The 72,089-nt window shown below is 44.2% G+C and overlaps 3 protein-coding genes and 1 non-coding gene across 7 annotated transcripts in view; all 4 read left to right on the top strand.

Moving 5' to 3' along the window:
• Positions 1-5,777, top strand: part of LMO2 (LIM domain only 2) — a 7,436-nt gene extending 1,659 nt beyond the window's left edge. Inside the window, exons 2-3 of the mRNA XM_056527691.1 lie at positions 2,994-3,209; positions 5,108-5,777. Of these exons, the coding sequence (XP_056383666.1) occupies positions 2,994-3,209; positions 5,108-5,327 (436 nt within the window). The 3' untranslated portion in view covers positions 5,328-5,777. The remainder of the gene's footprint in view (positions 1-2,993; positions 3,210-5,107) is intronic.
• A 10,069-nt stretch (positions 5,778-15,846) lies between these two features.
• FBXO3 (F-box protein 3) lies at positions 15,847-41,356 on the top strand. Its single transcript, XM_056527684.1, has 11 exons — positions 15,847-16,037; positions 20,847-20,936; positions 21,769-21,932; positions 23,940-24,054; positions 24,155-24,359; positions 26,707-26,752; positions 27,876-27,960; positions 30,156-30,278; positions 33,870-33,985; positions 38,173-38,363; positions 40,789-41,356. The coding sequence occupies exons 1-11, from the start codon at positions 15,901-15,903 to the stop codon at positions 40,909-40,911; spliced, it is 1,395 nt and encodes a 464-aa protein (XP_056383659.1). The 5' UTR covers positions 15,847-15,900; the 3' UTR covers positions 40,912-41,356.
• LOC130277836 (small nucleolar RNA SNORA35) lies at positions 25,521-25,651 on the top strand. The gene has a single exon (XR_008845599.1). It is a non-coding gene; the product is annotated as a small nucleolar RNA SNORA35 (small nucleolar RNA).
• A 9,992-nt stretch (positions 41,357-51,348) lies between the features above and the next one.
• LOC130277228 (uncharacterized) lies at positions 51,349-68,123 on the top strand. 4 transcript variants are annotated; one of them, XM_056527686.1, is made up of 8 exons: positions 51,349-51,897; positions 57,320-57,458; positions 58,636-58,772; positions 60,748-60,880; positions 62,273-62,382; positions 63,500-63,532; positions 66,127-66,205; positions 67,141-68,123. In XM_056527686.1, the coding sequence occupies exons 1-8, from the start codon at positions 51,825-51,827 to the stop codon at positions 67,376-67,378; spliced, it is 942 nt and encodes a 313-aa protein (XP_056383661.1). In that variant the 5' UTR covers positions 51,349-51,824; the 3' UTR covers positions 67,379-68,123. The 4 variants fall into 4 exon arrangements, with proteins under 4 accessions (XP_056383661.1, XP_056383663.1, XP_056383662.1 ...); XM_056527688.1 differs by lacking the exon at positions 51,349-51,897 and adding an exon at positions 54,313-54,356; XM_056527687.1 differs by lacking the exon at positions 51,349-51,897 and adding an exon at positions 54,356-54,463.
• Positions 68,124-72,089: the final 3,966 nt, after the last annotated feature.

Raw genomic sequence — 72,089 nt, forward strand, 5'->3', positions numbered from 1 at the left:
ATGAGATAGATAGATAGATATGAGATAGATATGAGATAGATAGATATGAGATAGATAGATAGATATGAGATAGATAGATATGAGATATCCAATATGGAGCAGCACACCAAATAGCAGTGGGTGCTATCAGTCAAAACCCAGGTCACGGGATGCACGTAGGTATATTCCAAAAGAAAACTGCAGCACTCCAAGTTCAGATGAAAATAAAAGTGGCGTTTATTCCATCTAGTTCAAAGGCATTTGAACTAGATGGAATAAACGCCACTTTTATTTTCATCTGAACTTGGAGTGCTGCAGTTTTCTTTTGGAATATAGATAGATATGAGATAGATAGATATGATATAGATAGATATGAGATAGATAGATATGAGATAGATAGATATGAGATAGATAGATAGATATGAGATAGATATGAGATAGATAGATATGAGATAGATAGATATGAGATATAAGATAGATATGAGATAGATATGAGATAGATAGATAGATATGAGATAGATAGATATGAGATATAAGATAGATATGAGATAGATAGATATGAGATAGATAGATATGAGATAGATAGATAGATAGATATGAGATAGATAGATATGAGATAGATAGATATGAGATAGATAGATATGAGATAGATAGATATGAGATAGATAGATAGATAGATAGATATGAGATAGATAGATATGAGATAGATAGATATGAGATAGATAGATATGAGATAGATAGATAGATAGATATGAGATAGATAGATATGAGATAGATAGATATGAGATAGATAGATATGAGATAGATAGATAGATATGAGATAGATAGATAGATATGAGATAGATAGAAAGATAGATATGAGATAGATAGATATGAGATATAAGATAGATATGAGATAGATAGATAGATATATATGAGATATATAGATATTAGATAGATATGAGATACATAGATATGAGATAGATAGATAGATATGAGATGGATTTGCCATTCAAGACTCAGGAAAGCTGGGTGACAACCCCTGTTAGGACTGCAGTAGTCACGGCATTAGTGGTCTCCAGCTTTCTCCAAAACAAATACATTTATGAAACAGCTGAATAAACTTTTGCACAACTTATCAGAAGAGAACAGAACTTTATATCTATCTATCATTCCTGCCTCCATGACTCCTACTTCCTATCTGAATACCTGAGTCCTGACAGGAGGACGTGTGGAGCCCAGAACCAGGGATGACCTGAGCCCTGCTCGTCATCAGCTTGTAATCATCTCCTTAGGTTTCCACTCCAGTCATCTACAGCGGTGGTCTCCAAACTGTGGACCTCCAGCTGTTGCAAAACTACAACCCCCAGCATGCCTGGACAGCCGACCACAACTTAAAGGGGTACTCCGGTGGAAAACGTATTGTTTTTTTTTTTTTTTATCAACTATTGCCAGAAAGTTAAACAGATTTGTAAATTACTTCTATTAAAACATCTTAATCCTTCCAGTACTTATTAGCTGCTGAATACTACAGAGGAAATTCTTTTCTTTTTGGAACACAGTGCTCTCTGCTGACATCACGAGCACAGTGCTCTCTGCTGACATCTCTGTCCATTTTAAGAACTGTCCAGAGTAGGAGAAAATCCCCATAGAAAACATATGCTGCTCTGGACAGTTCCTAAAATGGACAGAGATGTCAGCAGAGAGCACTGTGTTCCAACAAGAAAATAATTTCCTCTGTAGTATACAGCAGCTAATAAGTGCTGGAAGGATTAAGATTTTTTAATAGAAGTAATTTACAAATCTGTTTAACTTTCTGGCACCAGTTGATTTAAAGAATTTTTTTTTGTTTTTTTACCGGAGTACCCCTTTAAGTATTAGAGCAGATTAGACAATATCATCACGTTTTATTGTGAACTGGTTGTGTTACTAATAATCTGGGTTCACAACATCCCCGTAGTCGGGCTGCGGGACAGAGACAACGTGTTTCTCCTTCGTGCCACGTGGTTTTGGGGTTTTCTTTTTTTGCCAGAAAGTCAAATGTTAATTGTGGTGGGAAGACAAGGAGTTTCCTGGTGGTATCGTAATAAGCAGACGCTTTCTCTTCTGTACACATAATTTATTATGACAGAAAGGATATAGATAAGATGGGATCAGGCCATTCACAGTAGGTGATGGTCACAGCTCCCCTCCTCCCCCCTCCCTGAACAATGACCTCTGCTCTGGTAACAGAGCAGGCCTAGAAAACTCTCCTATAGAAGAGAATGCGTCCCCTCCGATCTATTGTTTTCTGTGTCCAAGGAGCTGCTGTAAAGCGAGTCTCTAAATGCTGTGCTAAAATTTCAGGAGATATGCCTGCCACTATTATGTACTATGTTGGTGACACATTTCCTTTTAAAGGGGTACTCCGGTTGAATTTTTTTTTTAAATCAACTGGTGCCATAAAGTTAAACAGATTTGTAAATTACTTCTATTAAAAAATCTTAATCCTTCCAGTACTTATTAGCTGCTGAATACTACAGAGAAAATTCTGTTCTTTTTGGAACACAGAGCTCTCTGCTGACATCACGACCGCAGTGCTCTCTGCTGACATCTCTGTCCATTTTAGGAACTGACCAGAGCAGCATATGTTTGCTATGGGGATTTTCTCCAACTCTGGACAGTTCATAAAATGGACAGAGGTGTCAGCAGAGAGCACTGTGGTCATGATGTTAGCAGAGAGCTCTGTGTTCCAAAAAGAAAACCATTTCCTCTGTAGTATTCAGGAGCTAATAAGTACTGGAAGGATTAAGATTTTTTTTATTAAGATTTTTTTAATAGAAGTAATTTACAAATCTGTTCAACTTTCTGGCACCAGTTGATACCCCAGTACAAGGTATACAATGGGCGCAACGTGCCTGTAACCCAAGGGTCCACATCAACCTATGCTGCCCTATAGACTTATATGACTAATAGGTATCAGGTAGGTAAAATGGAGAGCTGTGGGTAGACGACAATACCATGTGGTGACCGATACGAATATTTATTCCCAACAGTGAGCCGGTGGATGAAGTTCTGCAGATCCCACCCTCGCTTTTGACATGTGGGGGCTGCCAGCAAAATATCGGGGATCGCTACTTCCTAAAGGCCATCGACCAATATTGGCACGAGGACTGTTTGAGCTGTGACCTGTGCGGCTGCCGGTTAGGAGAAGTGGGGAGGAGACTGTACTACAAATTAGGGCGCAAACTGTGCCGGAGAGATTACCTAAGGTAAGGGAACTATCATCATACATTGTTCTACAGTCCATTACTCTACATAATAGAGACCATCACCCTACATAGCACAGTCCATCACTCTACATAATATAGTCCATCACTCTACATAATAGAGACCATCACCCTACATAGCACAGTCCATCACTCTACATAATATAGTCCATCACTCTACATAGCACAGTCCATCACCCTACATAGTACAGTCCATCACTCTACATAATATACACCATCACCCTACAAAGCACAGTCCATCACTCTACATAATATAGTCCATCACTCTACATAGCACAGTCCATCACCCTACATAGTACAGTCCATCACTCTACATAATATAGTCCATCACTCTACATAATATAGTCCATCACTCTACATAATATACACCATCACCCTACAAAGCACAGTCCATCACTCTACATAATAGAGACCATCACCCTACAAAGCACAGTCCATCACTCTACTTAATATAGTCCATCACTCTACATAGCACAGTCCATCACTCTACATAATATAGTCCATCACTCTACATAATATAGTCCATCACTCTACTTAATATAGTCCATCACCCTACATAGCACAGTCCATCACCCTACATAATAGAGACCATCACCCTACATACTATAGTCCATCACTCTACATAATATAGTCCATCACTCTACATAATATAGTCCATCACTCTACATAGCACAGTCCATCACTCTACATAATATAGTCCATCACTCTACATACTATAGTCCATCACTCTACATACTATAGTCCATCACTCTACATAATATAGTCCATCACTCTACATACTATAGTCCATCACTCTACATACTATAGTCCATCACTCTACATAATATAGTCCATCACTCTACATACTATAGTCCATCACTCTACATACTATAGTCCATCACCCTACATAGCACAGTCCATCACCCTACATAATAGAGACCATCACCCTACATACTATAGTCCATCACTCTACATAATATAGTCCATCACTCTACATAATATAGTCCATCACTCTACATAGCACAGTCCATCACTCTACATAATATAGTCCATCACTCTACATACTATAGTCCATCACTCTACATACTATAGTCCATCACTCTACATAATATAGTCCATCACTCTACATAATATAGTCCATCACTCTACATACTATAGTCCATCACTCTTCATACTATAGTCCATCACTCTACATAATAGAGACCATCACCCTACATAGCACAGTCCATCACTCTACATAATAGAGACCATCACCCTACATAGCACAGTCCATCACTCTACATAATAGAGACCATCACCCTACATAGCACAGTCCATCACTCTACATAATAGAGACCATCACCCTATATAGCACAGTCCATCACTCTACATAATATAGTCCATCACTCTACATAATAGAGACCATCACCCTACATAGCACAGTCCATCACTCTACATAATATAGTCCATCACTCTACATAGCACAGTCCATCACTCTACATAGCACAGTCCATCACTCTACATAATATAGTCCATCACTCTACATAGCACAGTCCATCACCCTACATAGCACAGTCCATCACTCTACATAATATAATATAGACCATCACTATTCATAATATAGACCATCACCCTACATTGTACAGTCGATCACTCTACATAATATACACCATTATTTTACACTGTGTAAGCTGTTATTCTACATTGTATAGGCACATATTCCTATTGACATGCTCCACATTTACGCGGTAAAACTCCCATTGGCGGCGTCTCTCTCTGCCCTGCACATGGGCATTGTACATTTTAGTAAGGTCTCACTATGACAACCTCTTTACATTCGCCTTAATCTGTGAGGCATAGTCGGACCCTATTACTTTAGGTGCACCATCTAACAATATCCTATTGGTGCCTCTCTTTAACAGGCTTTTTGGCCAAGACGGTCTATGTGCATCCTGCGACAAGAGGATCCGGGCCTACGAGATGACCATGCGGGTGAAGGACAAGGTCTACCACCTGGAATGCTTCAAGTGTGCGGCCTGTCAGAAGCATTTCTGCGTCGGGGACCGATACCTGCTCATCAACTCGGACATTGTGTGCGAACAGGACATCTACGAATGGACCAAACTTAACGGGATGATGTAGACCCATGGGGATTGTCCTCAGGTTGACTTCTTATACCCGTCATAAGACTGGACGGACACACGACTATGACATTCACAACTGACACTGAGTTCGAGAAATACACTCGACCCAAGGGGGTCACCTACGTCGGGTCTCAGCGGAATCACAAGATGGTTCCATTCCAGTTAACCACGGATGGTGCATCTTCTTCACTGACAAAAATAGGACAGTATCCGAGTGGTGACCTCCAATGGAATAAGAACAACCCTGTTACCGTACAAAAAACAGCCTAAAAAAGACTGAAAAACTACTGCAAAACTTTAGAGACTATTTGTTAGGTGACAACAGTGCAAACCTATGCTGCTTCTCCTGGCAGTTAGTGGCGGTGTAATGTGTAAATGACATCGGCCAATGCTGGATAATCTATGCAATACAAGTGTATCTCTTCTTAATATACAATTATTATTATTATTCTTTTTTAATTATTTTTCTTTACTTTGGAAAGGTTATAGGGGTACTCCGGTGGAATTATTATTTTTTTTTTTTTTAAATCAACTGATGCCAGAAAGTTAAACAGATTTGTAAATGACTTCTATTAAAAAATCTTTACCCTTCCTGCACTTATTAGCAGCTGTATACTATAGAGGAAATTCTTTTCTTTTTGAATTTCTTTTTTTTTCTTGTCCACAGTGCTCTCTGCTGACACCTCTGTCCGTATCAGGAACTGTCCAGAGCAGGAGAAAATCCCCATAGCAAACCTATGCTGCTCTGCACAGTTCCTGAAACGGACAGAGGTGTCAGCAGAGAGCACTGTGGACAAGACAAAAAAAAGAAATTCCAAAAGAATAGAATGTCCTCTGTAGCATACAGCTGCTGATAAGTACTGGAAGGGTAAAGATTTTTTAATAGAAGTAATTTACAAATCTGTTTAACTTTCTGGCACCAGCTAATGTAAAAAAAAAGTTTTCCACCGGAGTACCCCTTTAAAGGTGAATTCCAAAGGGAAAAAAATGTTTTTCAAATAAACTGGTGCCAGAAAGTTATACAGATTTGTAAATTACTTCTATTTAACAATCTTAATCCTTCCAGTACTTATCAGCTGCTGTAAGCTCCAGAGAAAGTTGTGTAGTTCTTTCAAGTCTGACCACAGCGCTCTCTGCTGACACCTCCTTGTCAGGAACTGCCAGAGCAGGAGAGGTTTTCTATGGGGATTTGCTTCTACTGCAGACAGTTCCTGACACAGACAGAGGTGGCGGCAGAGAGCACTGTGGTCGGACTGGAAAGAACTACACAACTTCCTGTGGAGCATACAGCAGCTGATAAGTACTGGAAGGGTTACGATGATTAAATAGAAGTAATTTACAAATCTGTATAACTTTCTGGCACCAGTTGATTTGAAAACATTTATTTTCCACCATAGTACTTTAACTCAGGATTCACTAATAGAGTATATACAGATGGTTTTTCTATACTTGACTACCCCTTTAAAGGGGTATTCCAGGAAAAAAAAAATTTTTTCTTTTTTATATCAACTGGCTCCAGAAAGTTATACAGATTTGTGAATTACGTCTATTAAAAATCTTAATCCTTCCAATAATTATCAGCTGCTGAAGTTGAGTTGTTCTTTTCTGTCTGGCAACAGTGCTCTCTGCTGACATCTCTGCTTGTCTCGGGAACTGCACAGAGTAGAAGAGGTTTGCTATGGGGATTTGCTTCTACTCTGGACAGTTCCCGAGACAGGTGTCATCAGAGAGCACTTAGATAGAAAAGAACAACTCAACTTCAGCAGCTCATAAGTACTGAAAGGATTAAGGTTTTTTAATAGAAGTAACTTACAAATCTTTTTAACTTGCTGGAGCCAGTTGATATATTTATATAAAGTTTTTTCCTGGATAACCCCTTTACAGGGGTACTCCGGTGGAAATTTTTTTATTTTTTATTTTTTTTTTTAATCAACTGGTGCCAGAAAGTTAAACAGATTTGTAAATGACTTCTATTAAAAAATCTTACTCCTTCCAGTACTTATTAGCTGCTGAATACTACAGAGGAAATTATTTTTCTTTTTGGAACACAGAGCTCTCTGCTGACATCACGACCACAGTGCTCTCTGCTGACATCTCTGTCTATTTTAGGAACTGTCCAGAGCAGCATATGTTTGCTATGGGGGATTTTCTCCTACTCCGGACAGTTCTTAAAATGGACAGAGGTGTCAGCAGAGAGCACTGTGCTCGTGATGTCAGCAGAGGGCTCTGGGTTTCAAAAAGAAATTAATTTCCTCTGTAGTATTCAGCAGCTAATAAGTACTGGAAGGATTAAGATTTTTTAATAGAAGTAATTTACAAATCTGTTTAACTTTCTGGCACCAGTTGATTAAAAAAAAAAAAAAAAAAAAGTTTTCCACCGGAGTACCCCTTTAAGCTGTTTGACTCTAATGCAGTGTTTCCCAAGCAGGGTGCCTCCAGCTGTTGCAAAACTACAACTCCCAGCATGCCCGGACAGCCGAAGGCTGTCCGGGCATGCTGGGAGTTGTAGTTTTGCAACAGCTGGAGGCACCCTGCTTGGGAAACACTGCTCTAATGTCTCTTTAGGAAAGGGGGTGACAGGTATGTACTGTAACCTCAGAGCCTGGTGACTTGTATCAGCCCTACATCAAAGTTCTCCTATGTTGACTGAGATATGAGATAGTGATGAGGTTACATCAAAAGGCGGCTGCTGTCTGCCATGATTAGGTCACGTTTAGTCGTCACCGCCCCACAGCTTATCATACCCAGGCTTCATCTCTCATACATGATGACCCCCATCACTGGATCATAAGATCATGGAATTGACAACAGTGGGAGATGAATGAGATGATCTTCTGGGGGGGGGGACAGTGACCTCATCAGAACGTCAGATAGTCGCGGGCTCAGGGCTAAAGCAGCACCAAGTATTTAAAGGGGTTATCCAGGAAAAAACTTTTTTTTATATATATATATATATATATATCTCAACTGGCTCCAGAAAGTTAAACAGATCTGTAAATTACTTCTATTAAAAAATCTTAATCCTTTCAGTACTTATGAGCTTCTGAAGTTAAGGTTGTTCTTTTCTGTCTAAGTGCTCTCTGATGACACGTGTCTCGGGAACCGCCCAGTTTAGAAGCAAATCCCCATAGCAAACCTCTTCTAAACTGGGCGTTTCCCGAGACACGTGTCATCAGAGAGCACTTAGACAGAAAAGAACGATCTTAACTTCAGAAGCTCTTAAAGGGGTACTCCGCCCCTAGACATCTTATCCCCTATCCAAAGGATAGGGGATAAGATGTCAGATCGCTGGGGTCCCGCTGCTGGGGACCCCGGGGATCGCTGCTGCAGCACCCCGCTATCATTACTGCACAGAGCGAGATCGCTCTGCATGTAATGACGGGCAATACAGGGGCCGGAGCATCGTTATGTCATGGCTCCGCCCCTCGTGATGTCATGGCCCGCCCCCGTCAATACAAGTCTATGGGAAGGGGGCGTGGCGGTCGTCACGCCCCCTGCCATAGACTTGCATTAAGGGGACGGGCCGTGATGTCAGGAGGGGCGGAGCCATGACGTCACGCTGCTCCGGCCCCTGTATCGCCCGTCATTACGCACAGAGCGAACTCGCTCTGTGCAGTAAAGATGGCGGGGTGCCACAGCGGCGATCCCCGGGGTCCCCAGCAGCGGGACCGCGGCGATCTAACATCTTATCCCCTATCCTTTGGATAGGGGATAAGATGCCAGGGGCGGAGTACCCCTTTAAGTACTGAAAGGATTAAGATTTTTTAATAGAAGTAATTTACAAATCTGTTTAACTTTCTGGAGCCGGTTGATATATATATATATATATATATATATATATATATATATATATATATAAAAAGTTTTTTTCCCTGGATAACCCCTTTAAAGGGGTACTCCACTGGTAAACATTTTTTTTTTTAAATCAACTGGTGCCAGAAAATGAAACAGATTTGTAAGTTACTTCTATTTAAAAAAAAAAAAATCCCAATCCTTCCAGTACTTTTTAGATGATGTATAATACAGAGGAAGTTCTTTTCTTTTTGAATTTCCTTTCCGTCTGACAACATGCCCTCTGCTTACACTTCTGTCCATTTTAGGAATTGTCTGGCACCAGTTGATTTAAAAGAAAATGTTTTCCGGTGGAGTACCCCTTTAAGGACATGAGAGTCCTTTAGGGGTTAAAGGGGAACTCCGGTGGAAACAAGTAGAAAACAAATGTTTTCATATCAACTGGTGCCTGAAAGTTAAACAGATTTGTAAATTACTTCTATTAAAAAAATCTTAATCCTTCCAGTACTTATGAGCTGCTCTATGAAACAGAGACATTTGTGAATTTATTTTCTGTCTGACCACAGTGCTCTCTGCTGACACCTCTGTCCGTGTCAGGAACTGTCCAGATTAGAATATTATCCCCATAGAAAACCTCTCCTGCTCTGGGCAGTTCCTGACATGGACAGAAGTGTCAGCAGAGAGCACTGTGGTCAGACTGGAAAGAACTACACACATTTCTATGTAGCATATCTGTAGTATACAGTGTCTGATAAGTACTGGAAGTAAATATAAGTGATTTACAAATATGATTAACTTTCTTGCACCAGTTGATCTGGAAAAAACATTTTCTTTTCCACCAAAGTTCCCCTTTAAAGGTGTACTCCGGTGGAAAACTTTTTTTTTTTATTATTTATCAACTGGCTCCAGAAAGTTAAACAGATTTATAAATCACTTCTATTAAAAAATCTTAATCCTTTCAGTACTTATGAGCTGCTGAAGTTGAGTTGTTCTTTTCTGTCTAAGTGCTCTCTGATGACACCTGTCTGGGGAACTGTCCAGTGTAGAAGCAAATCCCCATAGCAAACCTCTTCTACTCTGTGCAGTTCCCGAGACAAGCAGAGATGTCAGCAGAGAGCACTGTTGTCAGACAGAAAAGAACAACTCAACTTCAGCAGCTCATAAGTACTGGAAGGATTAAGATTTTTTTAATAGAAGTAATTTACAAATCTGTTTAACTTTCTGGCACCAGTTGATTAAAAAGAAAATGTTTTCCAGTGGAGTACCCCTTTAAATCTGACCAAAAAACAGATATAAGACCGAGGGGTACAGGAGTGCATGGGATTAGCATGTGAATTGCCCGCTAAATCCCCTCTCTAATCCAGGGTGCCTCCAGCTGTTGCAACACTACAACCCCCAGCATGCCCGGACAGCCGTTGGCTGTCCGGGCATGCTGGGAGTTGTAGTGTTGCAACAGCTGGAGGCACCCTGGTTGGAAAACACTGTCACTAATCCCTTATCTGAAGTATCTCCAGCTCATCAGATCCTGGCACATTTACATAGATAGCCTGCAGCACGTACTGCAAGACTAGCAGACATAGCAGGTAAGTGGCTGGGCGGCCTATCAGCAGTATAAGGCTGCGTACACTCGGCTGTTCTAGACCCGTCCCGTTCTTCTTCTGTCAAAAAAAAAAAAGAAAAAACGGACAATAATGGATGCAAAGGGGTACTCCACTGGAAAACATTTTCTTTTAAAGGGGTATTCCAGGCAAAAACTTTTTTTTATATATCAACTGGCTCCAGAAAGTTAAACAGATTTATAAATTACTTCTAGTAAATTTTTTTAATCCTTTCAGTACTTAGGAGCTGCTGAAGTTGAATTGTTCTTTTCTATCTAAGTGCTCTCTGATGACACCTGTCTCGGGAACTGCCCAGTTTAGAAGCAAATCCCCATAGCAAACCTCTTCTACTCTGTGCAGTTCCCGAGACCAGCAGAGATGTCAGCAGAGAGCACTGTTTCCAGACAGAAAAGAGCAACTCAACTTCAGCAGCTGATTATTGGAAGGATTAAGATTTTTTAATAGAAGTAATTTACAAATCTGTTTAACTTTCTGGAGCCAGTTGATATATATAAAATTTTTTTTTTTTTCCTGGAATACCCCTTTAATAGAGAGTTAACACAGCTGCACATGCTGCATAGACGTTGAGTGACAGTTGTTATCAGCAGCCGCCGCCGCACTCACAGTCAGTGCCATAAACCCCTTAAGTGCCATGATCAATAGCAATCATGACACTTAAAGGGGTACCCCGGTGGAAAACATTTTTTTTTTTTAAATGAACTGGTGCCAGAAAGTTTAACAGATTTGTAAATTACTTCTATTAAAAAATCTTAATGCTTACAGTACTTATCAGCTGCTGTATGCTGCAGAGGAAGTTCTTTTCTTTTTTAATTTCTTTTCTGTCTGCCCACAGTGCTCTCTGCTGACACCTCTGGCCATTTCAGGAGCAGGAGAGGTTTGCTATGGGGATTTTCTCCTGCTCTGGACAGTTCCTGACATGGACAGAGGTGGCACCAGAGAGCACTGTGGTCAGACAGAAAATAAATTAAAAAAGAAAAGAACTTTCTCTGTAGTATACAGCAGCTGATAAGTACTGGAAGGATTAAAGGGGTACTCCGGTGGAAAACTATTTTTTTCAAATCAACTGGTGCCAGAAAATTTAACAGATTTGTAAATTACTTTTATTAAAAAAATCTTTATCCTTCCACTAATTATCAGCTGCTGTATGTTACAGAGGAAGTTGAGTTGTTTTTTTCAGTCTGACCACAGTGCTCTCTGCTGACACCTCTGTCCGTGTCAGGAACTGTCCAGAGCAGGAGAGATTCTCTATGGGGTTTCCTTCTACTCCGAACAGTTCTTGATATGGACTGAGGTGGCATCAGAGAGCACTGTGGTAAGACTGGAAAGAACAACTCAACTTCCTCTGTAGTATACAGCATCTTATAAGTACTGGAAGGATTAAGATTTTTTTAATAGAAGTAATTTACAAATCCGTTTAACTTTCTAAGACCAGTTAATATGAAAAAAATTGTTTTTCTCCGGAGTACCCCTTTAAGATTTTTTAATAGAAGTAATTAGAGATGAGCGAACTTACAGTGAATTCGATTCGTCACGAACTTCTCGGCTCGGCAGTTGATGCCTTTTCCTGCGTAAATTAGTTCAGCCTTCAGGTGCTCCGGTGGGCTGGAAAAGGTGGATACAGTCCTAGGAAAGAGTCTCCTAGGACTGTATGTATCCACCTTTTCCAGCCCACCGGAGCACCGGAAAGCTGAACTAATTTATGCAGGAAAAGTAATCAACTGCCGAGCCGAGAAGTTCGTGACGAATCGAATTCACTGTAAGTTCGCTCATCTCTAGAAGTTATTTACAAATCTGTTTAACTTTCGGGCACCAGTTGATTTTAAATAAATAGTTTTCCACCGGAGTACCCCTTTAATATAAATCCCATTCTTAAAGGGGCACTCCATTGGCCGGCGTTCGGAACATTTAGTTCCGAACGCTTTGTGTGTGCTGTGGGGGTCAGCCTGACATCACGAGGGGGCGTAGCCGACCCCCCGCAGCGCGCACACAGCGTTCGGAACTAAGTGCTCCTTGAATTTAACCCTTTTAATGAAGACTGCGTTACACGGTGGAATGGCCCTCCCCCAGACATTTCACCGACAGTGGGCGCTAGCAGAACGTGCCAGCGCTAGGACCACCTGGAAATGCGCTGTCTCCATAGACAGCAATGCATTTCCGAGCGGAACTGTTCCATGTGAACTTGGCTTTAGTGCGGTGTTTACCAAGCAGGGTGCCTCCAGCTATTGCAAAACTACAACTCCCAGCGTGCCCGGACAGCCTTTGGCTTACTGACAATGTGGCTGATGTGCAGGCTTGAGGCCTCCAGGTACTGGATACAGGATCTGAGGTGTCTGTGCTTTGCTGTTCCTCAGGATCTAAGAGAGCGATTGTAATGGCTGCCCCTCTTATAAAGGGGGGCTGAGCCAGAAGCCCATAGGTCAAGCTGCAGGTAAGGTGATCAACTGGTGCTCTCTGGGTAACATAACACATCATGTGACCATAACAGCTGATACCTCCAAAGGTCCTTTATACACCTATACATAACATTATGCACTATACTTCACAACGCTATACATAACATTAGACTTACTACTATGGGGGAGACGCTGCAGGAGAGCCCCTAGGACAATGAGGGACTCAACCGGACAGGACCCAAGTACTGTACAGGAGTATATCCTGTACTGGGACATTACAATCCCATACTGTGCCATAGAGTCCCATAATGTGCCATAGAATGTCACACTGTGCTGTGGGGTCCCATACTGTGCCATAGAGTCCTATACTGTGCCATGGGGTCCCATACTGTGCCATAGAGTCCCATACTGTGCCATAGAGTCCCATGATGTGCCATAGAATGTCACACTGTGCTGTGGGGTCCCATACTGTGCCGTGGGGTCCTATAATGTGCCACAGAATGTCACACTGTGCTGTGGGGTCCCATACTGCGCCGTAGAGTCCCATACTGTGCCATTGGGTCCAATACTGTGCCATAGAGTCCCATAATGTGACATAGAATGACACACTGTGCTGTGGGGTCCCATACTGTGCCATAGAGTCCTATACTGTGCCATGGGGTCCCATACTGTGCCATAGAGTCCCATACTGTGCCATAGAGTCCCATGATGTGCCATAGAATGTCACACTGTGCTGTGGGGTCCCATACTGTGCCGTGGGGTCCTATAATGTGCCACAGAATGTCACACTGTGCTGTGGGGTCCCATACTGCGCCGTAGAGTCCCATACTGTGCCATTGGGTCCCATACTGTGCCGTAGAGTCCCATAATCTGCCATAGAATGTCACACTGTGCTGTGGGGTCCCACACTGTCCTGTAGAGTCCCATACTGTATCATGGTGTCCCATACTGTGCCATAGAGTCCCATAATGTGCCATAGAATGTCACACTGTGCTGTGGGGTCCCATACTGTGCCATAGAGTCCCATAATGTGCCATAGAATGTCACACTGTCCTGTGGGGTCCCATACTGTGCCGTAGAGTCCCATACTGTGCCATAGAGTCCCATAATGTGCCATAGAATGTCACACTGTCCTGTGGGGTCCCATACTGTGCCGTAGAGTCCCATACTGTGCCATCGGGTCCCATACTGTGCCATGGGGTCCCATAATGTGCCATAGAATGTCACACTGTCCTGTGGGGTCCCGTACTGTGCCGTAGAGTCCCATACTGTGCCATAGAGTCCCATAATGTGCCATAGAATGTCACACTGTCCTGTGGGGTCCCATACTGTGCCGTAGAGTCCCATACTGTGCCATCGGGTCCCATACTGTGCCATGGGGTCCCATAATGTGCCATAGAATGTCACACTGTGCTGTGGGGTCCCGTACTGTGCTGTAGAGTCCCATACTGTGCCGTAGAGTCCCATACTGTGCCATAGAGTAGACAACCATTTTGACAGGTTGGTGACATATTCCCCCAGCATTCAAAGGAAACATGAGGTAAATCTAACCCAGTGTGAACGTCCCGGAATCTATACGTTAAACAGAGGCTGTAAACAGCGACATCTAGTGGAACAGTCAGGAAGTACAGCAGCAGATTCCTTTAATGCACAATGCAAAACCAGCAGAATTTTTATATTTATTTATTTTTTTAATAGAAAAATCCATACGTAATATTGATCCAAAATTTAATATGACCACCTGACGCGCTAAAGTGTGACTACTGCGTGTCAGGTGATAAAAGCCATATTATGAACTACAACTCCCAGCGTGGTCCCACGTTTTTGCTGGGAGTTGTAGTTTCATAGACTAAACCACAGGTGGCGTATTTCCCCTAAATCAGTGTTTTCTAACCAGAGTGGCTCCAGCTGTAGCAAAACTACAACTCCCAGCATGCCCGGACAGCCAACGGCTGTCCGGGCATGCTGGGAATTGTAGTTTTGCAACAGCTGGAGCCACCCTGGTTAGAAAACACTGCCCTACAACCTTTCTAAATAATCCTACAACCTTAGAAGGGCGTGTTAGGGGCGTGTCTATGATGGGAAGGGGGCGTGCTCTTGGTTTGTGATTGGCGTTGTCTGTCAGTAGGAAGGGGCGGGGTTTATTCTAACATTCCAAATTATGAAAAAAACAAGGGGCGTGAACTTGGTCTGTTATGGGCGTTGTCTTTCAGTAGGAAGGGGCGGGGTTTATTCTAACATTCCGCGTTACGAATAACAAGAGGGCGTAGCCTTGGTTTATGATCGGCGTTGTCTGTCAGCAAGAAGGGGCGGAGTTTGGTTGCGACGGGGCGGGGTTTATTCTAACATTCCAAATTACGAAAAAACAAGGGGCGTGAACTCTGTCTGTTATGGGCGTTGTCTGTCAGTAGGAAGGGGCGGGGTTTATTCTAACATTCCGCACTACGAATAGGGGGCGTAGCCTTGGTTTATGATTGGCGTTGTCTGTCAGCAAGAAGGGGCGGGGTTTGGTTGCGTGTTACCAAGACGGGGCGGGGTTTAGCCGTACTTTTCCTCTTTTGGCCACTAAGAGGCGTGGTCAAGTGTGCAGTGGGCGCTGAGGGGGAGGGATTATCTCACTTGCCCGGTATGGTATCCCAGACGGGGCGTGGCCTTGATGTTAGAGTGACGCTGTCTGTTATTCGGGAGGGCGGGGTTTTAACTGGCTTTCAACGTTAGGAATGCCGGATGGGGCGTGGCATCGTTTTGAGAGGGGCGTTGTCTTTCGATGGGAAGGGGAGGAGCCGCGACTGTTCAGCTGGTCGCCTCCAAGATGGCGGGGACCAACGAGCTGGGTCTGGCGGATCTGCCGTCCGATCCGCTGCTCCTGATCCTGTCTTACCTGGACTTCCGGGACCTGCTCAGGTACAAGTGTGCCCCCTACCGCCTGCTGTGCGTCACTTGTGTGTACTGTGCCCTGCACCCCAACACTGTCAGCTGTGGACCTATAGCCCTGTACTGCACCCCATATGTGGGGATAGACTGTAAATGGTTAATGCTATAGATGGCGGTGTAGACTGAGCAATGGCGATCGCCACCACCGTATATTTTTAGAATGTCGCACTGTTGTTGTCTTACACGCCGTCCCAATAGTAACATTATAGGAAAACATTGTTCGGATTTGCAGAATAAGCGTAAGGCGTCGTTCACATCTGTGTCCTGGAAGCCGTGAAGCTTTGGCGCAAACCAGATCATGCCTGATGGCAGGAGTTGACGCAAACGGCATAATTGGTGCAACTATGGCGAGTTGTTCACTCTATAGTAATGGCGCATGCTGCAGAATGGCGCAATACACACAGCAGCAGCGGTAGAATATCATATTGCACACCTCAGCTGCTGCAGAACCTCATACATGTCGCAGCCTCTGCAGAACGTCGTAATGCGGATCTCGGATGCTGCAGAACGTCATGATACGCATCTCGGATGCTGCAGAACGTCATGATACGCATCTTAAATGCAGAATGTCACGATACGCATCTGGGATGCTGCAGAATGTCATGATACGCATCTCGGATGCTGCAGAATGTCATGATACGCATCTCGGATGCTGCAGAATGTCATGATACGCATCTCGGATGCTGCAGAACGTCATGATACGCATCTCGAATGCTGCAGAACGTCATGATACGCATATTAAATGCTGCAGAATGTCATGATACGCATCTCGGATGCTGCAGAATGTCATGATACGCATCTCGGATGCTGCAGAATGTCATGATACGCATCTGGGATGCTGCAGAATGTCATGATACGCATCTCGGATGCTGCAGAATGTCATGATACGCATCTCGGATGCTGCAGAACGTCATGATACGCATCTCGGATGCTGCAGAACGTCATGATACGCATATTAAATGCTGCAGAATGTCATGATACGCATCTCGGATGCTGCAGAATGTCATGATACGCATCTCGGATGGTGCAGAATGTCATGATACGCATCTCGGATGCTGCAGAACGTCATGATACGCATCTCTGATGCTGCAGAACGTCATGATACGCATCTCTGATGCTGCAGAACGTCATGATACGCATCTCGGATGCTGCAGAACGTCATGATACGCATCTCGGATGCTGCAGAACGTCATGATACGCATCTCGGATGCTGCAGAACGTCATGATACGCATCTCGGATGCTGCAGAACATCAAGATACGCATCTCGAATGATGCAGAACGTCAGAATACGCATCTCGAATGATGCAGAACGTCGGAATACACACCTCGGCCCTTGCAGAACATCTTAATAAGCATCATATCTGCTGCAGAACATAATACACGTTTCAGCTTCTACAGAACATCAAGGATGACATGATTTCCAATCATTGACTCGGATAGGAATCTTCTCCCTGAGGCCATGTTCACACAAGGGAATTTCCATGTGGAATTCCATACAGAGATTCCTCAGCAGCAGAGTCCCATTATTTTCAATGGAATTCTACTGTGCTGTTCACATAGTAGCATTTCCGAGCGGTCCTAGCACTGACATGTTCTGTCTGTGGAATGACCGCATTGAAACTTTCTGTGCAGATATTCCACCTTGTGAACATAGCCTAAAGAGGTTCTGAAGCAGGATGGGTTTGAACACTGGGGGGAAGCGCAAGGGAAGTCAATGGGCAGTATGTGAGGTATGTCGGTGTGATGCTTCCTCTGATGTTTGCAGCACCTTAGGATGAGGCTTGGTCAGGAGGCTGTGCCAGTGAGGAGGCTTGAGCTGCAATACCAGGCACATCCTACAGACAAGGGTGGCGCTGTGCCTAGTAAAATGAAGTGTTATGCATTACTGTGGTCTCTTTATTGTCTGTAGTCGTGCTGCGCTGTTGTTACAGTGTATAATCCATTAAAAACCCTGCAGCAGGTGAAGCCGGGAGATAACTGTGTCACATGTGAGGTTATCATGGCGCTCCCCTCTGCAGGGATCGCTATCTCATCAGGACAGATCATGGAAGGAGTAAACAGTCCCGTCTATCACAGCCTCCCCTCTGTGGCCCCCGACCCTGTGCCTGCAGGGGAAATGACGAAATACAGTCATGGACATAAATGTTGGCACTTCTGAAATAAGAAAATGAAGTATTTCTCACAGAAAAGGATTGCAGTAACACATGTTTTGCTATACACAGGTTTATTCCCTTTGTGTGTATTGGAACTAAACCAAAAAAGGAGGAAAAAAAGCAAATTGGACATAATGTCACCAAACTCCAAAAATGGTCTGGACAAAATTATTGGCACCTTACAAAATTGTGGATAAATAAGATTGTTTCAAGCATGTGATGTTCCTTTATACTCACCTGGGGAAAGTAGGTGTGGGCAATATAAAAATCACACCTGAAAGCAGATAAAAAAGGAGAGAAGTTCACTTAGCCTTTGCATTGTGTGTCTGTGTGCGCCACACTAAGCATGGACAACAGAAAGAGGAGAAGAGAACTGTCTGAGGACTTGAGAACCAAAATTGTGGAAAAATATCAACAATCTCAAGGTAACAAGTCCATCTCCAGAGATCTAGATTTGCCTTTGTCCACAGTGCGCAACATTATCAAGAAGTTTGCAACCCATGGCACTGTAGATAATCTCCCTGGACGTGGACAGAAGAGAAAAATTGATGAAGGGTCAACGCAGGATAGTCCGGATGGTGAATAAGCAGCCCCAAACAAGTTCCAAAGATATTCAAGCTGTCCTGCAGGCTCAGGGAGCATCAGTGTCAGCACGAACTATCCGTCAACGTTTAAATGAAACGCTATGGCACGAGACCCAGGAGGACCCCACTATGGAGGAGACCCAGGAGGACCCCACTATGGAGGAGACCCAGGAGGACCCCACTATGGAGGAGACCCAGGAGGACCCCACTATGGAGGAGACCCAGGAGGACCCCACTATGGAGGAGACCCAGGAGGACCCCACTATGGAGGAGACCCAGGAGGACCCCACTATGGAGGAGACCCAGGAGGACCCCACTATGGAGGAGACCCAGGAGGACCCCACTATGGAGGAGACCCAGGAGGACCCCACTGCTAACACAGAGACATAATAAAGTAAGACTACATTTTGCCACAATGAACTTGAGTAACCAAAATCCTTCTGGGAAAACGTCTTGTGGACAGATGAGACCAAGATAGAGCTTTTTGGTAAAGCACATCATTCTACTGTTTACCGAAATCGGAATGAGGCCTGCAAAGAAAAGAACACAGTACCTACAGTGAAATATGGTGGAGGTCAGTGATGTTTTGGGTTGTTTTGCTGCCTCTGGCACTGGGGGCCTTGAATGTGTACAAGACATCATGAAATCTGAGGATTACCAATGGATTTTGGGTCGCACTGTACAGCCCAGTGTCAGAAAGCTGGGTTTGTGTCCGAGATCTTGGGTCTTCCAGCAGGACAATGACCCCAAACATACGTCACAAAGCCCCCAGAAATGGATGGCAACAAAGTACTGGGGAGTTCTGAAGTGGCAGCAATGAGTCCAGATCTAAATCCCATTGATCACCTGTGGAGAGATCTTAAAATTACTGTTGGGAAAAGGCGCCTTCCAATAAGAGACCTGGAGCAGTTTGTAAAGAAAGAGTCCAACATTCCGGCTGAGAGGTGTAAGAAGCTTATTGATGGTTATAGGAAGCCACTGATTTCAGTTATTTTTACCAAAGGGTGTGCGACCAAATATTAAGTTAAGGGTGCCAATAATTTTGTCCAGCCCATTTTTGGAGTTTGGTGACATTATGTCCAATTTGCTTTTTTTCCTCCCGTTTTTGGTTTAGTTCCAATACAGACAAAGGGGATAAACATGTGTAAGCAAAACATGTGTTACTGCAATCCTTTTCTGTGAGAAATACTTCATTTTCTAGAAAAATGTCAGGGGTGCCAATATTTACGGACATGACTATCTGTTGCCCATGACAACCAATCACAGCTCAGCTTTCATTTTACCCGAGCATTATAAGAAATGAAAGCAGAACTGTGATTGGTTGCTATGGGCAACAAAGCGAATGTTACTGTAAGACGCCCCTCTTCAAGTGAGGCCGTATCCACACGCTGTTTTTTTGGGACTCTTTTTCTGAGATAAATGGGGAGCAGGGATGTGGAAATGATATCGCCCGACGCCTGGGACATGCGGGTGAATTCTTCAGGCATTTAGCCCTGCTTCGGGCAATTTGAGGAATTCACATATAACGGGGCAATCAGTTTTGCCCTGTAACTAAACTCCTCTAGACTGCAGCCTATAGCGAGCCGCGCAGGACGACAGCGTCCCGGTGTAGGCGCGCGATGACGTCACTCATCTGTCCGGACCAAGGATGCAGGCCCGAAACAATCACCAAGCCTCTAAGCCTGCCGGAGGGGAACATGGGGGTGGAGGACAGGTAGCAGGGGATCAGAGAGGGGAGGGGGGTTTGGGAAATAAGTGAATAATGGGGGGGGGGGGAGAGGTGGCCTGAAATATGAGATGGGGGCATCAGAGGAGGGAGGGGGTTTATGGGGGAAAATATGGCACAGGGAGCATTGGGGGGGGGGGGGGGAATATAATGGCACAGGTGGCCCTACCTGATAAAGCGACATACCTAAGGGGGGGGGGGGCTACCTACTTAAAGGAATACAGGAATACTGTATTGCAAAATAAGTTTGGAGAAAACATCGGCTTTAACCCTCCTGTCCATTATTATAAGTCATTTCTTTTTCTGTCCTTTCAGTTGCAGTTTCCTGAACAGAAGATTTAACCAACTTTGTAACCATGATCCTCTATGGAAGTGGCCGTGTCTGAAGTATTGGCTGGTGTCCGAGTAAGTGATCGGAACGGTGCTTATATATGTTAATGTCTCTCTGTCTGCCTGTCTCTCTGTCTGCCTGTCTCTCTGTCTGCCTGTCTCTCTGTCTGCCTGCCTCTCTGTCTGCCTGCCTCTCTGTCTGCCTGCCTCTCTGTCTGCCTGCCTCTCTGTCTGCCTGCCTCTCTGTCTGCCTGCCTCTCTGTCTGCCTGCCTCTCTGTCTGCCTGTCTCTCTGTCTGCCTGCCTCTCTGTCTGCCTGCCTCTCTGTCTGCCTGCCTCTCTGTCTGCCTGCCTCTCTGTCTGCCTGCCTCTCTGTCTGCCTGCCTCTCTGTCTGCCTGCCTCTCTGTCTGCCTGCCTCTCTGTCTGCCTGCCTCTCTGTCTGCCTGCCTCTCTGTCTGCCTGTCTCTCTGTCTGCCTGTCTCTCTGCCTGCCTGCCTGTCTCTCTGCCTGCCTGCCTGTCTCTCTGCCTGCCTGCCTGTCTCTCTGCCTGCCTGCCTGTCTGTCTGTCTCCTGCATGGCACCCAGGCTCTCCCCAGGATTGGAGCGCGCCGTTCCCCGCACAAAGTGGTGGCAGATACGCCCCCTCCATGTATCTCTATGGGAGAGCCAGAAATACAGCGTTTGGGTGGGCGCGTTGGCCGTCACGTCTTGCGGGGGTTGACAAACTCCGTTCCTGAGTAGAGTCGGGGTGCCGTGCAGGAGATCGCGCTAGCTCCCACCGCTCGGACACTTATCCTTTGGATAGAGAATACGTTTTCCTGCACCACAGTAGGTTTTGCTGTGACCTGTGGTGACTTTGTTATGTAAATGTTATAAGTGACAGTAAGGGTCCAATTTCTGCTTCCAGGGACAAGAAGACCCAGAAGAACCACAGCTGGAAAACAACATTTATAGAATATTATACGGATCTTGGACGGTATATACATCACTATGCAAATCTGAAGGCGGCCTGGGACGCTCTGAAGGCTTATCTGGAAGAACACTGCCCCAGAATGATCAGCTCGCTTAAAGGTGTCGTATATAAGAAACTCTCCGGCACTAGATACAATGTTGCCTTAAAGGGGGACTCGGGAGGGAAAACAATGTTCTTAAATCAACTGGTGCCAGAAAGTTAAGCAGATTTGTAAATTACTTCTATAAAAAAAATCTTAAAATCCTTCCAGTACTTATCAGCTGCTGTTATGATCCACAGGAAGTTATTTTCTCTTTGAATTTCCTTTCTGTCTGACCACAGTGCTCTCTGCTGACACCTCTGTCCATGTCAGGAACTGTCCAGAGCAGGAGAGGTTTGCTATGGGGATTTTCTTCTACTCTGGACAGTTCCAGATATGGACAGAGGTGTCAGCAGAGAGCACTGTGGTCAGACAGAAAGGAAATTCAAAAATAAAAGAACTTCCTGTGGATCATACAGCAGCTAATAAGTACTGGAAGGATTACGATTTTTTTTTTAATAGAAGTAATTTACTAATCTGTTTAAATTTCTGGCACCAGTTGATTTAAATACAAAAAAAAAGGTTTCCACTGGAGTACCCCTTTAATCCTTCCAGTACTTAGCTGCTGTATGCTCCACAGGAAGTTGTGTAGTTCTTTCCAGTCTGACCACAGTGCTCTCTGCTGCCACCTCTATCCATGTCAGGAACTGTCCAAAGCAGGAGAGGTTTGCTATGGGGATTTTCTCTTGATCTGGTCCCTTCCTAACACAGACAGAGGTGGCAGCAGAGAGCACTGTGTTCTGACTGCAAAGGACTACTCAAATTCCTCTGGAGCATACAGCAGCTGATAAGTACTGGGAGGATTAGGATTTTTTAATAGAAATAATTTACAAATCTGTTTTAACTTTCTGGCACCAGTTGATTTGAGTAAATATTAAAGGGGTATTCCAGGCAAAACCTTTATATATATATATATATATATATATATCTATATATATATATCTCAACTGACTCCGGAAAGTTAAACAGATTTGTAAATTACTTCTATTAAAAAATCTTAATCCTTACAATAGTTATTAGCTTCTGAAGTTTTCTGTCTAACTGCTCAATGATGATGTCACGTCCCGGGAGCTGTGCATGATGGGAAAATATCCCCATAGGAACTGCACAGCTCCCGGGACGTGAGTCATCAGAGAGCAGCTAGACAGAAAACAGCTACTCAACTTCAGAAGCTAATAACTATTGGAAGGATTAAGATTTTTTAATAGAAGTAATTTACAAATCTGTTTAACTTGCCGGAGCCAGTTGATATATATAAAAAAAGTTTTTGCCTGGAATACCCCTTTAAATAGACCAGCTCACCGCCTTGTAGACACTCTAGATTGGAGGGTTAGTAAGCACGGAACAGGTAGCCAAGCGGCATACTTGGTGTGAACAGGTCCATAACAAAACAAAAGTGCAGATTCCAGCTCCCAAAAATATATAAAAGTCCAAAATGTATTTCACTTCACTCCAACGCGTTTCGAACCATCATGGTTCTTAATCATGGCACAGCAGTTGATTTGAAAACATTTTTTTACCTCTGTGGTCCCCATTTAATGTTGATATATACAAAAAATGTTTGCCTGGAATACCCCTTTAATCCTTCCAGTACTTTTTAGGGGCTCTATACTAAAGAGAAATCCAAAAAAGAAATGCATTTCCTGTGATGTCCTGACCACAGTGCTCTCTGCTGACCTCTCTGTCCATTTTAGGAACTGTCCAGAGCAGCATATGTTTGCTATGGGGATTTTCTCCAGTTCCTAAAATGGACAGCAGAGGTCAGCAGAGAGCACTGTGGTCAGGACATCACAGGAAACGCATTTCTTTTTTTGGATTTCTCTTTAGGATACAGCCCCTAAAAAGTACTGGAAGGATTAAGATTTTTTAATAGAAGTAATTTACAAATCTGTTTAACTTTCTGGCACCAGTTGATTTAAAAAAATAAGTTTTCACGGTAGTACCCCTTAATGGTGCAAACAGTAATTTTTGGGTCATTTAGATTTTTTTTTAAGCTGGCCTCATCGTGTGCTTGTGGTGTTTGCAGCCGGTGTGCAGGAGGAGGACCTTAATACCATAGAAGATAGGATAGGCTCCAAACTCCCTGATGATTATCGCTGCTCCCTGCGGATTCACAATGGACAGAAGCTTGTGGTACCCGGGTAAGGCCAGACACGTGATGGCGCGGCTGCCGATTTTCTGTACTGTGGGCCCTCATATTTAGGCTATTTACCCTCCTCTCCTTGGTTTGCCCCCCTTCAGGTTGATGGGCAGCATGGCTTTATCCAACCACTACCGCTCTGAGGACTTGTTGGACATAGATACAGCAGCGGGCGGCTTCCAGCGCAGGATCGGCCTCAACCAGTGCCTTCCTATCACCTTCTGCATCCACACTGGGCTCAGCCAGTACTTGGCTCTGGCTGACATCGAAGGGAGGTGTCGCAACGAGATATTTTATCAATGTCCGGTAAGTCTGGGTCACGTCTACTACAACATGCATCGTAAAGAGACTACAGGTTCCAGCATGCCATGATAGTAAGGCTGCGTTCACACGGCCATCTAGACCCGTCCCGTTCTTCTCCCATCAAAAATAAAAACGGACAATAACGGATGCAAACGGATGTTATCCATTTGGATCCGTTATTGTTCAGTTAGTAAACAAAAAAAATAAAAATGTTTTTTTTGTTCTGGGCATGTTCAGAAGTAAAAACGGATAAAAAAAAAAAACGGATTGAAAAAAAAACTGATGCAAACGGATGACCTTAAAGACTCGTCCATTTTCCATAGACTTCAATGTTAAATTTACTGTATCCGTTTTCTCTTCCGTTTTTTTTTACGGAAGAAAAAATACTGCATGTGCTGTTTTTTTTTCTGCCATCTGAGCGCATGGCTGTCCGGGCTTGCTAAGAGTTGTAGTTTTGAAACATCTGGAGGTCCGCAGGTTGAAGACCACTGAGGGCGGAGAGTTCACTCGAGTATAAGCCGAGGGGGGTGTTTTCTGCATGAAAAATCGTGCTGAAAAACTCGGCTTATACTCGAGTATATACGTATAATATATATGTGTGTGTGTGTGTGTGTGTGTATTTGTGTGTGTGTGTGTATATATATATATATATATATATATATATATAATGAATGTATGTATAATATATGTGTGTGTGTGTGTTTTAGTAGTACTAAGATAACAGAAAACAGAAAATAAATTATAATAATATTGTTTTTAAATGTTTTCCCATTTTATAAAGAAGAAGGAAAAAATAAAAAATAAAAGAATTTAACATATTTGGTATCACCAAATGCTGAAATGTCCGAACTGTAAAAAAAAAAAAAAATGATTAAAGAATCATATATATGCAAAAGTGGTACCGATAAACACTACAGATCAACAATGTTCAAAAAATGAGCCTCCCTACAGCCTCATAACGTAAAAGTGTGATAGGTATTATCAGAATAGGGCAATTATAAGTGTACTGATTTTTATTGAAAACGTTTTTTTTTTATTTTTTATTTTTTTTAAATAGTAAAATTATAGAAAAGCATGTAAACATGGGTAAGGATTTAATCCAGAAAAAACATACTATGTTCAGTTTTACCATAAAGTGCACTGCATTAAAAATTAAACACCTTACCGCACTGTCTAGCGTCCCCCACAGCCGGCACCTTGGCTCTGGGGTCTCATTTCGGTGCCAAAACAAATCCCTTCTTGCAGAAAGGTCGGGCCGAGCCGTGACCTGATCTTTCCGAGAGTTGGGGACAAATACTTAGAGCTGCTGCCTTGCGTGAGCTCGTGACGTCATAGCCCCGCCCCCTCGTGATGTCACGCCCCGCCCCCTCAATGCAAGTCTATGGGAGGGGGCGTGACAGCTGTCACGCCCCCTCCCATAGACTTGCATTGAGGGGGCTGGGCGTGACGTCACGAGGGGGCGGGGCTATGACGTCACGAGCTCCAGCATTCGGAACAGTTTGTTCCAAATGTTGAGCAGCGGAGTACCCCTTTAAATGTTGCCAAATTATTATTATTTTTTTGGGTAAAATGAAAGGTGTCATTATAAAGTACAATTGGCTACGCAAAAAACAAATCCTCATGGGTCTGTGGCTGGAAAAATAAGAGTTTATGTCTCTTAAAGGATGAGGCAGAAACAAGGAAATCCTAAAATGACTAAAGGGCTGCACTCTCAAGGGGTATTCCAGGAAAAAAAATATTTATTTTATATATATATATCAACTGGCTCCAAAAAGTTAAACAGATTTGTAAATTACTTCTATTAAAAAATCTTAATCCTTTCAGTACTTATGAGCTTCTGAAGTTGAGTTGTTCTTTTCTGTCTAAGTGCTCTCTGATGACACGTGTCTCGGGAAACGCCCAGTTTAGAAGCAAATCCCCATAGCAAACCTTCTAAACTGGGCGTTTCCCGAGACACATGTCATCAGAGAGCACTTAGACAGAAAAGAACAACCTTAACTTCAGAAGCTCATAAGTACTGAAAGGATTAAGAATTTTTAATAGAAGTATTTTACAAATCTGTTTAACTTTCTGGAGCCAGTTGATATATATAAAAAAAAAAAAAAAAAAAGTTTTTTTCCTGGATAACCCCTTTAACCCTCCTTTTTTAAAACTTGATGTAATCAATGTATCTCTTACCAGATGAGTCCTGGTTTGTTATTTATGATTCCTTTAGGTGGACAGCGCTCTGTGAATAGTATGAGACATGTTATTTTCTTTTTTTTGTTCTTTTTTGGGCACTGTGATATTTATTAGGACCATGTGTACAGTGTACATCGTAGTTTACCAGACCCTTTGATCTGTGTTCTAGGACCAGACGACGCATAACCCTGCAGCTCTGGACATGTTTGTTACAGGTAGGATCTCTAAATGGTGTGTGGTTCAGAGGCCATACAGAATAAATTGATGTTGGCCACACCCGCTGATATTGACCAATCATCTAATCCTTTTTTTTCCTAATGGAAGGTAAGCTGTTGCCAGAGTAGTCTGCCAGCGGCTTATTCCCCTCTCCCCATTCATTACACATGCACGCTTGGCTGAACTGAGTGTGCATATGCCAGTGTTAGAGCTATTAGGCAGCATTAGATTAAGGGTTCGTTCACACGGGCGGATTTTTTGGAGGGTTTCCCGCTGTGTATTTGAAAGTGGGCTGGCTCTTTTCGGCTGTCCGCAGCAGCCGCGGAAAATCCGCCGCAAGCCCCATTGAAGTCAGTAGGGACTGTGGCGGATTTTCCGTAGCGTAAATTCCGCCGCGGAAAATCTGCTGCGCGCAGCCTGGAAGAGCCCGCCCACTTTCAAATACGCAGCGGGAAACCCGCAAAAAATCCGCCTGTGTGAACGTACCCTAAAGGGGTAGTCCACTGGAAAGCATTTTTTTTATTTTTAAATCAACTGGTGCCAGAAAGTTAAACAGATTTGCAAATTACTTCTATTAAAAAATCTTAATCCTTCCAGTACTTATCAGCTGCTGTATGCTCCACAGGAATTTATTTTCTTTTATTTCCTTTCTGTCTGACCACAGTGCTCTCTGCTGACACCTCTGTCCATTTTAGGAACTGTCCAGAGCAGGATAGGTTTTCTCTAGGGATTTGCTCCTACTCTGGACAGTTCCTGATATGGACAGAGGTGTCATCAGAGAGCACTGTGGTCAGACAGAAAGGAAATTCCTAAAGAAAAGAACTTCCTATGGAGTATACAGCAGCTGATAAGTACTGGAAGGATAGAGTTTTTTTTTTTTTTTTAATAGAAGTCATTTACAAATCTGTTTAACTTTCTGGCACCAGTTGATTTAAAAAAAATGTTTTCCAGTGTAGTACCTCTTTAAGGCTCAGTAGGAGGCACTTGATTGATGCCAATTGCCTTAGCAGGACTGCAGTCGGTCCTAGAATAGGTGACCAATGAGATGAAAGGGCTTCAGAAACCTGAGATCTTGTGTTGTCCCATCATGGACCCTCATCCTTTATCTGTTTTTTTTCTCAGGTACCTCTTTTACCCAGTGGTTTACATCGTATGTGCAGCATGTTGTCTCAGGTGACTATCCCATCATCAGGGACCAGATTTTCAGGTAGCGTGGACTGAACACATCACTACTATATGCTCTGTCTGTTTTCACTTAAAGAAGCACTCCAGGTGTATGTGTGTGTGTGTGTGTATATATATATATATATATATATATATATATATATATATATTGCCATCGCTAGTCCTGCATCACGATCTGTTTCAACCCAGCACAGTTGCATCCATCTGTTGCCATACTGTAACTTAATTATAAAAATTTCAGTGTTAAGTGCAGGGTTTTTCAGACACAGTGCCTCACAGTTTTGCAAAACAACAACTCCCAGCATGCCCGGACAGCCTTTGGCTGTCCGGGCATGCTGGGAGTTGTAGTTTTGCAACAGCTGGGGGCACCCTGGTTGGGAAACCTCCCCTACCTTGATTTGTATACTGCTCCCATGTGGCTGCATTTTGTCTTCAGTGTTTGATGTAATTTTCACCAACAATTGTGCTACTTTACATCAATTTTCAAATCACTGTAAAAATGTCATTTTAACAAAAAAAAATTGAAAAATTTTAGTAAAAATGCTGTAAAAAAAGCAATATGTGAACACAGCCTAAGGACTTGAGATCTTAAAGGGGTTATCCAGGAAAACATTTTTATATATATATATATATATATATATATATATATATATATATATATATATATATCAACTGGCTCCAGAAAGTTAAACAGATTTGTAAATTACTTCTATTAAAAAATCTTAATCCTTTCAGTACTTATAAACTTCTGAAGTTAAGATTGTTCTTTTCTGTCTAAATGCTCTCTGATGACACGCCCAGTTTAGAAGCAAATCCCCATTGCAAACCTCTTCTAAACTGGGCGGTTCCCAAGACACGTGTCATCAGAGAGCACTTAGACAGAAAAGAACAACCTTAACTTCAGAAGCTCATAAGTACTGAAAGGATTAAGATTTTTTAATAGAAGTAATTTACAAATCTGTTTAACTTTCTGGAGCCAGTTGATATATATATAAAAAAAAATGTTTTTCCTGGAATACCCCTTTAAGTTGGGAGTTGTAGTTTTGCAACAGCTGGAGGCACACTGGTTGGGAAACACTTGTGTACTCTGTGGGAAAGGCCCTTTTAAAGGTGGGTACTCCGGTGGAAAACTTTTTTATTTTTTTATTTATTTATTTATTTATTTATTTATATATTTTTTGTACTCAACTGGTGCCAGAAAGTTAAACAGATATGTAAATTACTTCTATAAAAAAAATAATAATAATCTTAATTCTTCCAGTACTTATTAGCTGCTGAATACTACAGAGGAAATTCTTTTCTTTTTGGAACACAGAGCTCTCTGCTGACATCACGAGCACAGTGCTCTCTGCTGACATCTCTGTCCATTTTAAGAACTGTCCAGAGCAGCATATGTTTGCTATGGGTATTTTCTCCTACTCTGGACGGTTCTTTAAAATGGACAGAGATGTCAAAAATAAAATTGTCCAAATGGGCTGAGTCCTTAAGGGGGTTAAGGGTGGGTTCACACCACGTTTTTGCAATACAGTTCCCTTATACGTTTTTAATTTGAACCGGAACCGTATTGAAAACCTTATGAAAAAGATGCATCAGGTTGTCAGTTTTGCATCCTGTACGGTTTTGTCATTTTTTTTTAACTGTACCCAAAACTGTAGCCTACCATGGTTTTTGGTCCAAGTGAAAAACTGTATTAAACTGTATACGTTTTTTTTTAACATGGGAGTCAATGGGAACCGTACAGACCTGTATGTGCATACGGTTCCATCCGGTTTTCACCACACGGTCTTTGAGTTTGCACAGGTTTTTTTTCTTGGAATTTCAATCAAACAAGTGAAACTTTATTAAAAATGGAGTGAAAAGTTAAAAACGTATATGTTTTTTTTTTCTTAAAAAACGGATTTAACCGGACATCATTTTTCAAACCGTATACGGGTTAAAATTTGTACACACGTTTTGATAGAGTTTAGTCCGGTTTTGAGGAATCAGTTTTTCATCCAAAAACCTGATACGGGAACTGTATTGCAAAAACGTGGTGTGAATGCAGCCTAAGTCTGGTTCAGCTCAGAAGACTTCAGTTTTGGATGTTTGCGGTATCTCAGCTTTGCTTAGATACTTGAAACTGGGCACAAAGCTGCAATGCTTGCCTCCCTGTATGTTTGTGATATAATAATGACCATTTATTCTGCGTTTCTTAGTTTTATCTATTGTCTCTTCCAGGTACGAGCATGACAAGGACTGTGTGGCAACTACTGACGAGATCACCATATCGGTCTCCACTTCCTTCCTGCCGGAGCTCAGCTCCATTCACCCTCCACATTACTTCTTCACCTACAGAATCAGGTTAGTGGGCGGCTGTAGGGATTAGTATATGGTGTAACACAAAAAAAAAAATAACACTCTTACAGTGATCCCTCAACTTACAATGGCCTCAACATACAATAGTTTCAACATACAATGGTCTTTTCTGGACCATTGTAAGTTGAAACCAGACTCAACATACAATGTACAGACAGTCCAGATCTGTGAAACTTGTCAATGGCCGGAAGAAATGACCAATCAGAATGGGCATTTACTGGTAAAACACCTGTATTACTGAAGTGTATGCACTGACTGATGTCTGGTAGTGCCCCCTACAGTACAGGGAGGTATTACATGTTCTGTACACTTTACCTGTACCAGGGTTACCTGCTCCTTTGGACACCAAGTGAGGGCGACTCCGGGCATGCTGGGAATTGTAGTTTTGCAACAGCTGGAGGCTCCCTGCTTGGGAAACACTGACATAGACAGTGATTTACAGCCCCCGGCAGATCTTTCTTACTTTTATATGTAAGGATTTGCTTTATCTATAATCAGTTATCTACTTATTTTTCTTTAATCCTCACTTTTTCCTATTTTTGGATGACATTTTGGGGCTTTAGAACCAATTACCAGGTTTCCATAGAGTTCTGGTCTCAACATACAATGGTTTCAACATACAATGGTCGTCCCAGAACCAATTAATACTATAACTTGAGAGACCACTGCACTAAGTTTTTGTTATTTGAAATCGTTCTTCCATTCAACCCCATGCAGGCGCGAATCCCATTCATTTCTATAGCATCCACTAACATTACTGTGGTCCCCAAACAGCGTCACAAATTTGTCTTCCTTCTGGATCTCCTTCTAGCTCGCCAACCGCACATACGGTGTTTCCCACACCCCTCACCCTCTTAGGCTATGTTCACGCAATGGAATTTCCGTGGGGAATTCCGCATTGACATTCCGCAGCAGCCGAGTCAATGATTTCAACGGGATTCTGCTTAACTGTGCACATTGTGAAATTTTCGGAAATCCCGATTCCACAGAAAGAATGCGTCTATGAGACGGCACGTTTTCCGAGCGGTCATTCGTCCGTGTGAACATAGCCTTATTGTTGGGGTCCCTTAAGGTTCTGTCCTGGGGCAGATCCTAGAATCCCATTGCTTCAATCATCACCTACACCGACGACACTCAAATCTACCTATCTGGTCCAGATTTTGGCTCCGTTCTATCCAGGATCCCAGCTTTATTTTCCTTTTTCTCCTCCCGCTTTCTATAAGGGTAGGGTCACACCTAACTGATCCGCAGTGGATTTTACGCTGCGGATCCTCCTGTGACCCGACCCATAGTGTGCCTCCAGTTGTTGCTATTCCGGTGCTGCAGAAGCCCATTGCGGTCAATGGGATTCCGATGCACAGTGCTCGTTTCGGAATTTCGGCGTCTGAAATTCTGCCACTGTAAGATTAATCTTGTTCGTTCTTTTGTCAGTCTGTCAGTCAGTCATGCCATCTATGAGGACGGCAACGTCCGTGCGGTTCTGTTGCCAACGCCCTTGAATTCTTTAAAGGGGTACTCCGCTGCTCAGCGTTTGGAACAAAATGTTCTGAACGCTTAGTGCCGGGAGCTCTTGACGTCACGCCCGCGCCCCTTCACTGCACCTCTATGGGAGGGGGCGTGACAACTGTCACGCCCCCCCCCCCCCCCCCTCCCATAGACTTGCATTGAGGGAGCTGAGCTTGATGTCATGAGGGGGCGGGGCTATGATGTCACAAGCTAATGGCTCCAGCGTTCAGAACAGTTTGTTCCAATCCCTGAGCAGCGGAGCACCCCTTTAACTAATGTTTCTGGCTGGAGTAAACCCTGTCTTAGGGTATAAAAGCAATCTGTACCTTTCCTGGAGCTGTTGGTGGTTGCCAAACCAAATATAAAATCTCCTTTTTATTTCTCCATTAAGTGTCAAGGAGGCGGAGCTCTGCTGCTCAAATGCCACAGCCTGCCACACCTCCTCGCTTGCCCTTACCTCCCTGCTCCTTCCCTCCTTGACTGACTTACAGTGCTCTGCTTACAATAGAGGTTGGAGCTGGGAGGGGAGGGCGTGCAAGGATGCTGTGGCACTTGAGCAGCTCAGTCACGCCTCTTTGACACTTGGCTGAGAAATAAAAAAAAGGCAGTTCTATAAGTTTGTCAACCACCATCATCTCCAGGAACTCAGTGTTTCCCAACCAGGGTGCCTCCAGCTGAAGCAAAACTACAACTCCCAGCATGCCCGGACAGCCAAAGGCTGTCCGGGCAAGCTGGGAATTGTAGTTTTGTAACAGCTGAAAGCAACCTGGTTGGGAAACACTGCCCAAACCTCTCTGTGTATATAGCTGTTTGCAGCAAATAGAGATTCAATTTAAAGGGGTTATCCAGCAATAGAAAAAACAGAGCTAATTTCTTTCAAAAACAGCTCCCCGTCTGTCTCCAGGTTGGGTGAGGTCCGGCAGCTCAGTTCCATTGAAGTGAATGGAGCTAAGTTGTAATACCAGACCAAATTTTGTTCGTTTTTCTGCTATATACTTCTGGCCACCAGGGGTCTCCCTTCTTGGCCAGAACACATTTTGTCTGTTCAATATCTCAGATTTTGTTCTCCTGTTTGTAATGGCAGGAGACCAAACTCTGGAAATAAGGTCTGGCCATAGGCAGTGCGTAGCACTCCTTCTCTGCCTGGGTATAATACAGTAAAATACAAACAAAAAATTGGTCTAGGAGGCGCTGCACACAAATGTGACGCAATGAAGAGCCTGGCTAGCACAGGACAACGTATATTTTATTTCAATAAGGACGACGCGTTTCGGCACTAAGTTCGTGCCTCCCTCCAGGTCCAAAAAACGATACCTCGAACAGTAGATTGTACGAAGTGGGGTACTGGTCCGGAGGTCCTGTAAACTTGGTGTGCTGCCACGGTCTGTGTATAATACAGGGGTAATTTGCATAACTCCACCCCTTCTCTGTCAGAGCTGGCTGGCCACATGGCTAATTTGCATAACCCCACCCCTCTCTGTACTTAGCCAGCCGGCCACTTGGCAGGCAGCGCGGCTCGCACGGCAGGTCTTTGCTCCTGTACTCCTTCGTGCAGTGCTAAACGAGGATGAGGAGACCCCAGAGCAGCCTGCCGCGCCATAGGCTAAGCACGGACACGGAGCGCAGCAGAGATGTGAGGGCGGAAGTGGTCCCCCACCAGGCTTCACTGACGTCGCGCCTGCTGGCGCACGCCCACATCCTCCTTCCGGCAGCTCACTCTATGTGAGCAAGAAGAAAAAGTATGAGACAGAGCTTTTAAAAGCTCTATAAAAAAAATAAGGGCAGGGGGGGGTGTTTTTCTATTCCTGGATAACCCCTTTAACTCACCTTTTAAAGTGTACCTAAACCTTCAGGAAACTTTTGGCACATTAAGGCAATATCGACAGGTCCATACACACTGCGCTCAGCTTTCCAATCAAAGCCGAACAGAACTTAAGGGGCACAGTGCTCAGCCAGTCGCCTCTGCCCCTTTGTTCTACCTAACATTGGGGGTCTCTGCATCCAGTCCCCCACTTACCTTTTCTGAAAGTTTAGATACAATGTGATATTTTTGCTCTTTTTATTTACCAGAATGGAAATGGCCAAAAATGCTTTGCCAGAGAAGGCCTGTCAGCTTGATAGCCGCTACTGGAGAATCACAAACGCGAAGGGAAACGTGGAGGAGGTGCAAGGCCCGGGAGTCGTAGGTGAGTCACATGGTTTACTTCGGTCACATTTACAATATACAGAGTATGCAGCTGTTGACGGGATGCATACATTAAAGGGGTACTCCGCTGCCCCAGCGTTCAGAACATTTTGTTCCGAGCGCTTGAAGCGGGTCAGTGACGTCGCACAATGCCCCCTCAATGCAAGCCTATGGGAGGGGGCGTGACTGTGGCCATGCCCCCACCCATAGACTTTCGATGAGGGGACGTGGCGTGGTGTCACAAGTGGTGTCACAAGTGGCGTGGTAGTGACTTCACAACCCCGCCGCCCGCACCGAGCATTCTAAATGAATGCCGGGTGCTGCTCAGAGATCGCGGGGCCCCTTTGGATAGGGGATAAGATGTCTAGGGACAGAGTACCCCTTTAAAATCTTTTATGTCCTAATGCTGGTTGGGAATGTTAGACACCCTGTATGAGAGAGCCTGACTTATTTTATTAAGCTAATATAGTCTATGTTGTATCTCCCTACTTCTTGGTGTCAGTAAACTGCATAGGAAATTTGGACCCCACTAGAAAGAAGGTGCTGAGCATGCTCTTTGGACAGGCCCCGTGCAGCACCTCTCTCCTGCTCTGTCAGTTTGGCTGACACAACTCAGCACTAATAAGCAAACTTCCTCCCTGTTCACCCACAATGTCATTTTACTCCGTTGCTATGTCCGTTTGCCTGACCCTTAGTCCGACAGTCTCAACAATGAACGAGCGGGTAAGGAAGCAGAATTTTAGCCCCCCCCCCCGCCTCCCCTCCTTCAGTACTGCCAGGCTGTTGGACTGAGGGTCAGGCAAATCGACAGAGCAGAAGAGAGACGCTGTACAGGACGTGAAACAGTAAAACCAGCTGAGCTTGCATTACCCAGGCTTTACAGGTGCAACTCCATTCATAACAAGGCAGGCACGTGGGCTACAGGTAGGGGAATAACTTTTGAACGAGGCAATAGAAAATATTGAGAGTATTGGGTAATACAAGGTGGGCCATTTATATGGATCCACCTTAAAAAAATGGGAATGGTTGGTGATATTAACTTCCTGTTTGTGGCACATTAGTATATGTGGGGGGGGAAACTTTTCAAGATGGGTGGTGACCATGGCGGCCATTTTGAAGTCGGCCATTTTGAATCCAACTTTTGTTTTTTCAATAGGAAGAGGGTCATGTGACACATCAAACTTATTGGGAATTCCACAAGAAAAACAATGACGTGCTTGGTTTTAATGTAACTTTTTTCTTTCATGAGTTATTTACAAGTTTCTGACCACTTATAAAATGTGTTCATTGTGCTGCCCATTGTGTTGGATTGTCAATGCAACCCTCTTCTCTATATACTACTATATACACTACAGGAGAAATGCTAGCACAGGCTTCCAGTATCCGTATACACTGCTATATACTACTATATACACCACAGGAGAAATGCTAGCACAGGCTTCCAGTATCCATATACACTGCTATATACTACTATATACACCGCAGGAGAAATGCTAGCACAGGCTTCCAGTATCCGTATACACTGCTATATACTACTATATACACCGCAGGAGAAATGCTAGCACAGGCTTCCAGTATCCGTATACACTGCTATATACTACTATATACACCGCAGGAGAAATGCTAGCACAGGCTTCCAGTATCCATATACACTGCTATATACTACTATATACACCGCAGGAGAAATGCTAGCACAGGCTTCCAGTATCCGTATACACTGCTATATACTACTATATACACAGCAGGAGAAATGCTAGCACAGGCTTCCAGTATCCGTATACACTGCTATATATACTATATACACCGCAGGAGAAATGCTAGCACAGGCTTCCAGTATCCATATACACTGCTATATACTACTATATACACCGCAGGAGAATTGCTAGCACAGGCTTCCAGTATCCGTATACACTACTATATACTACTATATACACCGCAGGAGAAATGCTAGCACAGGCTTCCAGTATCCATATACACTGCTATATACTACTATATACACCGCAGGAGAAATGCTAGCACAGGCTTCCAGTATCCGTATACACTGCTATATACTACTATATACACCGCAGGAGAAATGCTAGCACAGGCTTCCAGTATCCGTATACACTGCTATATACTACTATATACACAGCAGGAGAAATGCTAGCACAGGCTTCCAGTATCCGTATACACTGCTATATATACTATATACACCGCAGGAGAAATGCTAGCACAGGCTTCCAGTATCCATATACACTGCTATATACTACTATATACACCGCAGGAGAATTGCTAGCACAGGCTTCCAGTATCCGTATACACTACTATATACTACTATATACACCGCAGGAGAAATGCTAGCACAGGCTTCCAGTATCCGTATACACTGCTATATACTACTATATACACCGCAGGAGAAATGCTAGCACAGGCTTCCAGTATCCGTATACACTGCTATATACTACTATAAACACCGCAGGAGAAATGCTAGCACAGGCTTCCAGGATCCGTATACACTGCTATATACTACTATATACACCGCAGGAGAAATGCTAGCACAGGCTTCCAGTATCCGTATACACTGCTATATACTACTATATACACCGCAGGAGAAATGCCAGCACAGGCTTCCAGTATCCGTATACACTGCTATATACTACTATATACACCGCAGGAGAAATGCCAGCACAGGCTTCCAGTATCCGTTTACACTGCTATATACTACTATATACACCGCAGGAGAAATGCTAGCACAGGCTTCCAGTATCCTTATACACTGCTATATACTACTATATACACCGCAGGAGAAATGCTAGCACAGGCTTCCAGTATCCGTATACACTGCTATATACTACTATATACACCGCAGGAGAAATGCTAGCACAGGCTTCCAGTATCCGTATACACTGCTATATACTACTATAAACACCGCAGGAGAAATGCTAGCACAGGCTTCCAGTATCCGTATACACTGCTATATACTACTATATACACTGCAGGAGAAATGCTAGCACAGGCTTCCAGTATCTGTATACACTGCTATATACTACTATATACACCGCAGGAGAAATGCTAGCACAGGCTTCCAGTATCCGTAGTTTCAGGTGCTGCACATCTCGTATCTTCACAACATAGACAATTGCCTTCAGATGACCCCAAAGATAAAAGTCCAAGGGGGTCAGATCGGGAGACCTTGGGGCCATTCAACTGGCCCACGACGACCAATCCACTTGATGTGTTTCCCTCTTTATGCACTGAAGCTGGCACGTTCCCTGAGTTTTTCCAGCAAGATGGTGACCACCACATTATGGGTGTCAGGTCCGAGCATTCCTAGATGAACAGTTTCCTGGAAAGTGAATTGGTCGTCGTTCGCCAGTTGAATGGCCCCCAAGGTCTCCCGATCTGACCCCCTTAGACTTTTATCTTTGGGGTCATCTGAAGGCAATTGTCTATGCTGTGAAGATACGAGATGTGCAGCACCTGAAACTACAGATACTGGAAGCCTGTGGTAGCATTTCTCCTACGGTGTATATAGCAGTGTATACGGATACTGGAAGCCTGTGCTAGCATTTCTCCTGCGGAGTATATAGTAGTATATAGCAGTGTATACGGATACTGGAAGCCTATGCTAGCATTTCTCCTACGGTGTATATAGCAGTGTATACGGATACTGGAAGCCTGTGCTAGCATTTCTCCTGCGGTGTATATAGTAGTATATAGCAGTGTATACGGATACTGGAAGCCTGTGCTAGCATTTCTCCTGCGGTGTATATAGTAGTATATAGCAGTATATAGAGAAGAGGGTTGCATTGACAATCCAACACAATGAACAGCACATTGAACACATTTTATAAGTGGTCAGAATGTTGTAAATAACTCATGAAAGAATAAAGTTACATTAAAACCAAGCACATCATTGTTTTTCTTGTGAAATTCCCAATAAGTTTGATGTGTCACATGACCCTCTTCCCAAAATGGCCGACTTCAAAATGGCCGCCGTGGTCACCACCCATCTTGAAAAGTTTCCCCCCTCACATATACTAATGTGCCACAAACAGGAAGTTAATATCACCAACCATTCCCATTTTATTAAGGTGTATCCATATAAGTGGCCCACCCTGTATATTACAATTGGTGGGACAACACCTTTTTTGATTTTGTTTTCTGGCTAGTGAGTCCTCTTCTTGTCTTTTTATTTTATGCTCTTAGGAGATTACCCCCAACTAAGGGCGGGTAGAGTGTACGAGTACACAAGCTGCACCACGTTCTCCACAACTTCTGGGTATATGGAGGGGAGTTATACATTCCACCGGTTGGACAACAAGAACGAGGTCTTCACCGTCGCCATCCCCCGTTTCCATATGAAATGTCCCACGTTTCGGGTGTCTGACGTCGCTACAGTAAGTAACATGGTGACTCCTGCGCATTGTTCCCTTTATTCCTCTCCTTACCAGTAGAAGATGGACACACAATCTTGGTTTCCTAGGGTCACATGTAGTGCTCGGAAATACGCTGCGGATTCTGCTACGAACAAACTCACAGGGCTACCTGGCCGCAGCCCTGTGTGTGCAGTGAGGTTTGGAGGCAGGCCTGTGTGTGCAGTGAGGTTTGGAGGCAGGCCTGTGTGTGCAGTGAGGTTTGGAGGCAGGCCTGTGTGTGCAGTGAGGTTTGGAGGCAGGCCTGTGTGTGCAGTGAGGTTTGGAGGCAGGCCTGTGTGTGCAGTGAGGTTTGGAGGCAGCCCTGTGTGTGCAGTGAGGTTTGGAGGCAGGCCTGTGTGTGCAGTGAGGTTTGGAGGCAGGCCTATGTGTGCAGTGAGGTTTGGAGGCAGCCCTGTGTGTGCAGTGAGGTTGGAGGCAGGCCTGTGTGTGCAGTGAGGTTTGGAGGCAGGCCTGTGTGTGCAGTGAGGTTTGGAGGCAGGCCTGTGTGTGCAGTGAGGTTTGGAGGCAGGCCTGTGTGTGCAGTGAGGTTAACCTTACTTACATGTACAGGACTGCGGCAGAGTAGCCCTGTGTCTGCTTGTAGCAGAATCCGCAGCATATTTCCCACAGCACGAAATACACTGAGGATGTGCTTTACTTGACCTGCACTTGTTACTATTTTTAACCCTTTGAGGACCAGGCTGGCGGGCTCATTATAGTCCATGGAGTGAATGAGTCAGGTTTGACTGACAGTCGTGGAGTGAAGTGCGTTGCCGCACACTTCGACGGGTTAAAAATTATGATCCGGTGCAATCGTAACTTTTGACATTTCTAGATGACGTGTCAAACGGTAATGGGTTATTTAGGATTAGAAAATAAACATTTCTTCCAGAAATAGAGCCACTTATGTCCTCCGTTTGCGTGTGGTATTGCGACTCACTTCTATCGAAGGGAATTGAGCCGTGTTGTAATACCATCATATACAACAAACTCCAGGGCCGAAGCCACTAACTCCCCTCTTATTACCTTCCCCCTAAAAAGTCACTTTTATTGATACTATTAAAAATCCTCACACGTGAAATAAAAGTGTGCCGAGAGAGTGCTTGAAACGCAATACTAATATAACAGCAAGGAGCCCCTTGTGTGCTGTATGCTATAATGAATGGTGCTGCAGTACCCCCATATTTGGCGCTATGACGGCGTGCAGATTTAAATTCTTAATAAACAGCCACCCTCGACATGTTCTGATAACGCTGTATAAATGAGTAGTCCAGTCGTGAAAAACGTATCCCCTATCCTAAGGATGGGGGATAAGTTTCAGATCGCGGGTGGGGGTGGGGGGGGTGTCCGACCGCTGGGCAGCCCCCCCCCCCCCCCCGCCCGCGATCTCCTGTACGGGGTCCCGGGCTGCCCCAGCGGTCGGACCCCCCACGATCTGAAAATTATCCCCTAGTTTTTCAGGATTGGACTACTCCTTTAACTGTTTTAACGACGGTGGGACTCTTGCCCCGCAGAATCTGCTGCGGACGCTTTAAAGGGGTATTTCAGGAAAAACTTAAATTTTTTAAAAATATATATTAACTGGCTCCAGAAAGTTAAACAGATTTGTAAATTACTTGTATTACAAAAACTTAATCCTCTCAATAATTATCAGCTGCTGAAGTTGAGTTGTTGCTTTCTGTCTGTCAACAGTGCTCTCTGCTGACAACTCTGCTTGTCTCGGGAACTGCACAAAATAGAAGAGGTTTGCTATGGGGATTTGCTTCTAATCTGGGCGGTTCCCGAGACAGGTGTCATCAGAGAGCACTTAGACAGAAAAGAACAACTCAACTTCAGCAGCTCATAAGTACTGAAAGGATTAAGATTTTTTTTAATAGAAGTAATTTACAAATCTGTTTGACTTTCTGGAGCCAGTTGATATATAAAAAAAATGTTTTTTTTTCCCCTGGATAACCCCTTTAAATCATTGAACCGCAGCGGCTTTTGCGGGGCCAAAGTTTATCGGGGTATACACGCCCCTACACGCACCCTCATTTTAACAAGGATATTTGGGTCAAAAGCCTTTTTTACCCAAATTTTCTTGGGAAAAAATGAGGGTGCGTGTAATAGTCCGGTGCGTGGTATACCCCGATAAATACGGTATATCTCCTACCCAGCATAAGCTGTACCCGGGGCTGTATAGCTGCGAGTACAGCTCAGCCCTGTCAGTAGCATGGACAGTATGGGGTAAGGGGTGATGCTATGCATCTGGCCGCTGCGTTTTTCCATCAAACAAATGCTGTGTGGCAGTTTGGTCATTTTTGCCCGAAAAGACAAGTGGAAATGTAGCCTAAGAGCAGCTTCTCCTCTTCTGCTCCAGGTGAGGACAACACCTGACGGCCTGTTTTCTGTTTTTCCTCCTGTGCAGGAAGAGAGCTGCAATGATTGTTTCCTACACGATGATGACTCCACAGACACAGATGAATACGAAGAGCGGAGGAGAGTTTTGGACATGCCCAATCCCCCTGTGCTTTGCCCGCGCTACACCTGAGCGGGCACCACCTGTATCCTGCAGCCAGTGGAGTCCTCTCGCCCAGGATCCTTTTTTTTTTTTTTTTTTGCATTTATCTGCTCTGGGAGTTCGGCCAGGCTTCCCGCTTCCTGCCCGCGGCCTGTATCTACGCTGTGACGTCCTGTTTGCGTATTCTCTAGCCCGCCATTTACCACTACGAAGGGAGAGATCGCCTTCGGCGCTCTGCGGTATCTCATCGGCTTCAAGCCTGAGCTAGAAGTCTCGACTGCGGACGCTGCTTACTTTTCTAATTTATGTGCGAATCCTATAAGAACCACTACGTTGGTTTTTCTTGCGATCTTCGAATGAAAGAGACTAAGCATCCGAACATTCTCTCTTTTCTATGAGGTTTTGTGTTCCGGGGGAATTTATTGTGTGTGCAAAATGCTTTGGGGGATAAAAAAAAAAAAAAAAAAAAAGCTTTCGGGGAGAGGATTTTTTTTTTTAAAGTGGTGACCCCCCCCCCCCCCCCCCAAAAAAAAAACAACTTATGGCATGTTTGACAGACATGTCTAAAGTTTAGATTGCGAGACCCGCGAATTGTAAGCCGATTAAGTGCTCCTTAAAGGGGTACTCCGGTGGAAAACTTTTTTTTTTTTTTGTTGTTTTAAATCAACTGGCGCCAGAAAGTTAAACAGATTTGTAAATTACTTCTATTATAAATATCTTAATCCTTCCAGTACTTAATAGCGGCTGTATACTACAGAGTAAATGCTTTTCTTTTTGGATTTCTCTTCTGTCACGATCATAGTGCTCTCTGCTGACCAGAGCAGGAGAGGTTTGCTATGGCGATTTGCTCCTACTGTCCTAAAATGGACAGCAGAGAGCACTGTGGTCGTGACAGAAGAGAAATCCAAAAAGGAAAAGCATTTCCTCTGTAATATACAGCCTCTAAAAAGTACTGGAAGGATTAAGCTTTTTTTAATAGAAGTGATTTACAAATCTGTTTAACTTTCTGGCACCAGTTTATTTTTAAAAAAAAGTTTTCCACAGGAGTACCCCTTTTAATGCCTGCCCCACTGCCTATTCCGACTCCATAGACCAGTGTTTCCCAACCAGGTAGCCTCCAGCTGTTGCAAAACTCCCAGCATGCCCAGACAGCCTTTGGGTGAGAACAAACATGGCTGCCATCACAGCCCCCACTCAGCTTTCCCAAGCTGCTGATGTGCTCAGTTATGCAGTTATGCAGTTATGCAGTCTTCAGGAGCCTGGGACAGCTGTGTGAGTTGTCACCAAGCTTTTCCAAATAATAGATAGAAAATTAACCGAATAGGACGATTTAAAAGGGTGTTTTTTGTGGATTAGAATTAGGAAACAGCGCCACACCTGTCCTTAGGTTGGGCATGGTATTGCAGCTAGTCCTCATTTATTTCAGTGGAGCTGAGCTGCAATACCACACAGACCACGTAGGCAGGGGTGTCGCTGTTTTTGGTAGAAAGCAGCCATGTTGTTTTCCACAGGAGTACCCCTTTAATGCCTGCCCCACTGCCCATTCTGACTCCATAGACCAGTGTTTCCCAACCAGGTAGCCTCCAGCTGTTGCAAAACTCCCAGCATGCCCAGACAGCCTTTGGGTGAGAACAAACATGGCTGCCATCACAGCCCCCACTCAGCTTTCCCAAGCTGCTGATGTGCTCAGTTATGCAATGAAATATCAGAAATATACACTTCCCCCAGTCGATCTTCAGGAGCCTGGGACAGCTGTGTGAGTTGTCACCAAGCTTTTCCAAATAATAGATAGAAAATTAACCGAATAGGACGATTTAAAAGGGTGTTTTTTGTGGATTAGAATTAGGAAACAGCGCCACACCTGTCCATAGGTTGGGCATGGTATTGCAGCTAGTTCTCATTTATTTCAGTGGAGCTGAGCTGCAATACCACACGGACCACGTAGGCAGGGGTGTCGCTGTTTTTGGTAGAAAGCAGCCATGTTGTTTTCCACAGGAGTACCCCTTTAATGCCTGCCCCACTGCCCATTTCGACTCCATAGACCAGTGTTCCCCAACCAGGGTGCCTCCAGCTGTTGCAAAACTACATCTCCCAGCATGCCCGGACAGCCTTCGGCTGTCCGGGCATGCTGGGAGATGTCGTTTTGCAACAGCTGGAGGCACCCTGGTTGGGAAACACTGCCATAGGCTATAATAAAGTTCATGAGTCAGACAGAGTGGCCGGCCAGGGAGTGAAGCGACACTGCCACGCACTTCACCAGCTTATAATTGGCGATCTTAGATCTGGGAACCCTGTGCAATCGAAACGTGTGACAGATACACTTTAAGGGTAGGGCGACACGTAGCGTAAACGCTGCCTATTTGCCGCACGTGCGTTTTTCAGCGCTAGCAAAGTATATGGGTGTTTATTATTACTCCCATAGACTTTGCCAGCACAGAAAAACGCACGTGCGTCAAATACGCCGCGTTTACGCTACATGTGACCTTACACTTATAGTGTGGTCTAAGGATAAGAAAAACATGGCTGCTTTCTTCACGAAACAGCACCACACCTGTCCACAGGTTACGCATGGACGTGCAGGTCAGCCTTATTCACATTGGAGCCGAGCTGCAATACCATACACGGCCTGTAGACAGGTGTGGCACTGTTTTCCATGTTTTCCTAATTCGGTACAACCTCTTTTAATGATAGATTTATGCCTCAGCATGGCCACCACTCGACAGAGAGATTATCTAAAAGAAAGTTTTTGTTGCCCATAGCAACCAATCCCAGCAGAATATGAAGTGAAAGCTCAGCTGGGATCGGTTGCTATGGGCAACAAACATGTCTTCAAACTGTGGCCCTCCAGATGCTGCAGACCTACAACTCCCAGCATGCTCAGAAAGCAATGGCTGACTGGGAATTCTGGGAGTTGGAGTTGTGCAGCATCTGGAGGTCCACAGTTTGGAGAGCTAGACTGTACACTTTCCTGGGCTCCTGACCAGCAAATATGCATACATATGTAATGATTGAAGGGATGGGGTTATATTACTGCATAAATAGGCAAATTATTGTTCAGGAACCTGGGTGAGAACAAACATGGCTGCCATCACAGCCCCCACTCAGCTTTCCCAGGATCCCAAGCTGCTAATATGCTCAGTTATGCAGTAAAATATCGGAAATATACACTCCCCCCAGTTGGTCTTCAGGAGCCTGGGACAGCTGTGTGAGTTGTCACCAAGCTTTTCCAAATAATAGATAGAAAATTAACCGAATAGAACGATTTAAAAGGGTGTTTTTTGAGGATTAGAATTAGGAAACAGCGCCACACCTGTTCATAGGTTGGGCATGGTATTGCAGCTCGTCCTCACTTCAGTGGAGCTGAGCTGCAATACCCCACAGACCACGTAGGCAGGAGTGTCGCTGTTTTTGGTAGAAATCAGCCATGTTGTTCGAATTTGAGAAAAACTAACAATATGAGTTAAAGAGGTTATCCAGGAAAAAAATATATATATATATATCTCAACTGGCTCCAGAAAGTTAAACAGATTTGTAAATGACTTCTATTAAAAAATCTTAATCCTTTCAGTACTTATGAGCTGCTAAAGTTAAGTTATATTCTATCTAAGTGCTCTCTGATGACACGTGTCTCGGGAACTGTCCAGAGTAGAAGCAAATCCCCATAGCAAACCTCTTCTACTCTGTGCAGTTCCCGAGACAAGCAGAGATGTCAGCAGAGAGCTCTGTTGCCAGACAGAAAACAACAACTCAACTTCAGCAGCTGATAATTATTGAAAGGATTAAGATTTTTTAATAGAAGTCATTTACAAATCTGTTTAACTTTCTGGAGCCAGTTGATAACTATATATATATATGAGTTTTTTCCTGGAACACTCCTTTAAGGCTGTAAAATTTACCTTTTGTCCGAAATGAGCTTGTGAAATAAAATACGTCAGTAAATTTTACTTCAGCCTGACTCATATTATTGGTTATTTGAGAACTTGCAGTGGATTAGAAAAAACATGGCGGCTTTTAACTAAAAACAGTGCCACGCGCCTGACTACGGGTTCTGTGCGTTATTGCGTCCAGTCTCCATTGAAGTAAATGAGGCTGAGCTGCAATACCATTCACAACCAGTAGACAGGGGTTGCGCTGTTTTCCAGTCCTAATCCCAGTCATCCCTTTTACCCTTATAAAACACACGTTAACATTTTTTTATTTTGTTTTGTTCTTTTTTTTTTATCTATGATTTGATATTTTTAATCTGTTAGTTTATTGTGATGAATGAGCTTATTTGTGAGTCCTCAAAATAGCTGCCCCTTGTGTGCATAGGACATGGATACTTATCGCCATGATAACGATACCGGACTGTAGTGTGACCCCCCTGACCCCCCCCCCCCCCCCCCCCCCCGCACCCCAATCCGCGATATGTTTTCAGTTATCGATCTCATTGGTAAGTATCTTGTATCGGAACTGATCGATCCATGTAGCTTTCTATCAGTTTAGACCAGTGTTTCCCAACCAGGGTGCCTACAGCTGTGGCAAAACTACAACTCCCAGCATGCCCGGACAGCCGAAGGCTGTCCGGGTATGCTGGGAGTTGTAGTTTTGAAACAGCTGCAGGCACCCTGGTTGGGAAACACTAGTTTTGACTAGAGATGAGCGAACTTACAGTAAATTCGATTCGTCACAAACTTCTCGGCTCGGCAGTTGATGACTTATCCTGCGTAAATTAGTTCAGCTTTCCGGTGCTCCCGTGGGCTGGAAAAGGTGGATAAAGTCCTAGGAAAGAGTCTCCTAGGACTGTATCCACCTTTTCCAGCCCACCGGAGCACCTGAAAGCTGAACTAATTTATGCAGGAAAAGTCATCAACTGCCGAGCCGAGAAGTTTGTGACGAATCGAATTTACTGTAAATTCGCTCATCTCTAGTTTAGACCCATTTGCAGAAATGCTTTTTTTTATTATTATTTTTATTATTATTATTATTTCTTCTTCTCCCCTTTACATAATTTATATAGTTTAATTTTATGATACGTATGTTATAATCATTTTGGTAAAAGGAAATAATAAATTGCCAAATTGGGGTTAAAAACGCAGTCTCTGCAGTGCTGCTGTGCACCATGGGGGGGAGAAGCGAACTGATTGCACCACAGTGCTCTCTGCTGACACCTCTGTCCATGTCAGGAACTGTCCAGAGCAGGAGAGGTTCGCAATGAGGATTTGCTCCTATGGACAGTTCCTGACACGGACAGAGGTGGCAGCAGAGAGCACTGTGGTCAGACTGGAAAGAACTACACAACTTCCTGTGGAGCACACAGCAGCTGATAAGTACTGGAAGGATTATGATTCTTAAAAGGAAGTAATATAAAAATCCGTATAATTTTTCTGGCATCGGTTGATTTGAAAACAACTCTTTTTCGCCGGAGTACCCCTTTAAACGTATAATTATTCAGCTATTAGATAACAAGCTGATTGGTGTGGGGGGGGGGGTCAGACCGGTGGGACTCCCTCCGAGCCCAAAAGTGACAAAAGTGTCCCTGAAATGGAGGACACGGCCAGCTCTCCCTTCTCTATGGGGCCGCCTAACATTATAATAAGATGTCCTATAACAGTGGTCTCAAACTGTGGCCCTCCAGATGTTGCAAAACTTCAACTCCCAGCATGCCCGGACAGCCTTAAAGGGGTATTCCAGGAAAAAAACTTTTTTTTATATATATCAACTGGCTCCAGAAAGTTAAACAGATTTGTAAATTACTTCTATTAAAAAATCTTAATCCTTTCAGTACTTATGAGCTTCTGAAGTTAATGTTGTTCTTTTCTGTCTAAGTGTTCTCTGATGACACCTGTCTCGGGAAAGACCCAGTTTAGAAGAGGTTTGCTATGGGGATTTGCTTCTAAACTGGGCGGTTCCCTAGACACGTGTCATCAGAGAGCACTTAGACAGAAAAGAACAACTCAACTTCAGAAGCTCATAAGTACTGAAAGGATTAAGATTTTTTAATAGAAGTAATTTACAAATCTGTTTAACTTTCTGGAGCCAGTTGATATATAAAAACAAGTTTTTGCCTGGAATACCCCTTTAAAGCTAAATTCACCTACATTATGTTTATTGCAGTCCGTCCCTGCTGTGAATGGAAAAATACTGCATAGAGGAAAATGGGTGGAGCAGGGCCGGACTGGCCTACCGGGATACCGGGAAAATTCCCGGTAGAGCGGCTGGGCCGTGCTTCGCTGCCTAATGCTGAAAGTAGCACAGGCAAGGGGGTGGACTCACCTGCTGATCCGTTCAGATGTGGTCCTAAGTTCCGGCCGGGTAAAGGGCCGCTGCTTTTACTGAGGATCCAGGACTGTCGTTCCGGATCCCCAGTGCTTTCTTCTGTGTGTGTGGCTCACGCACATACAGCAGAAAGCGTGAGCCACACACGATGACTCTGCTGCCTACACCTATTGTGGGGGAAGGACGCTGTGAGTCACCGCGTGCATGCGCAGTGTACTCACAGACTTTGTGGTCGCATGCGCGAGCTGACTCGCAGATCACTGTGTCTCACTAGGGAGTGTCAGTAGCGCATCCGCAGCATCAAATACGCTGCAGATGCGCTTCGTGTGACCCTACCCTAAAGACGTAAAATCTTCAGAAAACACCTCAATTGTGCTTATAGGTCAAGGCACTCTCACCTCATTGAATAAAAGAAGCACATGACAACTGCATGACCACCACCACTAGCCGTCTGATGAGATGACCAGCTGTAGTGATCAAACGCCCCACTCAAAGCCAGAGGATACTTAGGAAATATAGGCAGCATTAAAGGGGTACTCCACTGGAAAACATTTTTTTATAATTTTTTTTTTTTTAATAAATCAACTGGTGCCAGGAAGTTAAAAAGATTTGTAAATTACTTCTATTTAAAAATCTTAACCCTTCCAGTACTTATCCGCTACTGTATGTGCCACAAGAAGTTCTTTTCTTTTTGAATTTCCTTTCTGTCTGACCACAGTGCTCTCTGCTGACACCTTTGTCCATTATAGGAACTATACAGAGCAGGAGAGGTTTGCTATGGGGATTTGCTACGACTCTGGACAGTTCCTAAAATGGACAGAGGTGTCAGAAGAGAGCACTGTGGTCAGACAGAAAGGAAATTTACAAAGAAAAGAACTTCCTGTAGAACATACAGTAGCTGATAACTACTGGAAGGGTTAAGATTTTTTAATAGAAGTAATTTACATATTTGTTTAACTTTCTGGCACCAGTTGATTTAAAAAATGTTTTCCAGTGGAGGACCCCTTTAAGTAACTTCAGAGATTCTGGGGCAGATTTATGAAAAGCTGCCCAGTTGCCCATAGCAACCAATCTGATCGCTTCTTTAATTTTTAACCATTAACCAGGTCTCTGCAAAATGAAAGAAGCGATCTGATTGGTTGCTATAGGCAACTTTTCCTCTGCACAGGTTTTGATAAATCTCCCCCCTCTGTGTGCATCCAAAAAGCCTATCCCATGCCTGCCATGTCAGCAAAAAGAGGTAAGCAAAGGGCATACACAAGAAACTACATTATTATAAAAAATAAAACTATAAAAATTAATGTTTCTAAAGTGAGAAATCTTAACAGAATTGCTGGAGGTTGGATGTAGAAAGTTTGTAGAACCTGTTCCTCCAGATTCCAGATGTCTGATCTCTCCCCGGCCTATGAAGACAATCCTCTGACACCTTTCCTGTGACAGGCGTGTAAATGTGGGTGTTGGTGGGACATGGGGTAGAATGTGAACTTGTTCCTGCTTTCTAACCACCGTGTGTGTCAAGAAGAATGCAGAAGAGTATAATACAGAGGTCAACGCAACCACAGGACGACCGTCGTCACATTCCGGGTGGTTGATGAGTCAAGTGTCTAATGTACCGAAGAAGAGTTAAATAATCCATCGACTTGGGGTGTAGTCTGACTTCTGCAGTCATACAGCTAAATGACTGTAGCAAAAATACGTCATGTTTGTAAAATCCACATTGGTCTCTGTGACCAGAACAAAACCCTTAGGCGCTAGGTTCACACTACGGAATCTCTGGGCAGAATTTCTGCCGGAGATTTAGCCGGCGGTACTAACACCGCACAGACTGCATTGCAGTCCCCATAGTCGGCAATGCATTTCTGGGTGGATCTTTTGGGTCATGTGCTCAGAAATGCATTGACATCTATGGGGATGGCAATGCAGTCCGTGCGGTCCTAGTGCCGCCGGCTTAATCTCCGGCAGAAATTCTGCCGAACAAAAATTCCACAGTGTGAATCCAGCCTTAGGGTTTATTCATATGGAAGAATTTCCGCTTGCGGAATTCCGCCTCAAATTAAAGCCCATAGACTTCTATGGGTTTCCTCACTCCCATTCATACTTCCGAATTTCCACAAGCGGAAATTTGGAAGTGTGAATGGGAGTGAGGAATCCCATAGAAGTCTATGGGCTTTAAAGGGGTTATCCAGGAAAAAAAACTTTTTTCATATATACATCAACTGGCTCCAGAAAGTTAAACAGATTTGTAAATTACTTCTATTAAAAAAAATCTTAATGCTTTCAGTACTTATGAGCTTCTGAAGTTGAGTTGTTCTTTTCTGTCTAAGTAATCTCTGATCACACGTGTCTCGGGAACCGCCCAGTTTAGAAGCAAATCCCCATAGCAAACCTCTTCTAAACTGGGCAGTTCCCGAGACACGTGTTATCAGAGAGCACTTAGACAGAAAAGAACAACCTTAACTTCAGAAGCTCATAAGTACTGAAAGGATTAAGATTTTTTTTAATAGAAGTAATTTACAAATCTGTTTAACTTTCTGGAGCCAGTTGATTTATATAAAAGTTTTTTCCTGGATAACCCCCTTTAAAGCCCATAGACTTGTATGGGATTCCTCACTCCCATTCACACTTCCGAATTTCTGCTTGCGGAAATTCGGAAGTATGAATGGGAGTGAGGAATCCCATACAAGTCTATGGGCTTTAATTTGAGGCGGAATTCCGCAAGCGGAAATTCTGCTGTGTGAATAGACCCTTAGGCTAGGTTCACACTACAGAAGCTCTGGCTGGAGATTCCGCGTGTGGCCATTACTGACTGAAGTTGGCGTTAGGACCAAGAGGACATTGCCATCCCCATAGTTGGCAATGTCTGCAGCGCGGTTCCGTCTAAAGAATGGACATGACCATTCTGGTGTGCACTGTGCAGCGGAATCCCATTGCCAGCAATAGGATTCTGCTGCACCAGAATTTCCGACCAGGGGGGGGGAGATTTATCAAAACCAGTACACAGGAAATGTTGCCCAGTTGCCCATAGCAACCAATCAGATAGTTTCTTTCATTTTGCAGAGGCCTTGTGAAAAATGAAAGCAGCGATCTGATTGGTTGCTATGGGCAACTGATCAACTTCCTCTGCACAGGTTTTGATAAATCTCCCCCTTATAATTACTATGCGGAATTTCGGCTGAAAATTTCGTAGTGTGAACTTAGCCTTAGAGTATGCTGAAAGCCTTAGTGCCTCAAGGGTGGTGACTAGAGATGAGCGAACTTACAGTAAATTCGATTCGTCACAAACTTCTCAGCTCGGCAGTTGATGGCTTATCCTGCATAAATGAGTTCAGCTTTCCGGTGCTCCCGTGGGCTGGAAAAGGTGGATACAGTCCTAGGAGACTCTTTCCTAGGACTGTATCCACCTTTTCCAGCCCACCGGAGCACCGGAAAGCTGAACTAATTGATGCAGGATAAGTCATCAACTGCCGAGCCGAGAAGTTCGTGACGAATCGAATTTACTGTAAGTTCGCTCATCTCTAGTGGTGACCCCCGAGGAGCCAGATATCAGTGGATATGGGACATCTGTTCTCGCTTCACTTTCGCTGATTTTCCCGTTTCACCTTTGTTTGCCCAATCCTGAAAATGTTAAAAGAAAACCTTGGACCTCCATAACGATAGGGAACAAAACTTCCAATTCATTCCTGTTTCAGTTTGTGTTCAGGGTAAAGTACCCTTATGGGTTTCCCCTGGTAGTCTAGAGGGGGGAGGGTGGTCCTTATGTTTTTCGTTTTCTCACCTTCTCCACGAAAACCAAAATCAGTCTTCTCCTTTTTTTTTGGGGTGCCAGACATGGTTTTAAAGCTCAAGGGTGCTTAAAGGACTACTCCCCTTTTTAAATCAACTGGTGCCAAAAAGTTAAACAGATTTGTAAATGACTTGTATTTAAAAATCTTAATCCTTCCAGTACTTATCAGCTGTTGTATGCTCCACAGTAAGTGAATTTGAATTTCTTTTTTGTCTGACCACAGTGCTCTCTGCTGACGCCTCTTTCCATTTTAGGAACTGTCCAGAGCAGGAGATGTTTGCTATGGGCATTTTCTCCTACTCTGGACAGTTCCTAAAATGGACAGAGGTCACACTGAAAGGAAATTCAAAAAGAAAAGAACTTCCTGTGGAGCATACAGCAGCTGATAAGTACTGGAAAGATTAAGATTTTTAAATAGAAGTCATTTACAAATCTGTTCAACTTTCTGGCACCAGTTGATTGAAAAAATAAATAAATAAAAGTTTTCCAGTGGAGTACCCCTTTAAAGGAGCACTGTGGGCTAAACAAAGGATAGTGGATAAGTGTCTGATGGCCGGGGGGAGTTCGACCACTGAGACACCCACACAAATCTGACACCAGTTCATAAAAAAAAAAAGTTTTCCACCAGAGTTCTCCTTTTAAATAGCCTTAGGGCACATAACATGATACAGGGGCCTTGGCTTAGATGGCAGCTCGGTTTCTGATGACTTAGAGGGAATAAAATGAAGCCTATGACACAGCTGCGGGTGCGTTCTCACGTCACAGTTCGGTATTCAGCCCCAGGGGTGGGGGCCGGTCTGTGTCACACAAGGTTCGGCTCCTGATCCTCCCTCTAGTGTCAGAAGGAACACGGCTCAGTCCCTCCAGTTCTCTGGGATAGTGCGTGGAAACTGTCAGCGTGATGCACCGAGCATTACTTCTCTCCGTTTTTGTCTCAGTCGTCGGACTCTCGTGTTCTGCTGATACCATACAAGGTAAGATTCATTTATAAATTATTTTTACCCCATTTTGTGTATAGCCAAGGCTCAAGTCCTGCAGAAAGGCACAGGAATGGAGTTCCTGCACTTTTTCCACAGCAGGAACACTGTTCCTATTAGCTGGAGTCCTGCAGGACTGGCCCTTGTGTGGAAATCTTGGGTGGGTTCCCACCATTTTCTTTTCCCCAGGACTTGACCACTGTGTATAGGTATATAAGGTACAGAGGTAGCAGTCGCACTTTGGGGTCATTCACTTTCATTAGGATGGATGGCAGCCATGTGTCACTCCAATTTTGGGGTTGCCACGTATGGTGGGCGTCCAAATTTACCATATATATATTAGTCTATCCATCTCATATCTATCTATATCAGATCTCTCTCTCTCTCTCATCTATCTATCTCCTATCTTTCTATCTATCTATCTCCTATCTATCTCCTATCTATCTATCTATCTATCTCATATCTATCTATCTATCTATCTCATATCTATCTATCTCATATCTATCTCATATCTATCTATCTCATATCTATCTCATATCTATCTATCTATCTCGTATCTATCTCTCTATCTCATATCTATCTATCTATCTCATATCTATCTCATATCTATCTATCTATCTCCTATCTATCTCATATCTATCTATCTAACTAATGCAAATAAAAACGGCACAACCAAAATCCAGGGTAAAAAAGAAGAAATTCGGGGTGCCCGCATATCTGGAACCTGGGTCCTTCCGGTTCCTTAATCCAGATAAGTAAATACGATGCAGCACTCCACAAGTAGCAAAGAAGGTGATTTTATTCCATCATGTGCATAGACAACGTTTCACCAGTCTCACACTGGCTTTTTCAAGATCTATATCTATCTAACTATCTATCTCCTATCTATCTATCTAACTATCTCATATCTATCTATCTCATATCTATCTATCTATCTATCTATCTCATATCTATCATATCTATCTCATATCTATCTATCTCATATCTATCTATCTATCTATCTCATATCTATCTATCTATCTCATATCTATCTATCTCATATCTATCTATCTCATATCTATCTATCTATCTCATATCTATCTATCTATCTCATATCTATCTATCTATCTATCTATCTCATATCTATCTATCTCATATCTATCTATCTATCTATCTCATATCTATCTATCTCATATCTATCTATCTCATATCTATCTCTCTCATATCTATCTATCTAATCTTTTTATCTGGATTTCTGTATAGCTATTACCTAGGGGGTACTAAAAGCTATGGAGACTTCCAAGAAAACACCAAAATTGGACCACCTCTTGGTGATGGTTCCCACCATTTTAAGCTTTCATCCAGAGACTATAAGGACTATAGTTTCATCATACAAAAAAATTGTATAAAAGAAAACATTTGGAAATACTAGATTATTTTATGCTAAAACTTAATGTAAGGCTTTGTTCACACTGCTGTTGTGCTCCGTCCTGTTCTGGGTCTGTTCCCTTTTTTTTTGTGCCGTACAGACCCAGAATGGGTCAGAGTATAACCGAAACCACAGGGTCCCGATGAATCCCATTGACTTCTATGGGGTCAGTTGGGGAATCCAGTGTTTTACCAGAGTTAAATGGAGAAAAAAATGGGACAAGCTGTAAAAGAGTAGTCTAGTGAAAAATAACTTATCTCCTATCCAACTATAGGGTATAAGTTATAGATCGCGGGGGGGTCCGAGTGCTGGGACCCCCCATGATCTCCTGCATGGGGCCCCAGCAGTTTTCCGGAAGCTGACATCCGACCCCGCAGGAAGCCGCGGCCGGCACAACGCCTCCATGTATCTCTATGGGGTACATGGAGGGGCATGTGTGCCGGTGCTCTGCGTGGGGGTCGGCATGCCCCGTTCCAGCCGACTGCCATGACCCCGTGCAGGAGATTGCGGGGGGTCCCAGCGCTCGGACCCCCCATGATCTATAACTTATCCCCTATCCTTGGATAAGTTATTTTTCACCAGACAACTCCTTTAATTCCCATTGTTCTGACAGACCAACGGAGCTCCATTTACTGGAGCACAATGGCAGTGTGAACGAGCCCTTAAAGACTTATTCATCTCGTACCATGATGGCATTTTGCTAGAATGTGCCATCACTAAGATCAGTGGACACCTACCTTGCTTAGAAAGAAGAGGCCACAGTGTTAAAGGAGTATTCCAGCCCCCAAAAACTACCTAGTATAGGGCAAAAGTGTCTGATGGAGGGAGGTCTGACCTTTGGGCCCCATGCGATTAGACACTTATACGTATATCATTTGGATAGGGGATATGAGGGAGATTTATCAAAACTTGTCCCGAGGAAAACTTGCTGAGTTGCCCATAGCAACCAATCAGATCGCTTCTTTCATTTTGCAGCAGCCTTGTTAAAAATGAAAGAAGCGATCTGATTGGTTGCTATGGGCAACTGGGCAACTTTTCCTCTGGACAGGTTTTGATAAATCTCCCCCTATGTTTTTTTAGGGCTGGATTACCCCTTTAATTTAGTGCTGTGTACCCATCTAAGCTTTTCAGCGAAATGCTGCACCCGGCCATCTGGTCAGTCAGGGAACTGCAGCTGGCCCCAATTACCCACTAAGTGGCCGGGGAATGGAAGGGGGAGAAAAAAGGGGACAGAATGCTAGACTAGCACTGTGGCCCCATCATTCTCAGGATCAGTGGGGGACCCAGAGGTCAGATCCCCACCGACTGTGCATATGCTAGCTATATCCCATAATTTGACAAAATGGGAATACCCCTTTAAAAGGAGAACTCCTGTGGAAAACTATTTATTTATTTTTCATATTAACTGACTCCAGAAAGTTAAAGGGGTAGTCCAGTGGTGAAAAACTTATCCCCTATCCTAAGGATAGGGGATAAGTTTGAGATCGCGGGGGGTCCGACCGCTGGGGCCCCCTGCGATTTCTCTGTACGGGGCCCCGGCTCTCGGCCCAGATAGCGGGTGTCGACCCCCCGCACGAAGCGGCGGCTGACACGCCCCCTCAATACATCTCAATGGCAGAGCCGGAGATTGCCGAAGGCAGCGCTTCGGCTCTGCCATAGAGTTGTATTGAGGGGGCGTGTCGGCCGCCGCCTCGTGCGGAGGTCGACACGCCCCCTTCCCACGGGCTGTCGGGGCTCCGTACAGGAGATCGCAGGGGGCCCCAGCGGTCGGACCCCCCGCGATCTGCAACTTATCCCCTATCTTTAGTTGCTCGCCACTGAGTCACCACTGGACTACTCCTTTAAACAGATTTGTAAATTACACGCAATAGAAGAAGGTAGAAACGGAGCAACTCACCACACCGTCCCATTCTATTCAAGTGGTTGCATATAATACCTGGGTCGGTGTGGTGAGTTGCTCCGTTTGTACCTTCTTCTATTGCGTGCATTTTGTAAGGACTTGTCTTATACGTTGAGCACCACTGAAGTTCCTCCAGCTGCTGCAAGGGAAGACACTGATAGACAGAGTAGCCTGATGTATCCGAATATATCGCTTTATCCTAGTGCTGGTCATGGTGGTGCCGAGTCCCTCTCTATTAGATTTGTAAATTACTTCTATTTAATAATCTTAATACTTCCAGTACTTATCAGCTGCTGTATGCTCCATGGAAGTTGTGTAGTTCTTTTCAGTCTGACCACAGTGCTCTCTGCTGACATTTCTGTCTGCGTCAGGAACTGTCCAGAGTAGGAGAAAATCCCCATAGCAAACCTCTCCTGCTATGAACACTTCCTGACACGGACAGAGGTGTCAGCAGAGAGCACTGTGGTCAGACTGGAAAGAACTACACAACTTCCTCCAGAGCATACAGCAAATGATAAGTACTGGAAGGATTAAGATTTTTTTAATAGAAATAATTTACAAATCTGTTTAACTTTTTGGCACCGGATGATTTGAAAAAAAAATGTTTCCATTGGAGTACCCCTTTAAAGATGAGCGTTGCACATAATTTAAAGGGAACCAATCCGCAGATTTTAGCATATATAACGCTAGACAATTTGTTATATATTCTAAAATCATTCTCACCAACCCCGGAGGACTTTTGTGCCCCCAGGGATGGTGAAGATATTAAGTTATAAAGTCACCATACCCCTGACCCGGCAAGTAATCCGCTGGGTGGGGACTTACACTTACTACCCTGTTTCCCCGAAAATACACCCTAGGCCAGTGGTCTTCAACCTGCGGACCTCCAGATGTTGCAAAACTACAACTCCCAGCATGCCCGGACAGCCGTTGGCTGTCCGGGCATGCTGGGAGTTGTAGTTTTGCAACATCTGGAGGTCCGCAGGTTGAAGACCACTGACCTAGGCAATGCCCGGGCTGCAAATATTAAAAAACAAACTTTAACTTACCTTCGTCCTCCGTTACCGCGTTGCTAAGGATCCGGCCTCATGGTCCCTCCGCTGTTCTTGCTGCGGTCCTAGGGATGGGAATGTCACAGAGCCTTCAGCCTATCACCGGCCGCAGCGATGTCCCGCCTCTGTCGATGATAGGCTGAGCGCATTGTCATGTAAGGAGCCAGCCTGCTTCTTACATCACAGTCGGCACAGCCAATCATCGGCCAAGGCGGGACATCGAAGGCTCTGTGACGTTCCCATCCCTAGGACCGCAGCAAGAACAGCGGAGGGACCATGAGGCGGGATCCTTAGCAACGCGGTAACGGAGGACGAAGGTAAGTTAAAGGTTGTTTTTTTAATATTTGCAGCCCGGGCACAGGAATACAAAGTACAGCGCAGCGGCTGATAATTATTTGGCAAGAGGGGGGGGGGGGGGGGAGAGAAGCAGCGCTCGCGGTTGGCATACGATTAGTCCCCCGATGTGGGGAGCAGCGCTTGGCTGATAAACCGGCGGCGGGGGGGGGGGGGGGGATGTTGGGGGGCAGAGCTGCGCCCATAACATGTAAATAAATAACCCTGAAAATAAGCCCTAGTGTGTTTTTGGGGACTAAAATTTATATAAGACCCGGTCTTATTTTCGGAGAAACACGGTAGCTCCTGTTGCTCTGGGCGTGGCCCCGATGGCTTGAATGGCGGTTCGCGTCATCGCTCTGCTCCCTTAGCAGATGTACATAGTCCCCGGGGATGGTGAGGATAATGATTTTAGTATATATAACGCGTTGTCGAGTGTTATATATGCTAAAATCTACTGATTGGTTCCCTTGAACATAATTTTAAGATTAAGGTGCACTACCATATTCTCTCAAGAACTAGCCTCAATGGGGCTGTTTAGGATAAGAACCTTTTTTTTTTTTGTTTAATAGAGGGAACTGTGTAATACCTTACTTCTCCTGTGGGGGTGCTGCCAGAAAATCCAGCACTTGAGGGTTTAAAAGCGAGCAATGTCTTTAAAATTGTCTAGTTACCTAGTTATGTGTCCGACTGATTTATTAGGATTTCCCTTTCTTTTCCTGCCAGTTATTTCGGGAGTGTTTATGCCAAACAATATCACAGTGGATTATGATGGAGCCAGAACAGCCTGTGCCATGCAAAACAGCAGAATGGCGACATTGGCAGAGATTACCTTGGCCTATACAAAAGGATACGAGATCTGCAAGTAAGTGTGATAGACAACATAAGAGAGGCTGCAAAGTATATAAAGGGAACCGCTCAGCACTTTCATGCTGCCCAAACCACCAGTCATAGGGGTGGTCCCGACTGGCAGCCCCTTCCCACTCCTCCGGCTTTTATCAATGATATCTGCCCAGTTTCTCCTCCTCTATAACATGATGCCTCAGATTAGATAGTAAGTTCAATGTGAAAGGATCCCACTACTTTAAACCATATCCTCTATCCGCAGCGTCTGATTGTGGGGGCTCCAATTGCTGAGACAACCCCCCCCCCCAGGATGTTGGTTGTCTAACTTTCTTGCAGCAGGCAGAGTGGCACTCCCCATCTATAGGGCGCTATAGGCGGCTGCCTATTTTGCCTTTAGGCAGAGACTTCCCTGGATATGTGTGGCATACCCACTCAGTGAGGAGGTTCTTTAAAGGGTACCTTTAATTAAAATAAAATAAACTTTTGATATTTTATAGATTAATGTATGCAGAATAAATTCCCATTTGCATGTTATTAAAAAATATGCTTCTTTCTATTTAATTTTCCTCTGAAAAAATGACCACTACAGGTCTCCGTACCAGTCCTGGCCGCAAACCCTTATTATAGATTTCAGACTCATGCTGGAGTCCTAAATCTCAGATTTCAGCCAGGACACAGACAAGCTCAGCTGGCAGCTCTGAATCTTTTCTTCTCTGTTTACAACTGCATGTGCAGAGAGAAGAAAGATCGGAGCTCAGATAGTAAAATGAATGAGGGCATGCAGTAAAGCAGAGTCAGGAGTATGCCCTGCTGTGCTAAGAGCACAGTGCTGGCTCCTGCCTGTCTGATTGACAAGCAGGGAGCAGAGCTGAGCTTGTCTGTGTCCCGGCTGCAGTCTGAGATTTAAGACTCCAACATGAGTCTGAAATCTATAAAAAGGACTGGTAGGGAGACCTCTAGTGGTCATTCAAAGTGGAAAATTAAATAGAAAAAAGCATATTTTTTAATAACATACAATTGGAAAGTTATTCTGCATACATTAATCTATAATACATCAAAAGTTTTTTTTTTTTTTTTTTTGATGAAAGGTACCCTTTAAGACTTGTCAATAGAATTACTATATAGAGACTAGTGAGAAGGGTCTTGTATCAAGGACTCTCATACTGATGTGTATATATATATATTTTTCCAATCAGATGGGGCTGGGTAGAGGAGAAGAGGGTCGCCATGCTTCGTCTGACGCCATTTGAAGCCTGTTCTGGCTATAATCTCGGTATTTTGATGAGAGACTGTCCAAATATCAACGTTGCATTCTGTGTGAATAGCACATCAGGTGAGTTCATACGTCCTAAACCATTATCCTCCAGCTCAAGGACATTTGAGCCCTCCTAACATTTCATCATTCTCATAAATAACATGTTCCTCTGTGATTACTCCTGGAAATCTGCAAATCCATTTGAGGCCTTACCATGACCCATGTGTTATTTTATGGAGAAAACATGTGTTTACTAAAGATGAATGGAAGGGGAGGGGGAGCCGCTGCCAGACTCTTCTGGTTGCGGCCTATTTCTCCAAAAACAGCGACTGATGTTTGAAATTCAACATGACAATATTTATCTTCCCCAGTTGTTAAAATACAAAATGGCCAATATTTCCCCCCCCCTACCTCATCTATTGGGGGAGAGTCTTAAGGTCCTCATACAACGGCAGGGTCCACTGACACATACCCAATGTGTATCTGGTCTTTAACCCATTAAGGACGCAGGGCGTACAGGTCAGCCCTCCTCCCCTGGTACTTAAATGGGTACTCTGGTGGAAAACTTTTTTTTTTTTTTTAAATCAACTGGTGGCAGAAAGTTAAACTGATTTGTAAATTACTTCTATTAAAAAGCTTAATCCTTACAGTACTTATTAGCTGCTGAATACTACAGAGGAAATTCCTTTCTTTTTGGAACACAGTGCTCTCTGCTGACATCTCTGTCCATTTTAGGAACTGTCCAGAGTAGGAGAAAATCCCCATAGAAAACATATGCTGCTCTGGACAGTTCCTAAAATGGACACAGGTGTCAGCAGAGAGCACTGTGCTCATGATGTCAGCAAAGAGCTCTGTGTTTCAAAAAGAAAGGAATTTCCTCTGTAGTATCCATCTCAATATGGGTCCATCTCAGTATGCGTCCACCTCAATATGGGTCGGTCCATCTCAATATGGGTCCACCTCAATATGCATCCACCTCAATATGGGTCCATCTCAATATGGGTCCATCTCAATATGGGTCCATCTCAATATGCATCCATCTCAATATGCATCCATCTCAATATGGGTCCACCTCAATATGGGTCCACCTCAATATGGGTCCACCTCAATATGGGTCCACCTCAATATGGGTCCACCTCAATATGGGTCCATCTCAATATGGGTCCACCTCAATATGCATCCACCTCAATATGGGTCCATCTCAATATGGGTCCATCTCAATATGGGTCCATCTCAATATGGGTCCATCTCAATATGGGTCCATCTCAATATGGGTCCATCTCAATATTGGTCCATCTCAATATGCATCCACCTCAATACGGGTCCATCTCAATATGCATCCACCTCAATATGGGTCGGTCCATCTCAATATGGGTCCACCTCAATATGCATCCACCTCAATATGGGTCCATCTCAATATGGGTCCATCTCAATATGGGTCCATCTCAATATGGGTCCACCTCAATATGGGTCCACCTCAATATGGGTCCACCTCAATATGCATCCACCTCAATATGGGTCCATCTCAATATGGGTCCATCTCAATATTGGTCCATCTCAATATGGGTCCATCTCAATATGGGTCCATCTCAATATGCATCCACCTCAATACGGGTCCATCTCAATATGCATCCACCTCAATATGGGTCCATCTCAATATGGGTCCATCTCATGACCATACTGTCCAGTTTGCTTTCTCAGCACTATAAAAGAATGCAGGGGCTTTTGCATAACAGGGAGGGACCCCCAGAAAGATTAAAAAATGCAGTCCTTAGAACATTATGGATTGTTTTGTCCTATAAATGTGAAACGGATTAGATGAGATAAGTAGTGCCGCAGGGTTAGCAGACTCATGAGAGGCTGAGGCCACAACTAATATGTCCACTGCCCTGATGATCTGCTATGACCCGATCTCAGACTGTGAGGAACCCTTATGGGTGGTGGGCCATGCCTATATTGTAGGGTAAGGCTTTACATATATGTGAAATCAGGTACATTAGGACAATGTATAATGGTGATGTATTGATGAAATGCTCTAATTCTATATATTCAGGGACTGTACGTCAGTTTTCCATACCTAACAATCTAGTCCCATCATATGAAAACGCCAGCAATACCTGCACGGACAATGGTCTTAAGATAGCTACAAAAGACCAAATTGGACAGAGCAACAATACTGACTATGGGTAAGTGGTGCAGATCTCTGGGACATTATTTTGCAATAAAAAAGGATCCTATGCTTACAACCACTGTGTGTGAATAGGAGCTATGTATTTCTGTTTATCCTGATCTTCCTGGTTCATAAATGCCAGGCCTCTTCTGGTACTTAGAAGACTAGGGGGGGGGGGGGGGGAGACAACATTTTTTAACCTTCCGATCCTTGCAGATGGTGGTGAAGAGATTCCTATAAGTCGATTAAGAAGCATCATTGCTGCCTAGCGATGACCAATTATAAGTAACTGATAACCAGTTATCATTCTATGCAACTATTTGAAACAGCCATCTAGTTGTACTTCCTGTTGACAATTTTGCAAAGATGGCCGCCGCAACAAAAAATGCCAACATCTCTGTACATGAAGGAAAGGCAAAGACCAAAATGTGGGCGCGCTGCTCTGACTTGTCATTGACTAATGTATTTGTTTTTCTATGGAGTACCCTTTAGGACACGTTTACCCATACATAATCTGCGGCAGCCGATTATGGGGGAGGGATATAAAAACCTGTGTAAAGGAAGGGCGATGCAGTTGCCCATATGGGCAACTGCATCGCCCTTCCTTTACACAGGTTTTTATATCCCTCCCCCATAATCGGCTGCTGCAGATTATGTATGGGTAAACGTGTCCTAAAGGGTACTCCATAGAAAAACAAATAGTTTTCTAATCCTCCTACTCATCCAATGCTAATCGCGGAGATTGCGGAGAAAAGTTGGCAAGATTTAAAGAGTACCTCTCATGATCTTGTTTAATTTTATAACCCTCCCAGTTCACTGCCCCCGTCATGATAAACCACCTCCTGCCTTTATTTTTATTATTTTTTCGTTTTCTACCTTGATATCGCTCTGTATTTTCTGCTCCGTCTCAGTCAGATTAACAGACTGGGAAGGGGGCGTTCCCCAGCAGCCGTGACATCATCTGAAGCCATACAGGGGAGAACTTCCTCCCTCACTCTGCTACACACAGCCCAGAGCAGTTCAGTGTGAGATGACCTATGATTGGATAAGGCTGCACACACACCCCTCAGCACTCCAGACTGCATTTCCTGATTTTGGACTTTTGCCAGGCCAGCAGAGTCCAAATTCTGTGCAAGAGATGGGGGGGGAATGTGCTCCGGACAAGTAGGGAGACACCTAGTGGCTGCTTTTTTAAACACAAATGAAACATCGAAATTATTATTATTTTTTTAAACAAAGTACATTAGAAAGATTTTTTTTATTTACCATAAGGAGCGCAATAGCAAAAATGTATTTTAATGAGAGTTCCCATTTAAGGGCATGCTATAAAACTTTGTAAGGACGTGCCCCATTGTGCTGTATAAAGTGTGTGCGGGTGGATCTCACAAGATGTCTTGGCTTCCATCAGGTTCGCCTGGTATAACTGGGGGTTTGGACGGATGAACAATGGGATTTTTGAAGACAATATCTGTACAGATGTGTTAAGCCACGCTTCTGCCTTCTGCTATAACCCGGCCTGTAAGTACTTACAAGACAATCAAGAGCTTTGGAAACATACTTGTAGTATGGTTCATATGTAGTATGGCGTACAAGCCTTAAAGGGGTGCTCTGCCCCCTAGACATCTTATCCTCTATCCAAAGGATAAGATGTCTGATCACGAGGGTCCTGCCACTGGGGACCCCCGCGACCTCGGCTGCGGCACCCCAGACATCTGGTGCACGGAGCAAACTTCGTTCCGTGCCTGATGACTGGCGGTGCGGGGCGAAGGCTCGTGACATCACAGTCATGCACCGCTCATGACATCACAGCCACACACCCTCAATGCAAGTCTATGGGAGAGGGCGTGACTGCCGTCACGCCCTCTCCCATAGACTTGCATTAAGGGGGCGTGGAAGTGATATCACGAGCCTCCGGCGCTGCACCCGACGCTCTAAACGAATGCTGGGTGCAGCAGGGAGATCATGGGGTTCCTCAGCGGTGGGCCCCCCGCGATCAGACATCTTATCCCCTCTCCTTTTCATATGGGATAAGATGTCTAGGGGCAGAGTACCCCTTAAAAGGGAATCTGTCATCTGTATCACCCGCACTAACCTGTTGGTACAGGCTTGTAGTGTGGGTGATACTGATGAAAATTATACTTAAAACTTTCAGGTCAGTGGCTCCATTCGTCCGTTATGCTTCTTTATCGGTGTATGCAAAACACCCTGGAAGCGGCGCAGGGGGAACTCTGCCCTTAGACATCTTATCCCCCTATCCAAAAGATAAGTGATAAGATGTCTGTTGTGGGAGGTCCGGCCGCTGGGACTTCCCAACCCCCCCATCACCCCCCACGATCTCCGGCCCGACACCCCGGCGTTCTGAACATTTCTGTCCGTGACGTCATGCCCCCCTCCCATAGACATGAATGGAGGGGGCGTGGCGTGACGTCACGTCCCCGGAAACTAGAGACGCAGTCCCCGCATAGAATGCGGGTGCTGCAGGGAGATCGCGGGGGTCCCCTACGATCAGGCATCTTATCCCCTATCCTTTGGATAGGAGATAAAATATTTTTGCCTGGAATACCCCTTTTAAAGTGTAAAGATGACGTACACAAAGACTATCCTGTAACTGTATTTTATTTTTATTCTCTTTTAGTATCTGATGTCATTATAATAACTGATGACCAAAGTAAGTTCCCATTGTTAACACTTTTTTTTTTTTTGCTCCATGATTTTGTATATAAAATAAATGATTCCGGTTGCTACTTTTTACATGTATATGGCCATAGGCAACACACGTCTATATATGTGCATACGCTTTATGTTTGTCATTTTATTGCGTTATTTATTGTGATTGCAGTTATTTTGAGCTATTTCATGTTTTTTCTTTATACGGTATCTATAAACACCCATTGGTCACGAAAATTGAGAACAATTGTCCCCCCCACACTCTGAAGCCTTATAGAAAATGAAAAAGACTGGAGGTCTGGTCACACACGCACAATCCTCTTTATTTATTTGAGGGTACAATTTATCCTTCATTCTTCAGTGATCAGTGGGGGTCTCATAATGAGTTTACCCCACCAACCAGCCTGTTGTCCCATATACTGCTTTGGAGCTGGTAAACGTGTTTCTGTCTTTTAACAAAACGTTTGTCATGTCACAAAGACATGGTAAAAGTTTTTATCGGTCAGAGTCTGGGTGTTCAGGGCAGGGTGAAGCATGCAGCTGGGCGTTTCACTCACTGGCTCGCTGCTATAACCTTCCAGTTGCAGGAGACGGCCCCATAGACCGATAATACAACCCGTCTTCTGCCGCTAGACAGAGATCGCAGGGAGATGGGGACAGAGCCGGCTCTGCCTATAGGCAAAAGAGGCAGCCACCTAGAGCTCACTCTTGATGGGGGCGCCACTCTACTCGCTACAAGAAAGCCAGACAGCAATTATCCGAACCCCTCGCTCAACCAGCACAGCCAGCAGCACCACCATAATCCCCCTCTGATGTGTATCACCCCAGTAGTAAGGAGATTACATGAGGAGGAGGTTTGTTACAGTGTGTCACCCCAGTAGTAAGGAGATTACATGAGGAGGAGGTTTGTTACAGTGTGTCACCCCAGTAGTAAGGAGATTACATGAGGAGGGGGTTTGTTACAGTGTGTCACCCCAGTAGTAAGGAGATTACATGAGGAGGGGGTTTGTTACAGTGTGTCACCCCAGTAGTAAGGAGATTACATGAGGAGGAGGTTTGTTACAGTGTGTCACCCCAGTAGTAAGGAGATTACATGAGGAGGAGGTTTGTTACAGTGTCACCCCAGTAGTAAGAAGATTACATGGAGAGAGGATTTGCTACAGTGTTTCACCCCAGTAGTATGGAGATTACATGAGGAGGGGGTTTGTTACAGTGTGTCACCCCAGTAGTAAGGAGATTACATGAGGAGGAGGTTTGTTACAGTGTGTCACCCCAGCAGTAAGAAGATTACACGGAGAGAGAATTTGTTACAGTGTTTCACCCCAGTAGTATGGAGATTACATGAGGAGGGGGTTTGTTACAGTGTGTCACCCCAGTAGTAAGGAGATTACATGAGGAGGAGGTTTGTTACAGTGTGTCACCCCAGCAGTAGATGATTACATGAGGAGGAGGTTTGTTACAGTGTGTCACCCCAGTAGTAAGATTACACGAGGAGGGGGTTTGTTACAGTGTGGCACCCCAGCAGTAAGAAGATTACACGGAGAGAGGATTTGTTACAGTGTTTCATCCCAGTAGTGTGGAGATTACATGAGGAGGGGGTTTGTTACAGTGTGTCAACCCTGTAGTAAGATGACATGAGGAGGAGGTTTGTTACAGTGTGTCACCTCAGTAGTAAGGTGATTACATGGGGAGGAGGTTTGCTACAGTGTGTCACCCCAGTAGTAAGGAGATTACATAAGGAGGAGATTTGTTACAGTGTGTCACCCCAGTACTAAGGAGATTACAAGAGGAGGAGGTTTGTTACAGTGTGTCTCCCAAGTTGTAAGGGGGGGCGTGTCAAAGGGCAGGCCAGTGGGCGGCAAAATTAACTTTTGCCTAGGGTAGCAAAAATCCTTGCACCAGGGCGGGAGTGAAGAGCACGGTCACAAGCTTCTCCCTGCTCGTTCTAATTGGTCTGGGTGACTGTACACTCAGACCCCGACCAATCAAAACTCTTGTCAAGCCTCTGTGACTTGTCAAAAGTTTTGTTAAAAGACAGGAACACTTTATATGTCCCTGACTATTTAAATGTTGGTAATAATGCTAAAGCAATGTTCACACTGCATTCCCAGTGTCTGGTCTGCCAATGGATCAGCAGCCTACCCTGAACATATCCATAAGGCCCCACTAAGTGTCCTATATGTATACTAAGTGTATACAATTTTTCTTTTATTTAAAATTAGAGCCTATGGGTGACATATGGCTATATCAGTGTTTCCCAACCAGGGCGCCTCCAGCTGTTGCAAAACTACAACTCCCAGCATGCCCGGACAGCCTTTGGCTGTCCGGGCATGCTGGGAGTTGTAGTTTTGCCACAGCTGGAGGCGCCCTGGTTGGGAAACACTAGGCTATATAGTGACATAGGTCGTACCCTTGTAGTCTTCCATTGGAGGTCAGAAAGCACTGCCAATGTATATCTCTAAGAGGCCCCTTATTGTATTGTACTCTGAATTCCCACAATTCATTGCTCTCTGGTAACAGGAAAGCAGCAAAATTCTGAATATATATGATAATGGTGACTCGTACATAATCTCACCTGTTTGTTGTTATTTACAGCCTGGAAGAAAATCGCCATCGGGTGCATGATTGCCTCAATATTTGTGATATTACTATTTGCCGCTGCATTTATGAGAGGGTGAGTATCAGAAAATTCCCATATCGCACCTGTATATCCTAGTTAAAGGGAATAAATCATCAGAAAATGACCTATTGTTTGAATCAGGTTTTATGTTAACCTATTTATTAAGAATTTATGGTCATGTTTTTTTTTTTTTTTTTCATTTTCCTTTTTTTTTCCTTTTTTTTTTACTATCAATAAATCCTGGAATCTTGCCGTTTTAATTCTGGCCACTAGGCCTTAAACTATAATGAGACTTTCTGTTCTGTACAGATCCTTTTCTAGTTGTGTCCCCCTTATCAACACAGACACGATTACAGTAAAGGGTAACACCAGTGTAGAGGTAACAGAGATTCACACAAAAGCTGTTACTTACAACCTAGCCTCCCCCTCCCTGTAGAATGACCTTTGAAAAGGTCACAAAGAATGCCCAGTAATGTCTCCAGTTCATGTGAATAGGATAGCTTCAGTCTACTGTTGTATGACCATAAGGCTTGCTGTAAAGCATATCTCTGAATGCTGTTAAAAAAGAAAAAAAAAACTCAGGCGTGATGGCTCCCCCATAATAATGTACAAAACAAAATTAAATCTTATTGAACCTGCAAGCAGATTCCTCTCAGCTGCTGTAGGCACTCTTTGAGTCAGGATCCCTTACAGGATGCCCCTCTGTGTCCTCTCTCTTTGCTTGCTCAGTTGGAACTGAAAAAAATCCAAGATGGCCACAAGCACATGTCCACAAAACTCCTCCTCCCCCAGCTTTAGTTCATTTGCTTGTGCAATAGCCATCTACTGGACACTTTATGTAATTGCAAGATAACACACAGCAAGGATGGTGCCGTTTTCTTCTTCTCTAATCTCAGGCAGCCCCTATTGGTCAGACATTCTAAATAACTATATTTCATCTTATTAATATTATTATTAATAATATTTTTTGGTATGTTTTTACCCTCCAGAAACCGGTTTATATGCTGCATGGGAGAAAAGCGCACTCATGCACCGGAGTCCCCAACAGCCCCTGTACCCACATGGAATACCACCAGTGTTTACCGACGCATTAGTAAGGCCAACAAGGATATCATTTACGACAACATGGTTATAACTGAGAAACGTCCCCCGGCGATCCATCCGGAGATGAATGTCTACAAGTCTCACTACAGTAACATGGCGTTTGACACTACGGGAGAAGAATGAGGACAATACATAGCAGTGTTCTGTAACCAGTGTGCCTCCAGCTGTTGCAAAACTACAACTCCCAGCATGCCCGGACAGCCAAAGGCTGTCCGGGCATGATGGGAGTTGTAGTTTTGCAATGGCTGGGGGCACGCTGGTTGGGAAGCACTGATATATAGGATGATGGTGGAGACTCCAGAATGGATATTAATAGGTTAATCCGCATGACGTCTAATTGAGAAATCCACAACCAATTACGGTAGATATATCTATATATCTATATATATATATATATATATGTTAAATCAATTCCCGTAACATTTATATCTCCATTTGCGGACATTTGAAGCCCCGCCCTTGAGGAGCACAGGAAGGCCCACTTTACAGGGACACCTCTTCTTTGAGGTCTTTTTTTACAGGACAAGCCCATAACATTTTTGGGGGGGGATTTTCCATCTTGCCGGCCAGCATTACAATTGAAGACCCTATTCACCTATAGACCCCGTAGGTCTGTCCTTTATAGTCACAGCAGAAAGACAATTCCGGAGCGACCATAGAGGTTCTCTCAAAAGTAGCGACTATACCTCTGAAAGATGGTGAAACTTGAGAGATACGACTCACATGTTATAAATTATTATTATATTATTATTGTTATTATTGTATTGTGTTACGTATGTGTTGTATACAAGATGGCCTGTAGGTGTCACTATTACTACTGTAATTTTACAGTCAATTTATAAAACTTTTACATATATCCTGAGCGCCTTTTGCCTCGAATAGGATTTGTATCATAGCTGTCTGATTTCACTAGATATTTCCTATACATGGGGTGCAAAGGTTGCAGTTGCAATGTATGTCTTATCTATGTGTATTTGCTTCCTGTAATGTCATGTCTAATATACAACACCATGACAGATGAGGGTGCTATATATGTATACTAGCAGGGTACCCAGTTTTGCCCGGTCTTCCTACCAAAACCTTGTGAGAGAGTAAAAGCAACAATGACGCTCTCATCCTCATTGTCCACATATCATATCCTTATATCCATTTTTCATATTAAAGGGGTACTCCTGTGGAAAACTTTTTTTTTTTTTAATTTTTTTAAATCAACTGGTGCCAGAAAGTTAAACAGATTTGTAAATTACATCTATTAAAAAATCTTAAACCTTCCAGTACTTTTTAGGGGCTATATACTATAGAGGAAATGCATTCATTTTTATATTTCTCTGATGTCATGACCAGAGTGCTGTCTGCTGACCTCTGCTGTCCATTTTAGGAACTGTCCAGAGCAGGAGAAAATCCCTATAGCAAACATATGCTGCTCTGGACAGTTCTTAAAATGGACAGCAGAGATCAGCAGACAGCACTGTGGTCATGACATAAGAGAAATCTAAAAAGTAAAGAATTTCCTCTGTAGTATATAGCCCCTAAAAAGTACTGGAAGGATTAAGATTTTTTAATAGAAGTAATTTTAAAATCTGTTTAACTTTCTGGCACCAGTTGATACGAAAGAAAAAAAAAAAAAAAAGGTTTCCACGGGAGTACCCCTTTAATCCCTCACATCCAGCACTCATATCCTGACGTCATATAGTGTCCTCATGTCCAGTCCTTATATCCCAACTTATATCCCAACGTCATATCCTGACCTCACATAATTCCATCCTCATATTGCAACCTACTGTCCTGCAGCCAGGGGTAGACCTGTGATGAGGCACAGAGTGAAGCAGAGAGAAGGCCTGGCATCGGCACAGGAGCAGAGGAGAGAGAAGGCCTGGCTTCAGCACAAGAGCGGAGGAGAGGAAAGACCTGGCCTCAGCACAAGAATGGAAGAGAGAAGGCCTGGCCTTAGCACAAGAGTGGAGGAGAGAGAAGGCCTGGCCTCAGCACAAGAGTGGAGGAGAGAGAAGGCCTGGCCTCAGCACAAGAGCAGAGGAGAGAAAAGGCCTGGCCTCAGCACAAGAGTGGTGGAGGGAGAAGGCCTGGCCTTAGCACAAGAGTGGTGGAGGGAGAAGGCCTGGCCTTAGTACAAGAGTGGAAGAGAGAGAAGGCCTGGCCTTAGCACAAGAATGGAAGAGAGAGAAGGCCTGGCCTTAGCACAAGAGCAGAGGAGAGAGAAGGCCTGGCCTCAGCACAAGAGCGGAGGAGAGAGAAAGCCTGGCCTTAGCACAAGCGTGGAGGAGAGAGAAGGCCTGGCCTCAGCACAAGAGCAGAAGAGGGAGAAGGACTGGCCTCAGTACAAGAGTGGAGGATTGGTTGGCAGTATAGTTTCCCCACATTAGGTTGGCAGTATAGTTCCCCCACATTAGGTTGTAGTCCCCCCCCCCACATTAGGTTGGCAGTATAGTTCCCCCACATTAGGTTGTAGTTCCTCCACATTTAGTTGGCAGTATAGTTCCCCCACATTAGGTTGTAGTTCCTCTACATTTAGTTGGCAGTACAGTTCCCCCACATTAGCTTGTAGTTCCCCCACAGTAGGTTGGCAGTATAATTCCCCCACATTAGGTTGGCAGTATAGTTCCTCCACATTTAGTTGGCAGCATAGTTCCCCCACATTAAGTTGTAGTTCCCCCCACATTAGGTTGGCATTATAGTTCCCCCCACATTAGGCTGGCTGTATAGTTCCCAAAACTATTTTCCCAGAAACAATTGTTTAATTTCATTTAAGTTTCCCGAAAATAATTGATGCTCACACGTCGCTGAGCTGTTAGTGTCCCTCATATCACTACTAGGACTGTCTTATGCGATGGCTCCCCAGATCATCACACCAGCAGGGGGCAGTGTGTCTCTCGCCAGCAAAGACAGGACTGAAGCGCTCACCACGAGGCCTCCATACTCCAACCCGAGCATCGTCGGATCTTAAATAGAACCTGGATTCACCTCTAAAGACAGAATGATTCCAGTCTGTGGCAGACCAGGTTTCTCATTCCTGACACTACTGCAAATCAAGACAGTGCTGGCTGATTGTCAATGGCAGGACTCATAATGGGTGCCGTGACACCAAATTTCTTCTGCTAAGTATCTGGAAATGGTCCAAGCAGATACATGGGTGTGTAATGAAGAGACAGGGCTGTGTAATAAAGAGATAGGGCTGTGTGTGGTGACCTACGGTGTATGGCGGGACCATTGGTGTAGCAGCGTAGGTGGTGGGGCCAGATGGTATTAACCCCTGGGGCAAGAAAGGTATTCCAATGGCTAGTTAAGGAAAGGAGAGTCCACAACCAGTTATGGGTTAACGGAGGCTTTACTGAGTTTAAGACAGATGGAATTATATTCACAGCTAGGCCAGATTCCCAGAGAGGTGGCCAGGAACCCAGAAGGACCTCGCAGCTTGCTGGGACCAATTAGACTTGCAATAGACTTTAGAGATTTGACTTCAGGCTTGACTATGTGCTGGACTTGACAATTTGTAGCAACAGCAGACACAGACTTTTGACTTACTGGAATGACTGTAGCTTTTGGGGTCTTCCAGACAGGCTCGGACTGGCCTACCGGTTCCCCTTCAGCGGCCGCCAGGGCCGGATCATTGGCGCTCATGGAGCGCCTGATCTGGGCTCCGTGCCCGCAGGGGGCCCCCGTCACATTAGAGACATCCCTGTGTCCCGAAAAATCTTTTAGGGACACAAGGATGCCCCGGTTACCTCTGTGCAGCCACCGGCCCCGCGTTAACTCTAAAAACGCAGGGGCTTCCGGGAAGTAGCGCACGCAGGGATGTCACTGACGTCCCGTGCGTGTGCGCCCATAGTAACAGAGCGGATCGGGGAGGCGGACGCGCGCGCATGGTAGGTAAGTAACCAGCGGGCAGTGGCATGTCATCTTCAGTATTCCAATCACCGCTCCGGGGTCACGATCATAGGCTATGGGCCATAGCAGTAGATCGTGACCCCAGAGCGGTGGTCGGAATACTGAAGTGGGGCAGTAAACAGGCATACAGCCTCCAGCCATACACTGTATATGGCTGAAGGCTGTATGTCTGTGGGGGAACTGTACTGCACCTAATGTGGGGGACTATATACTGCACCTAATGTGGGGGACTATATACTGCACCTAGTGTGGGGGAACTGTACTGCGCCTAATGTGGGGAACTATACTTTACCTAATGTGGGGGAGCTATACTGCGCCTAATGTGGGGGTAGCTATACTGCACCTAATGTGGGGGACTATGTACTGCACCTAATGTGGGGGAACTATACTGCACCTAATGTGGGGGAACTATACTGCACTTAATGTGGGGGAACTATACTGCACCTAATGTGGGGGAACTATACTGCACCTAATGTGGGGGAACTATACTATACTGAACTATACTGTAACATATATGTGTGTGTGTATATATATATATATATATATATATATATATATATATCCATGTAAAGTAATACGCCTGCGTACACGGTAGCCGATGGCTGGCACAATGTGTTGTGGGGCTGGTATGCAATAATTTCCATGGCTGGTTTTTATCCCCAGTCGGGACCTGTTTCCAGATGCTGATCACTTGCACTGAGATCTCTGGTGGTTGCGGGTCTCAGTAAAGACGATGGTACAAGAGTGAGAATTGTAATGGCCGCCCCTTTAAATAGTGGGGGGCAGGACTAAAGCCCAATGGTCAAGCTGCGGGTCATAGGTTAAGCTGGTGCTATCCGGGTAACATCATGTGACAACACAACATGTGACACTCCACGGGTCCTTCAGACCTTTCACAGGTCCTGTAGACTAAATATACATTAATGTACTG

Source organism: Hyla sarda, chromosome 6, assembly GCF_029499605.1.
Source record: "Hyla sarda isolate aHylSar1 chromosome 6, aHylSar1.hap1, whole genome shotgun sequence".
Taxonomy (NCBI): domain Eukaryota; kingdom Metazoa; phylum Chordata; class Amphibia; order Anura; family Hylidae; genus Hyla; species Hyla sarda.

Coding starts and splice junctions, on each gene's coding strand:
- FBXO3 (XM_056527684.1), top strand. CDS start 15,901: ATGGGAAGGGGAGGAGCCGCGACTGTTCAGCTGGTCGCCTCCAAGATG. Junction 21,933..23,939: donor AATGATCAGCTCGCTTAAAG/GTGTCGTATATA, acceptor TGGTGTTTGCAG/CCGGTGTGCAGGAGGAGGAC. Junction 38,364..40,788: donor GGGTGTCTGACGTCGCTACA/GTAAGTAACATG, acceptor CCTCCTGTGCAG/GAAGAGAGCTGCAATGATTG.
- LOC130277228 (XM_056527686.1), top strand. CDS start 51,825: ATGCACCGAGCATTACTTCTCTCCGTTTTTGTCTCAGTCGTCGGACTC. Junction 63,533..66,126: donor TATAATAACTGATGACCAAA/GTAAGTTCCCAT, acceptor TGTTATTTACAG/CCTGGAAGAAAATCGCCATC. Junction 66,206..67,140: donor GCCGCTGCATTTATGAGAGG/GTGAGTATCAGA, acceptor TTTACCCTCCAG/AAACCGGTTTATATGCTGCA.